This window comes from Corapipo altera, unplaced genomic scaffold (genome assembly GCF_003945725.1).
Source record: "Corapipo altera isolate COAL_440 unplaced genomic scaffold, ASM394572v1 0, whole genome shotgun sequence".
Taxonomy (NCBI): domain Eukaryota; kingdom Metazoa; phylum Chordata; class Aves; order Passeriformes; family Pipridae; genus Corapipo; species Corapipo altera.
Window position 1 is genome coordinate 64,507,827 of NW_020884872.1, and position 72,089 is coordinate 64,579,915.

The following is a 72,089-nucleotide window of genomic DNA, read 5'->3' on the forward strand; positions in this document are numbered from 1 at the left end:
GAGCTAGTGGAGATATAAGATCTAATTTAGTTGCCCAAATTAGATTAATTTGTCTAGTGTTATTTGAGATGTCCTAGGATCTCTTGCTTGTGTTTCAGCAGCCACTCATTTTCCATTGATCCTGTGTTTTATCCACCAACCCTGTTTGGGTCACTCTACTATGTTAAGACCTCTCAAATGATGCTTGTGTGGGTAACTGCATTGAACAATAGAATTGAATTGCAAATGCATTCAGTAGTTTGTTTTATGATTCATTTAACTAAATTGTGTCCCCTTGAGAATAATAATAGCTCCTTGGTCTCTAGTTACTCTACTGACTAGATCTGATCCAGATGCCCACACAATGTTAATTTTCTTCATAGTAGTTTGTACAGTGCTATGTTTTGGATCTGGGATGAAAACGGGATTGATAGACACACAAATCCTTTAGTTCTTGCTAAGCAGTGCTTACACAGCATCAAAATTTTCTTCCTCTCACCCCACCCCACCAGCAGGGAGTCTGGGGGTACACAAGAAGCTGGGAGGTGACACAGTCGGGACAGCTGATCCCAAGTGACCAAAAGGACATTGCAGACCATATGGTGTCATGCTCAGTATATAAAGCTGGGGGAAGAAGGAGAAAGGGCAGGATATTCAGAGTAACGATGTTTGTTCTCCCAAGTAACCTTTAAGTATGATGGAGCCCTGCTTTCCTGGAGATAGCTGAGCACCCGCCTGCCCACAGGAAGTGGGAAATGAACTCCTTGGTTTGCTTTGCTTTTGTGTACGACTTTTGCTTTACCTTTTAAACTGCCTTGCATTCAAGTCACAAGTTTTCTCAAATTTACTTCTCTGATTCTTTTCCCCACCTTCTCTCCTGGTGTAAGAAAACACATTCTTAGGACTTGTTTTCAGTTCTGTGGATTGTAACACCAATAATTTCAAGATTTGCTCATAGATCATAGTTTTTACATCTCTAATATTCTTATCATCTTTCCCTTAAGTTTCTGTGAGCTGGTCTATACCATTACAGCAATGACATTAGGTCTTACACTAAAATTTGTCTCAAGATTAAGTCTTTAAAGATACATTTGTAATTTGTATCACTTCCTTTTTTTTTTTTTTTTTTTACTCTATATGTTTCTATATATTTTGAACATGATGTGAGTTTGATCTATAGCTTTTTTCAGGACTCAGTGAAGGTTGGTACACTGGTAGATGTTTAAATCTCTATTAGAGTTTGCTTTTGAGCATACAGTGGGAACTTCCACCCTTTTTTTAACAGCCAGTATTAAAATAAGGTTTAACTTAAGTGGTGTAGGGATAGACACTGGCAGTTTAGAATGCAACACAAGATTATTTAAATTGCAGTAAATAGTATTGGGTGTCCACTAGATATAGAATTGGGGAAAAAATATCTTTCATGTTGAAATAACTCTGTGTCTCTTTTTTTTCTTCCCTAGGAAAAAAAGGAAATCTGTAATAATTGAAAGTTTTGGGTACTTCCTTCACCTTCACAGCCCTTTATTCCTGCTGTCATTACTCTCTAGGGTTTTCATTTCTCAAAATCAGAGATGTTTCAGAAATGAACAGAGTATTGAATTTTAATCTGAAGTGCTTCCATGCTGAAATACTGGGTAATATAACAGAATTTCTACACTATTGTGTACTGAAACAAGTACTTGTTTTATATTTTCAAGGAGCCACAGTGTTGACAAGTGTATGTCAATACTAATTACTTAAGGAATTAATGTTCTGCTTCTTAAATTCTTCCTTGACAACACCTTTTTCTATTTCACTTTTTGTCCTAATAAGTGCTGTGCCACAGAACTTAATTTTCTGATGTTAAATGGCTCATAGTGTCCCAAGATAATACTTTGGATGATCAAATGGAAGGAAGGAAGGAAGGAAGGAAGGAAGAAAAAGAAAGAAAGAAAAAGAAAGAAAGAAAAAGAAAGACAGAAAAATCTTTGTCAACATTATTAAGACTGTCAACTCTTGCTTGATAACTAATAGAAAAGAAAAAAAAAAAGAAAAAATAAAGTAAACAGAGCTTAATACCTTGGTTCCACTTGTCTAGGTGAAAAAAGTAGTTAAATTCTGGCTGAAATAACATTATCACCCAGATTTTCAGGTTTTTTACTAGAGTATAATACTAAAATGTGTATTTCTAACTTGTTATGCATTTTGACAACTTACTGCCCCAGTGTTTTGACTTTTCGTTTCTCCCCAGCCATGAGACAGTTACCATTCTCGTAACTTTTTACTAAGGTTTAATTTTTACACTAAATTATATGATTTTATTTTATCTCCCTGCTCTCTTCCCTAATTTCTTTCTATGTTGAAATCTTTTTTTTTTTTTACTATCTTTCTAGGATATCCATTTCCTCTGAATTAAACCTGATCAGTCTCACTTCTCAACTTTCTGCTCTCAGGAGGCTGCGGTGATGGTAGCTAGGGAGCAGCTCCCCAAGGTCTCTTTAGGGCAAGGCCTGGCAGCTGCAAACTGTTCCACTCCCCAGCACTGAGCAGGGTAGCTGGGGGATACCAGGGCAGCCCCAGTCCCAGGCACCGGGGACCTCCATAGGGATAGGGTAGGCATAGACTAGAGTGGAATGGAACATGGACCCAACTGAGTGGAACCCACAGCTTGGAAGGGTAGGGTTATGGTGAGCTGGAGGCTGACCCTGCTGTGGCATCACTAGGACAAGGGTTGATGGTTCAAGGGGTTAACACAGGGTCCTGAGAGGACAGGTCGGGGAGAGGCCCCAGGGAGGCTGAACAGGGATAGTAAAGATGATAATGACCCCAGGACCATGACACTGCTTATAAATTCATCTCAAATAGTAATCAATTTCCCTCTGCCCCTTCCCTCCCAAACCACATTCTCTGTCATTTAAATACACTGAAGAAACATGAAAAAAGACCATATTGATGGCAATTATACAGGAGCTCCTTAAACACCCAAAACTATTCTTCTTAACGCATATTCCATATTTCTGCATGTCAAGAAGTTAAAACTTTTTGCATTTTAACTTTTGCCAAAATTTACATATTCTCATCTTTTTTTTCTTTTTTTTTGGGGGGAGGGTTATATCATTTTTATGTCACTTTTACCTTCTAGCAAACCTTCCATGTTTTTACTTTGTGATTTGAAACAAAAACAAAAGTTTGTGTTCTGAACATCCTATGAAATTCACTAAGATTAAGCTTAGAATATGTCTCAAATATTTCTTCTTCCTTTATGCTGAAAATATTCTGGGATCTCCTACTCTAGTAAAATGAAAATAAAAGATAATTTGGGCTATTTTCCCTCAATATCACTGTTTCCATTTAAATTATCAGAATTGTCATTAAAAACTTCTAGCAGAAGATTTTCATAAGACTGTCCTCTACTTCTGCTCACAAGAAGTCTGGTTAGTCCTATATTTGAAAACTCATGTCAAATCCACTCATGACATAGTACTTAAAGAGCAGGAGATGACAATCTTGCATCTCATTTTTCTATTAAACTAAATTAGAAATTCTGCCTTTATGACAGATGTCATCCAACTTTCTGTAACTGACAAAGGTGGAACTGAAAGGTAACAGAATGCTGGAGGCTTCACAGATCTCCCAATTAGTAATAAGGTTTCATTTTCACCAGGTATTTTACCATTGAGAAGTATATTTCTATGTTCTTTTACCAATTTTCTGTTATTGACCTTGTCTGCTTCTGCACTCTGTTTGTGTGACATATAAGCTAAAATCAGTCTTCTGAGTTTCTCTCTGGGTTTGTTCTTTAGTGTGACCTCCAGTAAACAACATTCTCTTAAAAATGTTTCAACATTTCTCATGCTAGGATTTTTTTCTTATTTCTCTAATCACCAAAGATATATGGAACACAGATTTTTGAAGTTTTCTAAAGATACTGAGAGAACTGCTCAAAGTTGAAAATTTTGTTTCTTTTTTTTTTTTTGGTATTAAAATGAAATTTTATTCAGAATCCACTAGTTTTCACTCAGGACTTACACCCCATCTTCTAAAAATTATTTAATTTATATATACTACATAATTTCTTCTTGAGAGCCCAATACAGATGTTTAACCTGCCAAGTACAAAAGCAAAGCTCTTCAGATTTAATAGGCTTTTTGTCACTGTAATTGTATACCAGCACATCTGTATTTATTCACATAGTTTTCCTCCTTTTTTCTCTCACTTAAGTTTTACTTTTCTTGTCACTCACTTTTCCAATCTTCTTTCTGATGGGTGCTCTCAATGTTATTTTGGGCCTCAGGTGTCAGCCAGCATTTCTAACTCCTCTTCCAAAGTTAGAGCAGTTCATTTTCCTGTCTGATCTTTATCTGTTGTTTTTGCTGTTGATATTGTTATTTTCAGTATTTTTTTTCATTTTATTCTAGTCTATGACATACACATAGAATTTATTCCTTCTTTACCTGTCTCAGTGGCATATTATGATACATTTGGGCTAGAACGAAACAGTCGTAGGACTAATAGAAAATCATGTAATATAAAAGTATTAAGGAGGATTAATGTCTCTTTTACCAAACACATCCGTAGACAATATATCTGCTGTTAAACTATTCAGTGTTTCTATTTATTCTTTGTCAGCCAACAATATCCCAAAGCATTTAATTTACAGTCATCTTTACCATCATATTGATCAATTATGTGATTACTTCTGCTTATTTTCCGTGATCACATTTGAAATGAACTTCCCTTTACCCTTAACTAAGAATTAAGTATGCTTTAAATTAAACAATTCTTTTAAACTTTTTTCAAAGAAAATATGTGTTTTTGTGTATGGTATATCAAGTAAAAGCTGGAAAATATGCTGTGTCTTTATGAATATCAGTACCTTTTGATTTTTACTCAAATAAATTACCCATTTATATGTTAACCAAATTTATAGCAATATTTTTTCAATGACTGTGCAAACTGGTGTTTTAATAATAACTTGACAATTTACAGAAAGTTCTTTTTGTTTAAAAGGTGTTAAAAGTGCATTGCTCTTTAAAGAAATGCACTAATGTGCAAAGTCATCTTTCTAAGAAATTAATAAGACTTTTTTTGATAAAAAAACTATCTTTTGAATGTCAAGAATTATTAATAGTCAAATTTAAGACCTAAATGGTAAATTAATGCCTTCATAAATCAATATGGAATCTGATGTAAAACCAGTCTTTGCATGAGGTTTTCTTTCTCAACTTTAGGTAGTCTATTTTAAGCTTAGGATTTTGAGGCATGTTCACGGCAAATGAATAACACCACCTTTTGTATAATTACTCCATTTTTCAGTCTTTTGCTATATATCTATTTATAAATATAAATATGTATTTTGCACACAAGCGGATCCAGCGTAGTAACAAAACAAAAAAGTCTTAACCTTGGGTTTTCCCAAGTCAATACAACATGTATTAAATACCATCAAAATAATTTTAAACCATTCTTCTAAATACAACAGTGAAATATGATGAAAGGTAACCCTGCTTAACTCTCCATTATGGCACACAGAACCTTGCACTACACATCATACTTTCAGAAATTTCTATTATTTAAATATAGTGGCTATTTATTTTTTGTTATTTCATGTGTGAGCTTTTTTGAGGGGGGATTGGAAGTGTGATAGAAGATCGCATATCAGATGCTGAGAAGTGGGAAAAGAAGCTAGTTAAAATTCTGCTGCTCTTTGCAGAAAAAACAAGAGTTACTCTATTTCAACTTTTTGAGTGCTTTGTAGAAGCAATTATAGAATGTAAATATTTGTAAACCATATATATTTACCAACTTCAATATTGTTTTCAAAACCCAAAGTTATATTAAGAAATAAAATCAATATATCTTTCTTATTTTCAGTGTGCAGCTGCTCAAACAAAAGGAGATAAAAGTCTAGAAGCATCATTTACTTCTTACAAACTGCTTTTTCATTTCTACCTGAAAATTATTTTTAAGCACTCTTTCCGGATGATTTCAACGCTTTTCTCTTAACACTTTCTAAGACCGATTTCTTTCCATGGTAAGTCTTTATGTAGAGATGTAATACTTCTATATAAAAGATGATATACCACTATATATAAATTTTGAGGTCAAATTCTGTTCTGATTTTCATTTTATGTAATATAATCATAGATATGTTAGTGAAAGGATGTCAATATATCGGTTTTTTATCTTTATCTTCATCTTGATATTGGGGTTTATGAAGTCTTTAGATTTATATCACCTGATCTATATCAACTGAGAATCAACCCTGCATTCTCCTTAATAAAAACCTTACCTATATAGAAAATTTACTGTCTTCTTTTTCCTATGTACTCATTGCAGTCCAAAGCTCTTGTGGTGCTGATTCTTTCTATCATTTGATTAAAACCCTATGTAGGCTTGGCAGGGAGATGAAACGATCACTTTTGGCTGTCTAAGAAATCTGATTCTAGAAGTATTCAAAAAGTAGGATATGTAAACTATAAGATTATAATTACATGCACAATGGAAGGTTAGCAATAACAGTAAGAAAAAAAATAACGATGTTTCTTTAAGAAGGGCTAATAATATCTAAGCAAAAATTTTTAATTCTTAAGGGTGGAAAAGAGTTTCATAATGCAGTTTAGAAGTTGACTTAATGCAGGAAATAAAAGTAATCACACTGAAACAGATATACTTGTTAAAATGATAGCAATGTAATTACTATTACTTGCTTATTAAGGTGGAGATGATATTTAGGTCTCATCACTGAAGTAATTTCAAAAATTCCTCATTGATTCAAAGGGATTTTTAATTATTCTTCCTTACTGTCAATTTACTACAACAATGCAATAGACAACCTTAATTTTAGTGCTACATAGCAGTACTCAATTAGTGTGATGAAAGATGGATTTCTACCCAGAATGGCTTTTGAACATTAATTCATACCATGTTGGTTTATAATTGTTTACCTGTGTGGACTGCATTAGTTGAAGGATGATGAAAAACGTCATGAAAACATCTGTCTAGACTGAAATATTTAGAAGATGGTTTCAGCCTTTGTGTATCAATGGAACCATACACGAAAGTATAATTTTAGATGCCTATCATACTATAAGACACCATGTGTCTTATATCAAAGTGTAGAAACTTAGATTGTGTGATGACATAATAGTTTGGGTGTAACAGGAATAGACCCACTTTTTGAGTAATTTATTTCAAACAACAGAACAATTTCACATAAATAGACAATAAGGGTCTCTTAAGGTGAAAGATTTTCCTTTATGTATTGTATTAAGAGCAAAAGACATTTTGCCTAAGAGAGGAAGAGTTTTTACTAACATATGAGTTTGTAGACATATTCTGGTAAAAATATATTGACCTGATGATTGCAAAATTACTCATTCAGTGCATCCACATTCTTGGTTTCCATCTTGCTTTCAGGTGCAGACAAGTAGATGACTGATTCCTTGACAGAGACCAAAATGTAGTGTGTGTCAGGGCTTGCACAATATGCACAGAAAAGACACCACTTTCTGCAACTGCAATACTTGAAGGTATCCTACGATGCAGCAAGAATTGCCTTCATTGCCCTTCTTCCAGAGGGGCAACTTTTTCCCAAATTGTATTTACTACAGTCTTATGTCACATAGAAAACAGACAGTTGCTTAGAGATGAAGAAGGTGACATGAAAGCATGAGGTGATCAGGTCTTCAGCATAGACTGTTGCTCTTTTATTTGTAGGGCTAATATCTCTCTGATATTTGTGCAAGATCACAACACAGCTTTTAGCCCTATATAGTCAGAGAATCACAGCATCATTAAGGATGGAAAAGACCTCCAGGGTCGTTGAGTCCGACCCTAGACTGAAGACAACCATGTCAAATAAGCCATAGCACTAAGTGCCACATCTAGCCATTTCTCGAACACTTCCAGGGATGGTGACTCCACCACTTCCTGGACAGCACGATCCAATGCTAAACTATCCCTTCAGTGAAGAAATTCTTCCTGATGTCCAACCTGAACCTCTTCTGGTACAGCTTGAGGACATTTCCTCTTGTCCTGTTGCTAGTCGGCTGGGAGAAAAGGCCAACCCCCACCTGGCTACAACCTCCTTTCAGGTATTTGTAGAGAGCGATAAGGTCCCCCCAAGCCTCCTTTTCTCCAGGCTAAACAGCCCCAACTCCCTCAGCCTCCTCATGTGACTTACTCTCTAGACCCTTCACCAGATTCATTACCCTTCTCTGCACACTCTCCAGCACTCCAATGACTTTTTGAATTGTGGGACTCAGAACTGGACACAAGACTCAAGCTCCAGCCTCATCAGTGCCGAGTAGAAAGGGACAATCACTTCCCTGGTCCTACTGGTTCCACTATTTCTGGTACAAGCCATGATGGCATTGGCTTTCTTGGCCACCTGTGCACACTGCTGACTCATGTTCAGACACTGTTGACCAGTACCCTCAGGTTATTTTCTACTGGGCCATTTTCCAACTGTCTAGGGTTGTTGTGACTAAAGAGCAGGACCTGGTACTTTGCCTACTTGAACATCACACAACTGGTGTCATCCCATCCATCCAGCCTATCCAGATCTCTCTGCAGAGCCTTTCTACCCTCCAGTAGACCAACACTCCCACAACTTGGTGTCTTCAGAGAACTGACTGCGGGTACACTTGATCCCCTCTTCCTAATCATTGATAAAGTTATTAAGCAGATGTGGCCCCAATATTGAGCCTTTGAGAACCCCACTAGTGACTGACTGTCATGATCCGGTTATTAAAATCATTAGAAATGCCTTTGCCCAAATTAAGGTGCAAATGAGATCATATGCTAAAGTCGATAGCATAGATTTTATTTAACAGTAAAGGTGAGGCAGAGAAAGAGATGAAAGAAATAGGAAAAAGGGGGGGGTGGTGGTGAAGAAAGAGTGAGAGAGAGATTAAAATAGAAAATGTATCACCAGTCTGTGGGCCCAGTGGCATCCTGTGGGCCTTCTGTTCTTCTGTTTTTCTTGGTGGTGAGGGTCACAAAAAACATAAAGTCCAATGGATTAATACATGTTCAGAAGATGCCCAAGCACCTCCCCTGGGAGGAAAAGCTTTGCAGTCTCTTGCAACAGGCTCTGAATTTGTTTCATCACACTTGGATGTGCGTGAACTTGGATCATGTGCAGTCCTTTGGTGGTGGAAGGCCTCAGGAATGAGTAAGGGGGTGGCATTATGGGGATCTTGGATGGTTTATGACCCCTTCTCAGCTGCCTCTCACAGTGAATGTCCCATGTGCACATGGTCTTTCTGGAGTGGTGGGGGGTTTACTCCTTCTGTTTGGTGTGGAGAGATTTTGACATCACACACTCAAAACCCTCCTCCTCCACCACCTGCTGAGCCTTGTTTACTTCTCCTTAGACTTGAGATAGTTAGACAATAGTCTTAGGAGGCATTGGGAGAGGGTTTGTTTCAGTGGTCACAGACAGGCAGCTGCTTCTTTGCAGTTCGAGGAAAAGGCTTTCTATGATTTTGACAATACTTAAGACATTAACAACATTTCAGTCCATCACACTGGCCATGAACTGGATCTGGTGGACCTGCTCCATACTTTTTAATAACTTTCAAGTCTGAAACTATCAAGTTGAAGAAAGTAATTTGAAATACATCAGAAATTTATTTTAACGGGAATATAGAACTTTTACTACTTCAGAGTGTGACTCTTAAGTTCTGAATAGTGACTTCAGCTTGGTTGCATGTTTTCTCAGAGTTATCAAATATTTCTTGATGTCATGGCTAGGCTTCACGAACGAAGACACATTCAGCATAGACTTGCTGAAAATTTCAAAACAGAATACATAAGGGTTAGTTTCTCTCAAAAATGAAATTCTATCAATTTCCCCCTTTTTACATAAATATTAAGGATAAAACCTTTTGCACCTTCTTTCGTGTATATTTCAGAGCATAGGTAATGAACATTTTTATGGCAGTGACCTTCACAGCCAGGACAATTGGCTTTTTTTTTTCTTTTGAAAGATGAAGTTTGGGGTGTTTTGTGATTCAGATAACCTTCACAGCTAGTTAGCTAGCTGGATTTTATAAAGAAATTAAGGCACCAGGAATTTGGATTAGTAGTGTTTGCCATCATTCATACTCAATAATTGAGGTCACAGGGATTATAAACTCTAATGTGTCAAATTGAATTCACCAGCAACACATCCAAAATCCTTTAATTATCTGCTTTGAGGGTAATGGATTATCTAGAGCCTGTCAGGAACAAATAGACATCCCGTTTACTTATTCCTTTTTAATATTTTTTTTTTTAAGTAGGCTACCAATGATTATTTAGCCAATAAATATAAAAATAAAATGTAACTCCAATATACCTCTTTCTTAATAGGTTTTACATTATCATTTAATCATAGTCACTGTATATTTGCATCCCTTTTTATACAGTGGATAACGAGTGGAGTAAATCATAATTCTTTGTCACTTTCAACCATTTATCACAGAGAATCATATTAGAATTAAGAACCTAAAATATCACTTGATTTGGTCATAAAATGATGACTAAAGAGACTGATGTGGAAAGAAAGATATGTAAGTAGTTACAGTGTTCTTCATTTCATTTCCTTCTTAACTTAATTTCATTAACTTAAATTCATTTTCTCCTTAAAGTTTCTCTCCATCACTAGAAGTCATTGATAGTTCTTGTTTTTTTCATTTCTTTCTCATTAGATGTTTCACATTCACCAATTAAATGCTTTCAAAAATCTCTCAAATTCTTGATGGTAAACTTCATTAATACTGAAATTTTAGTTGCTTGGAAGTTTTCTCCCAGATTTTTTCATCGTGTTGTTTGCAATCTGACTTTAAAAAGCTGTTGATCCATTTTCAGTCAGTATTGTCTTAGAAATGACCTATATTTTATTTTACATTTTATGTAATTTCATCTATTGCTATACAAAATATATTAATACATTAGAGTATATATTTTAATGTAATAAAGAAGCAATAACTTTTTCAGAAAATATTCTATTGTTAATTTCTTCCATGATAACAAACATCTCAAATGCTAAATATGAAGACTTCTTCCCTATCATTAATATACTATGTTCCCTGAGATAATTTTTGGCTCTGGATTTATATTTTAAAAATAATTTGTTAAAAATTTCCTTTCGCTATACTATCTCTCAGATTTGATTTCTGATCAAAAGACCATAAAAGGAGGAACTGCCTATGTTCATTTAGGTTTTCACCACTGCTTCAGGTTCCCATTGTGGTGTTTTTACTAGAGGATTCATGAGACTTCTGATTCAAGTCCTGTAATTGTAGTGAATATTTAATACACCAATAGGCATCATACTTTAGAGGAAGACACTCATGAAAGAGTAAGGGAGAGAAGAAAGTTTACTCATTTACCCATTCACTCACGTTTTCAAAGCTACTATATAAAGGAATAAATAAAAATGCATACAAATGGAGACAATGGCAAAGAACATTGAGTATTGTGAGGTTATTTTATTAACAGCTGAGAGGCACTAGGAATTAAAAGGGGAAGATTGAAAGATAAAGGCCTGACAGATAAATTATATACATTGCTACAGAATTTCAGATGATTTTTACCTTTTAATTCCGCAAATACCCTAGTGGGGTACCTGCTTTTCAGAGTAACCTTTAAAACAATAGAAGACATGTATATTTTGCTAACTATTTCATTATTCATGAAAGAATAAAATGTAAACAGGAATGTAGGTTAAGTGAATATTTCAATTTTTCTTGTTTCTCTATACTTTTGTCTAGTGTTTCAAGTACTTCAGCAAAATGCACTAATATTAGATAACGAAAGATGAAGAATTGTCCTTACTCACTGCTGTTTGACATTGGTTTACTGTGGAAATAATTGCTTCACTATTTAATGGAAAACAATGTCACATTTCAGTGACAAAGCTTCATCTTCTCAAGACTTTATTACACAATTGAAAGGATTGATTGCTATTGATTGGATTTTGTCTGAGGACATAGTCACTTCCACATGACTCTGGATTTAACAGTCACTTTTTCCAGTCTTGGTTAATCAAAATCTCTTTGTTCATCCCTTACATAATCCTTCCTGCTGCAGTTGAAAAAAAAAAGAAAAAGAAAAACAAAGCCATTAAAGAACATCATTATTTTTCAGTTATCATTATGGAAATCTCTGTGCTACATCTCTTTTTGTTTAGTAAGAAAACCTAACTATGCAACTGGAATAATATTTTTCCCCCCACAATTCTTTAAGTGGGTCTGTAAGTAATAGATAAGCCTTATATATTAGGTTTGCTCCTTGTCTCGCTGCTATTGCGGAAACACCTTAACTTTGTTGTATTTTTTTTCTCATCAATTCCCTTTGCTATCAAGCAAAAGGTGTGTGACACCCTTTAAAAGGACAGTAAGGTCCTTTCTCAATGGCACCAGAGTCCTATTACCTTCTTGTTGGCAGCAGGTACAATAAGCTTGATTCTTCAGATCTCATTTCAAGCTCATATAGACTATTGTTCCTTTTTCCGATTACTCCTCCTTTCCAACAGGGAAAAAACAACAACAACAACAACGACAAAACAAAACAAAGAAACCCACACCACCATAACAGGAAAAGATGAAAAACTTTCTCTATCTGAATAAAGCAGAATTAAATTTTACTTAGACAGAGAAATGTTGGCACTGGGTGTGTCCCACGTGTGCCTTATGCACCCAGATATTGCTGTTATAGGACCTACTGGCAGAGGCCAGTTGTAAGGACTCAGATTCTTTCTTAGAACTTGAGTATTGTAACAACCAGAGGTGATTAGAAACATAGTGAGACTAAACGGTCATATCCTTCAAATAGCAAATACTATAGTGTATCCCTTTTTCCTCATAAACATTGATGGTTTCCTGTTTAAAGTTTGATGAAAGAAAAATAAACAGATATCTTTTAAATATTTATAAATTCTGGATGGTCAGAGAATTTTTTAATTAAATCCCACTAGAATGTACTATATTTGTATAAATCATGTTTATATTCCAGATACCCCCAAAAAAACACCCACCTGCTACTGCGTTGAAGTACGATGCAGGTGTGAAATACTTTTGCTAAAATAATGATTTTTTAAAATCTGATTACTATATATTCCTGACTATCTTACTCTTTAAAACATTCACAAATGATAATGCTGTATATACTTCCTCTAGCTATCTTTCTCTTGTTTAAATAAGATATTTTTAAAAGATCATTTAAATTTAGAACTCATAATATTCTTTTGTATTGTTTGTATATTATCTATTTTTATTATTAGGCATAACAGATGGTTTTCTATTAAGTTAATCTTTTTTAATATCTGTTATTTCAAAGTGTTGTAAGCATAAGAATTGTCACTTACGAATAGACATATTCTGTAGTTGTTGATAAACCACATAGGCTTCTGTTGTAATCAAATCTATAACAGAAAAAAACTATTTAATTATTTTATAATCGCATGTAATTATATAACTTGAATGTGTTTAGCCTGGAATGTTGAAGAAGATATTGAGCATACAGAGGTTAATTATGTTCCTCTTTGTTAAATATGCATAGCATGTTATCTAATTTTAAATTCAAATTAGTAGAAGATAACATGAAATACCTTTTAATTTAAAGATTGTACAATAATAATGCACTATTAATGATTACATCTCTCTATTCTAATACCCAGAAATGACAACATATATATGAGGTTTGCAAGCAATTTTTTTGATGCAGTATGATTTTAATATTTTTAAGATTAATTTATTAGAAGGAAAAATAACATTTCGTGAATCAAAGAGCAATGACACATTAATAAGCAAGATATTTTTAGCTTTCGAGAATAATGAACGTCTGGACTATTATATTATAATATACAATATTATTGTATTGTCTCATCAGCAGTAGTGTTGCAATTTCTGTACCTGTCAGTGTTTTCCATTTTGTTCCCTTTTTTTTCTGTAAAGAAAATACCATATAAACCAAAATTCAAATATACTGATAATATGTGAGGGGACAATTGTAAAAGTGATTTAATACTATAGGAGCATAGATGCCTCTTTATATCAACAATTACCAAACTGGAAAACAATCATTAGTCTTTACAGCAAGGAACATACTCTCAGTGAGCTATGTGTGAAACAGTATAAATGATACTTCACTCATGGAACCTGACTGTACACCATCTAACTCTTTAATTTAGATGCTCTTTCCCAGCTGTCTACATGATACAGATGCATATCACAACAGGATAATGCAAGGTACGAGTACTTTCACTTCAGTTCCCAGTATTACAGGTGTTTCCTTCAGACAACTTGCATTAAAAAAAATAAATTGAAGAACCCCATAGAAAAACAAAGAATGTACAGTCATACTACATTAGAGGACTTTGTTCTATAAAGTAAGAATAAAAAAGTTAGGAAATATACAGTTTACATGTTCTGGAAATTGTGTTCTTCTTTATGGATTAGCAGGTACAGGGGAAAAAGATCATAGTCAACCCATATGGCTGTGGCCGAATATGAACAATGGAGAATAAATTTTCAGATAATTTAATGCCAAACTGTAATTAATCCTTACTGAATGAGTGAATTAGAAATTGAAGTTTACCCGAACAGAGAATTTTTCAAAAATAAAATAGCAAATATATTTTCTTGATTTATTGGCAAAGTATCAGCCAAATGTCACGTGAACTCTTGAAGCCAGAAAACTCTTTTAAAAATGTAGTAAAGTTGTTGCTATTTTTTTTTTTTTAAGTCTTAATGCCACTAGGGAAAATGAATGGTTTCAGATGAGTCTCTCCAAGAAAACTCAGACCTTTGAAAATATTCAGAGTAGAATACTTGCATATTGGGAAAACAATAATGAAATAAAATAAAATAAAATAAAATAAAATAAAATAAAATAAAATAAAATAAAATAAAATAAAATGCATTGGAAATAAAATTGTAATGAAAAATGTCAGTCATTTGTAACTGTCAGTGGAAAGAGTCATGCTATCTAGTAAAGCACATTGCACCAGATCTTGAGTTAATCTTTATTCTTCTGAAGCCAGGTGGTTCTTCACAGGAGTGATATTTGAAAAGATTTTTTCCAGCTAGACATATTCATTTAATTCTGTTCATGCCACAGAATAATGAAAAAAAAAATTCCTACTGTTTAATATCTCCCCTTGACTGAACTCTGTAACAGACAAAGGATTTGCAAGATGCCAAAGTTTCTAGTAAATTACACATGGTTACTACTGTAGGATTTTTCTACAGATGCACAACTACAACTTTATAACTACTTGACAGAAATGCTTAATGGAGGCAGGAATCTATTGTCTTTAACATTAACTAATTTCGTAGTTCTTCTAAATATCAGCCACTGTTACTGGTTTTGTTAATCCAACGGTTTTGTATTGTTTCCTGTATTTCTAACATTTAGACCTAATTGTATCTAATATGTTAAAGCTTTTCATACTTCTAGCAATCTCTCTTAAGAGAGATTGGTTTTCTAGACTGACCTGAAGATTAAATAAGACCTTGCTGTCTTTATTTGGCTGGGTACAAGTACTCAGATATAGTCACTGACATGAGTTACCTAAACTATTCAACAAAAGAATTAACTTCTAAGACAAGAATAGGGCAAGTCAGTACTTAACTGCTTCTACAGGGCTCTTTCATGGGAAAATCTTACAGATTCCTTGGAAGTGACACTTGACACCATGACAGTTTTATGAGTGATGATAACTTTTTACTTTTCAGATTGTAGGCTAAATTTATGTACAGAAATTTCAGTAACTGAAAGGCAACAGAAAAAAAAAAAACTCTTGAATAAAAATAAAAAATACAAAAAATAAATAAATTTAAAAATACTGTTATAGTTTTAAGAAAAGAGAAAACAAACCCCATAAATACGATTAATAGAAAACAGAAACTTTATACCAAAACTGAGCTAAAATTACAGTAAATGGTGCTCTTGGTAGCACAGGAGCTGGCAGACTGGATTACAGAAATGGTCCAGCTGATCTAGGATCTTGGTTTTGTTATGGCTGATATCAGATAGACATCACAGAAAAGGACTCTATTACATGGTAATTAGGTATGATTTATTTTTTCTATAGGCTGTAAGATGTAACCCTGTACTTATAGTTCTCTAGTTCCTCTCTAAAGAAATAACTGTTAAATGACAGACTAGATTAAGATGTAAAGAGTGGAGGAATCTGAATGAAAGAGCACACCAGACAGTATTCCACCTTATTCATGTGCTGCTATGCTCCAGCCCTTTGTATTTAGGGGAGAGAGACAGCAAAGGCATTGTATGTAAAACTGACTCATAAAATCATCCCTATTCATGCTTTGTCTGAAGATTAGTCTCCCTGGTTGTTAAATCAGCTCAAGTCTTGCCACTCCTACTAAGATGATAATTTACAAGACTATGTTTTGGAACATTTTGGAGAAACAAATGAAAATTAAGTAACTAACAAAACCCCAAACAACTGCATTTGCATCTTTAGTATACAAACCATACTTGTAACTAAGCTTCTTTCTTGATGTACAGTGTCAACTGGAATCCCTCCAGCTTACCAAGGAGACTGATACTAACTAAACAATAAAAAAACTTGTGGTTAATTTATCCTTGCAAAAAAAAAAAAAAAAAAGGCTTATAGGGTAGATATTCATCTGCAAACTCTTTGTCAAGTTAAAAACACATTTTCAAAAAGCAGATACCAAAAGGTGACCTAGACTGAGCAATAACATAATAACAACATCCAGAGTATCTACAAGGTATTAGAGTTGACATATGCTTGGCAAACACTCAACCACTCTGAAAGTCTGAAAGTTTGAGATAACATCCTCATACAAACTGGAAATAAAACATATAGATTTCAGAATGGTTTTTTTGTATTGAATCGGGTGAAGTGCTGAGTAAGAGGTTGCTGTGTGCCATATTTAAGATTTCATGCTCAGGTATGGCATTTTCTTAAAGATTTTGAGGTAGATTTTGATGATAAGCATGAGGCAAGACTAAGCCTCCCATGTTTCCTAACCTAATTACAATGTGATCTTAAGGGTTTTTATTTTCTTTTAACTGAAAATAATGTGCTGTTTAAGTGTTCTAAGCTAGAAAACTGCAGCTGTTGCTGGTTAATTTTCGTATGAAGTTAGATACAGTAAAAAGCAATTTCCAATGGTTCTTCATCAACTTATTACTTTTAAATGAATATTCTGGTTTATGTAATCTTGGTATATTTTTATCTAAATGTTTGGAAAAAACATCCCCCACTTATAGGTACTGATATCTACATGCTTTTAGTGGTTCACAGCATATATAAAGAAATTAATACATTTGATAAAACTATGGAATAATAGAAGAAAACCAGAATTTTACATTTTTTTTTCCTAGTTTCTAAAATCCTATATGTAGGTTTTTACTTTTGTCTGGACTTAGCCCTCATAGTATTCAGATGTTTCCCATATCTCATATTAAAAACTCAGTTTAAAATACTTCAAAGTGATATATCTCATTCTTGACAAAATACTGATAAGAGAATTTGTGCAGCTGATGAACACTGAGTTCTTGCCACAAAACAAAAAAAATGGTGGAGGAGAAGACTTGAACTGCACAAATTGCAATATATCTAGCAAAGGGGAAGTAATAAGCAAAGAACTTTACTAAGGCAGGTTTTAAGTACAAATAAGGATGTAGTGCTGCTGCTTAAAAGAAAACTCAGGGAGAAAAATACTCCAGAGCAACTTAATTTTGAAGGTAAGGTGAGGGAAGGTTTTAACGGTGCCTCTCAGGCATTGGGGTTACAAGTTACGCGTGCTGCTCCCTGATCCAGTGTTACAATTTTTATAACAATGTCCATCCAATCCCTGAGTTGTCCACCCTCTGGCCTTTACCCTGTTCCACCCCTCAATCCACCCCTCGGAAATTGAGTCTGGGGTTGTACTGGGACCACTCCTTCATCATCTTCCTCTTCTTTGGAGTACAGAGTGCACGCAGAGCACACAGTCCTTGGTTATATATTGCGGTTCAGGCCAGGGAGCAGATGTTCTTAAACAGTAGAAGGCTTACCTTGAAAGAAGACTAAACATGCAAAATTGAATTTAAGGGGAAATTGATATGGGGAACATGGAATGGGGTAAGAGGGTTAGGGATCTGTGTAGCTACTGTGCTAAAGAGTGAGGGAATGAATGCAACTGCTTCTAAAATCTACATTTGCTATATAACTATTTCTAAAACTTATAAAAATTAAAAAAAAAGTCAAAAAATAAAAAAACCCTAAGGCAACAGTACAGTGAGTTAGACCTTAATGAAAGAAATAAATTGGTGTTTGACAGAGTTTTTTTGAAAGGACAGTAAACGTGGTGACAGTGATGATCAAGAAAGAGGATAAAATGGCAAGTAGAAAGTATGACTATGTGGGAGTATCTGTCTTCTACCCCATTTTCAACCTCTGTAGCTTGGCCCAAGACAGTAAACCTGTTACATGCCTTCAAGCCTGTCTGAATTATCCCCATAATTAGGCAATACTGGTGTGAACTCCATAAAAATATACCCACTAGAGAAAATACTTTCATAAATGTGAAATGTAGACAATGAGATTTTGTAATGAAGTGACATCTCTGTTTATGAAAAATGTCAATGGTCCTCTTTGTAACATATTAACAACAATAAGGATCTATGTGAATCGTTCACTTCTTCAATAAAGTGAATAATGTCTCTCAGTAAACTAGTACGTTGCGTTTCATGGTTAGATTTTCTTGATGTTGAAGGTGTGTCACTGTGGAACATTCCTTTCTCCAAACACAAGTAGGAAGACTCTTACACTCCTACCTGGAAGAAGATTTTCAATGAAATGGAAGAAAATGTAGTCTATAATTAAGATATGTAAAATATTGGTTTCAACTGGAAAATGAATTCAGGAATTATAATCAGTGACAGAAAGAGACACATACTGTGATAGTTAAAGTCCCATTTTCTTAGAATACCAGATAAAACACATGAAAGACAGATATAATTAGTACTATTCTGTAAGACCACTGAATGGATCTTAAAATGTATGTTGTGTATGGTGGAGTATGGAAGGGGGAGGTGTGTGTGTGAATAAAGGTCAATCCTGCCTAAGACAAGCACTCTGTTCACAATAAAGTTCTGCTAACACACTTTTCCTTTTTTATTATTCTGTGGAGGTTAAGTTTAAGAGTGGGACAGATAGTTACCCTTTTGGATACTATAAATCTTCCAAAAGAAACCCCCAGAAGTGTTTGTGTGCCTTACACGTCTACACTGAAAACTGAACTAGCTGTAAATGAATTGTTCCAGGAATACAAAGCAAATTAGCTGTTTCATGAGAGAGTAATTGCAACACAGCTCAGTGCAGCTTAATGCCCTCTTCTGAGAATGAGAATTTATACACAGTGTGATGGATGGTAAAGCTATTAAACCTGTTTATTCCAGTTCTTCTAATGGGTTCACCCCAACAAGGGTGAAGCTAGGCAGTAGGGGGTCACCTTGAGTGATACACATCAGATTAGGAGCGTCCCTCGAAAGAGAACAAAGTACTAGACCTTCGGTGATATGTCTAAAAAAGCTTTTAAATGTCATGGTGAGGAAACATTCAGTGACATAGAAAGAAGATGCCTATAGCAGGAACCGAGAGTGGCAGATGAATGGATGTAGTCAGCTTGCAACAGACTCACAATCAGGTTCTGCAGGGATCCAGGGAGAGTTTTGAAGGATTTGTCAACTCAAGAAGTCACTGGGAGCTGTTTGACTGAAGAAAGGGAACCTGCATTGAAAAGTGAGTGAAATATAGATTTCTATGCAACCCTTTTATTTAAACAGTGCCATACCTAACAGTGTGTGTTTTCTCTCCATATAGTTCAAGTCCCTTTAATTGCATTCTCCCAAAGCTACATATTTAGAAATTGCAAAAGTTTAAATATTTTGTTACCTAGCTTCAAGAAAACAAAATAGGAGACATTTCCACTTCAATAGAAATTTACTTTTGCTAGTTTTGTGTTCCAATTGGAAGTACTGAGTCTGGCTGATTTGGAGTAGAGGCATTCAAAAAAGTTAAAAGACACAGTTTTTACCAACAAAACTATCTACTTTTATTATCCTTATGTATGCAAGACACCTATCCACTGTTGAAATAGTTAATGCTGACTCCATTTTTGGACCATTCACTATGGTAAGTAATATAAAATATTTTATACTCAAAACCAGTAGCTATGATGAACCAACAGAAAACTGTGTATACATGTATGTAATTTTCTAAAGAAAACAAGAGTAGAATTCTGCTGCCACTAAAGACAATTATCAAATTCATATTCATTTCCCTAAAAACAGAATGTAGTTTTTACCTGAAAATGTGGTTCCTCTTCAGAGGTACTCATTGTAATTTATTAGGAATATTTTTTATTTTTTTTTATGATGGACGAAGAAGAAAGTATAAAGTTCAGAAATAAAAGATTAAAAAGATGGTGTCAGACTTTCAATTGATGAGCTGATCTGCATACTAAGGAAAGTAATTCATTTCCATGGAGTAAAAAAGGATCAGTGGGCATGAAGTTGAGGTTTACAAAGCTTAATAGAAGAAATAGTATGAATACAGATTCATTTTTGAGTGGAGGGAAACTGCCAAAAGTAATGAAGTAAGATTGTTGAGGGCAACTAAGTACACTGGAAAATATTTTCCTACAGAACATTAAAACCACCAAAAAATTAATAGTCATTAACAAGAATTTCTGAAGTATTGTCCTTAGCTCAGATTTTCTTAATTTTCCCTAGGAAGGACCCTCCAATAATTTTTTAATTTTACTAATTTTTGAAGAGACAAAATTAAAATGAAAATTACTCATTAACAAAGAAAAGTTTTAAGTTCTTGAATACCATAGATTAAGGTTTTGCAAAATCCAGAAGATTTGGAGGGACCTCACACCCCACCTTCACTGGGGTTCTGTATAAGCAAGAGATTTAAAGATCTTTACAATCTCATCTAAGATCAGACTTTCATCACACTATCAAGCCTGTGAAATTTGAATCACAAGAAATGACATGGAATTCATAAATATTTGAGAAAATTTTGTATGAAAAAAAATTACTTTTAACACACTACACTAATAAATCAATGTTTTATTTCAGTAGATTGATTTCCAGCTTATCTGGCATCTTAAAGGTTCAAGACTTGATCACTCCATACCAACATGTATGTTTCATTGCAAAGATTCAAAATAATTCTAAATTTGTGATGAGATTCAAATAACAAGTATAAACACAAGACAAATTTTGTCAGAAAAGTGGAAGAACATAAAGCTAATTCCTGATATTGTGTGTTTGAAATCTGATTAAGTTGATATAGATATATATTAAAAGAAATCTGTTTGTGGGGGAGGACATGAGTTTGCACATGAGATTCTATCAGCTATATACCTGAATGAGCGACCAAGTCATGTGACTCTTTGTGAAGAGAGAGCCTCCATCGCCTGTGTAGTCACCTTTACTGGATATTTTACGAAGTCCCCCCTGAATCTTCTCTTCTCCAGGGAGAAAAGACCTAACTTCTTTAGTCTTTCCATATAGGCAGCTTCTCCAGTACTTTGATCATCTTCCTGGTCTTTGACACTCTATACATACCTTTCTTCTTTTATGGGGATCAGAACTGAGCACAGTACTTCAGGTGTGATCTGAAAAAAGATGAATAGATTAGAATGATAATCACAGAATGGTTTGGGTTGGAAGAGTCTTTCAAGATCATCTAGTTCCAACTCCCTACTTTCAATGCCTCTATCTCCACTAAAAATGCCCCTGCAGATGCAGATCAGGATCCAAATTTACCTTTTTTGCAGTGCTGACTCATGTGCAGCTTGTTTTCTGCCAGGACCTCCAGGTCTCTTTCAGCATGACTGCTCCTCAGACACACAGATCTTAGCCCCTACTGGGTTCTTCAGCTTATTTGACTTATTTTGACACAGAGGTAGGACTTTGTACTCGTCATTGTTAAACTTCATATTGAAGAAAAAGTAATTCAAGTTTTGCATTTTTTTCCACTCTGTGGAGAATTAATTTATGGGGAAAAAGCAAACAAATAAAGAAAAATGAACAGTGTGCCTGAAAAAGATGTGCTATATCTCTACAGCTGTTTATTTCAAAAATGTACACTAAGTTTGACAACCTAAGGTTTATTTTACCACCAGTAGAAAAGAAAATCTCTGAAAAAGTTTTTTAATGTTTGTTCATGCTGAAATCAAAAGTTGATTCTAGCTCTAATTCTCTTTTAAACTCTCTTTAATGAGTTTTTCATTTCATTCCTACAGATCAAATCATATCATCCTATGAGAAACCAGGCAGTTTAATTTTCAATATTTCTCTGAAAATACCATCTGTTGTTTAAACTATATATAAACATATGTATTATCACTTATTGTTTGCTTTCAGTATTAGTATTTCATTTGATGAAATCTAATCCAATCCAAGAAATGCTGAACAATGTGCACATAGTTATTCTAATTTTCTTAATTACTTATTACATTATTTCAGAACAACTCCCTTAAATTCTATAAACCCAGAACTACCATATGTCATTAGCTTATAGATCAGTGCCATCTATTTTCAAAATTAGCCATACTGTGTTTAAATCTACATTTCTCGTAAACTAAACATTTGTAGATAGGATGATGTAGTACGAATAAATTGAATCTCAGAAATTACAATGAATAGAAAATCATGCTGAAGTTAGTGTTTATAGAAATTCTAAATCAGTGAAATTTTATCTGTCATCTTTTTTCTACCGTAACAGTAGTCTTCATAGAAACTGAGCTTCTTAGACCTCAAGTAGTATTTTGTGCAAATTCACTGAAAAACTTTGTGAAAATGCTCTGCAGGGAGGAGGACTCCTGGCAGAACAAACAATCCTGATAATGGTTGATAATTTAAAGTTTTGTAATGTTCCCTTTTAATCTGGAGAAAAACCCTTATCTGAATGTCTGCAGTAGCGAAGAATAATGGTGTCTGTTCTCTATTTCCAGAAATATAATTTCTGATAGTGAAGAAAAACACAATTAGTTCACTACATTATAGGTAGAAATAAATAAATTTAAATCTCTAAACCTGGAACTTAATGAGGGAAAAATCCCAAATGCATTTTATTATCTATGTTAGAGAATGCACACATGCCATTTTCTGTGTTCCAAAACTCCTACTTCTATGTGAATTGTAATGAGTGTTCTAGATCTTGGTAAAAGGTTCCCTGGTTCCATTACTTCCTTTAGGGACCAAAGGTTAAGAATCTACTGTGAGCTTCACAGCTCTCTCAATCCTGCATAATTTTCTCATCAACAAACTTTTGGATCAGCCTCTAATGGTTCCTGCACCTTAGGTGGACAAAACTCAGGACTTGTAGTCCAAAATAAATATCAGTTTTTAATTCAATGTCTTTTCAGGCATATAAATGGCAAGTAATTTCATATTAATGAAATAAATATCCTGTGAGTCAACATCTGAATCATATTTCTGTGTTGTTAATGTGAAAAATTGTAAGAACTTCTTGCCTCAGTAGACTCCTACCTCCAGTTCTGCACAAAATGTTATTTCTTTCCCCAGAACTGACTAATGTTGTCTATAGCCTCATTTCTCTTATCTCAATAGCATTTCATAAATTTATTTCCTTCCATGTTGGCTGTGTTATGACTTGTTAAACTGGGAATTTTGAGATGTACTGGACAGACCCCAGCCAGCAACTAAGCATCCACCAGTTGGTTGCTCTTCCCCCACAGAGGAACAGAGGAAAGATTCAGAAGAGCAAAATAACAAAACCTTGTGAGTCAGAAAATCCTAATTTTAATAATTGAAGAGAAAAAAACCCAACCAATCAAATAAAAAACCAACCATCTAAACAAAAAACCCACCACACTTCACAATCCCTCATAAACAAGCGAGTGATGCAAAGGCAATGACTCACCACCTCCTGCAAACAGACCAATGCTCAGACAGTCTTTGAACTGATTCCTTCAGAGAAATTATGCCCCAATTTTATTGCGGAGCATAATGTCATATAGTATAGAATGTCCTTTTGATCCATTGGGGTCAACTCTCCTATCTATGTCCCCTCCCAAATTTTTGCCAGTCCCTATTCTACTTGTTCAGGGTAGAGCAGGTTGAGAAACAAAGAAGGCCTTGATGCTGTGCAAGCACTAGCAATAGCTAGAACAATTGCTTTACCAACATTGTTTCAGTCACAAATCTAAAGCACAGCACCAAACAGAAGAAAATTACCACTATCCCAGCCAGAGGAAGGGAATGCAGATGATCAACTATATGGATTATATGCCCCAAAGTATTATTTACACACACATACACACATATATGTATACATATATAAATAAATGTTGAACTTCTGAGACAAAAATTGCAGATACACAGTCACTTGCAACTATCTTTAGACCTTGATAATGCTCTTCATGCATCAGTCCCAAAGCAGTTTATATAGCATACAAATAATAACATGGGTCCTCAATTGATGATCAAATGGACCCACAGGGACAAAGATTACTCACAGAGCTTTCTGCTTTGTACAGGAATAAAAAGAGAAAAAAATAAAAACTGATCTTCAGATGCAAATGTGCATTCCGTCCATATGACCAAACTGAAATTACTCTGAAATAAAATACGTTGAGATGTGTACAGCATGATGATTATGTGCTCCATAATAAGATTTTTGCTCTATACATCAACTACTTTTCATAATTAACAGAGTCAGTATGTGACTGTTATCAAGGATACATGCCATAATGTAAAGTTCAGATCCATAAGCAAACACCAGCATTAATCAGCAGTGCTGCACAGAAGGAAAACGTTCAAAATAATGTTTCTGCTCAGTAAATAATATGTTATTTTGAGTAGTTTTTATGTATAAGGATGGTAACTGATAACCTCATTAATATATGTACACACTTCCAAGAGTGTTAATCCTGCTAGTTTCTGAGCATCTTCAGTCCATTTTAATATATTAACAAATAAATACACTAATAATCTCGTATGGAAAATAGCTGTATCAAATACATGTTGTACTATTGATATTTCACAAATTTTTAATTAGTGTATTTAATTAGAAAGTTGTATTATGTTAAATGCGCAGACAGCCTGGGACCATACGTAAAGACGACTTTGAACTATCTTTTCTGACTTATAAAATGTATGCATCAATCTATACCACATGTTCCACACAGGGAAATACTGATATTTGTATGCTAATTAATTGTAGAACTGCTGGTAAATTCCCAACTCTTTGCCTGCCTTGTAGAGTTTAGAACTGCTATCAATCACTTTCTTTCCTTTCAAAACCTTGCATTTAAATGACATTTTCTTTATATTTTACATTATTCTTGTGTTTGTTGTGTGACAGCAGTAATATTTTTTGTTTCCCTATCCCTCAGTTCTGTAAGTCAACCATAACTGGAGATGGCACTAAATAAGTTAAAGTGTAATTCTGAAAGTATGCAACAAATCCAAAAGATATTGTTTTCTGAAGGAATACAAAATGAGACAAATGGAAATGAAATTCGCAAAAATGCCTTCAGTTTCACAAATGTAGACTGGGAAAGAATGTTTTTGGTTGTTTTTTTTTGGTCACTGCTTACTTATCGTCTTGTTCTTTAATCCTATTTTGGGGAAAATGAAATCTATTTTAAGAAATGTATTAGAAAAAATTAAATAAAATACAAACTGAGCATTCAAGAAAACACAAGGTGATCCATAGTTTATATAAGTGAAATAAATCACACAATGTATTATTTAATTAGTAATGCATATATACCTGCCATTGACTCTATCAGACTTTGATTTAAAGTCCTAAAGATCATCTTTTACTCATTCTATTCAAAATTCTACCTGGCATCATGTACATACTAGTCATTTTGAAGAGTACAAAGAGTGGTGTTCTAACCTGTTACCAGAACGACCACCAAGTGTTTCAGAAAATTTTTGAAATAGGTGACTGTTTCTTTGTGCCAACTAAGGTATAAGAAAAAGAACCCATAGTTTCCCTAAGAGTAGCTAACGGTATCCTTCTAGGGCTTAGTGCTTTTCAGGTAGATTTGGATTTTTTGTAACAGTAGAAAGATGGGTATGATTGTATTTAGTATCTTCTGTACTTGTGTCAGGAGTTTAAGGAAATACCAAACAACTTTTGACTTTTTCTGAGTCATCTGAATTCTGCAGTATGTTATGACATTTTTCAGATACTAATTTTCCCCCCAAGGGTTGTTTGTGCCAGTGTAGGAGGTTTAGGGAAGAGGTTTGATGAACTGTTTTCAAATGGTGACCTCCCAAGAATGGGAATTTGATAGTTTTCTACAACACATTTCCCTAAGATGTTAGTGTGTTAGACCAGTTGTTGATGCTAGTGAGCATTTATAATGAATGATATTTTCAAGCTGACAGTAAGGATGCAGTTGACAGTGTCTGAGAGAAGAAAATTTGACATAATGGATACAAGATACTTCCCACCCACTGGTCCATTGACACACTGGCAGAGAGGAGACTCAAATCAGGTTAAAGATATGCATTTAGGATTGACTCATCTACTATAATGTATCCTAGGCATAAACCATGTTAGTAAGGTATCCTGTGTTTACTTATGCTCAGGTGTTGGGCTGATGGAATTTATCACAGAGAGAGGTTTTTGAAAAAGAGTGTAAATTATGCTGAATTACTGTGATATGATTTCAAATGCTTAAGTTTTATCTTGTGCTGCTTGACAAATTTTATACTATGTAACAATTTGTACACAGTCCTAGTATAATGAAAAACTTGTGCATCCATTGAAGAAAGGAAAAACAAAGCAGTGTAAGATTTTTAAAAGGTGTTCTCTTCTTTCCAAGTATTGAGCTTTGCTTTAAATGTCACCATAAGAATTATATAATCAAAGAAAAAGATAATTGCTCACAATACAGTAATGTTCAAATAAAGATTTTATAATAAATGCTTTATATAGTTCTACAATGAATATGATGTAAATTTAAGTGAACAATATTAACTTGTATTGCTATTGTAATAAAACTAAAGCATACAAATTGTCTACCACTTCTGATGCAAATAAGCTCTGCATCCTGCTTGTCACAAAAGAGATACTGAACAGTACAGCTAGAGAGAATGTATTAGCGGGTATAGGGCAATATACTACACTATAGGGTTTAGGAAAGTATACTGTACAATATTACCCTTTTGAGTCTAAGGTTAAACTCCAAATACTTGCGATACCAAATTAGAAGAAAAAAAAAACTGAGTACATTTTTTTTGCTTAAAGAAATTTTTGCATTCCAAGATGCTATCACATTAACAATTAAGTAGGATAAACAGTATAAAGACTGATACCTTTTATATTGTTTTCAGAGTTTATTACTTCATTTTCAAAAACAGTAAGATTATTACTTTGGGACTAGCAGAAAAAAACGCTAATGATAAATGGGGATTGGAGATTCTTTTATGGTAATACTGTGAAAAATTTCAGGTGCTTGTCATTTGATTCGCCACTTTTTTACCCTTTTTCCTCTTTTTGGATTCACTTCAAAATTGTATAGAAAATTTTCATTTAAAAGTAAGTATTTAAAATAGAAATGCTTCTGCGAACTCCTACTCAGATATATATTTTAATTTTCTAAGTGCTTTGTATCTCCATTCCATACCCGTAAAGAATTTTAGAGGAGAGGGCATGTCTTATATTATTACACTGCATTTTTACAGTTACAGTCCAATAGAAAAATCTGGTAAACAGAAGGAAACTCAAATCTGTGAAGTGAGGCCTCCTAGAAAATATCAAAACAGTGTTCAAAAACTCTATTGTGTTGCTGAGTTGTTTAAGGATTCAATTTTGGTTTGTTCAAGAGGGGTGAATTAAAAGTTAGGTAATCATTATCAATTTTCAGATGAGATTTTTTTCTCATACATAAAGAGGAAGTGAGTCAAGACACTGTCAAGCCAAAATACAATTTAAATAAAAAATACAATTTAAAAATAGTTTAAAGAAAATTAGAGACTTCTTTGTATAGGTGTTTCATTTCTTCCTCCCTCTCATCCCCTGTTCTTCATTATTAATTTCAACTTTTATTGAAGCACAATTCTAGTAAATTCAATGGCAAGACTTTCAATCATCCATTTTATTATATTAAGAGAAATTGTAATGTCTGCTGTATTGCTTTACATATTATAATTAAATTAAATGTAAATTCATATTGTCATTAAGAATTCAAAGCTGGTTAAGGTTGCCTTGTTTCCTGAGCAAAAAAGGTTCAAATATACAGGAGGTAGGTCTACCTTTCATGAAACAGTGCCATGCACTGAACTAGCTGTGATCTGAACAAATTCTACAGCCAGAAACAGGATAGATACACTGCAAAGCGGTGCAGATCAATTTTTCTGGGCATAGCACTACATAAGTTAGTTTCTAGGACATAAGCTAGCATTGCTGCTTTGTGCAATACTGTACCATAATGTTTGGTGTTAATTCTGCAGTCTAGAAATACTGTCATACATAAAGCTGTAAATAAATACTGAAAGTCTTTGCCCTGTCATAAATGACATTTTAAATAGAGCCCTAAAAAGACTTAAAGCACAATGGGAACATATATATTTGGAGTTTCTTAATATTTTAAACATATTCTTTATATTTTTATTAAATTACGCCTATACATAAAATAGTTGTGTTAGTTATCCTAGACATATAATAATTAATGTCGGAAGGAACCTCAGAAAGTCATCTGTTCCAACTATCCACTCAAGAAGCATCAACTTTGTGATTTTTTTCAAGATGCTTAAGATCTTTTTTTTAATATCTCCAGGAATTAATTTCCTGCAATCTATCTGTCTTCATTACCCCACTAGATTGAAGGATAAAGTTCAGACTATTTACTTTTACCACTATGAACACAAGCTTCTATAGGCATGGGAATGATTCAATTTAGAATTAAAAAGTTTCACCATTTAGACCGTAATGATTCTATAGCAAATATTCTAGTCTTTTAGTCTTTCTCTTATTCAGTTTTAACTTCTACATGACAATATCTGTTTATTCTTCAGCTATTACTTTGATTACTTATAAATTACATTTCAAGTAAAAAATAAAAAAAAGTTTTCTAGCTATCCTTTTAATTGTAAGGTGATGTTATCTTAATATTTATGAATTCATATCACCATATTTTGTGGAGTTTCTGCACCTTCTGCACCTAAGCTTTTTCAGTTATTATCATTGTTATTCAGAAGTTTTTGCCTTGCATAAATGACTTCCTAGATCAATTGTGAGAATCATTTCAGTTTTCTTGTTTATCTTGTACTCTTTCCTGATGTTTATCACTGTCCTAGTTGCCCAGTTTTTCTACTTATGCATAAAATATATCTAGTCAAAGGTTTTAATTTCCTTTTTTATTTTTTTTTAAGTGATATTTCATCTCATATACAAAACCTAGGAAGGAGGATGAGCAAGAATGACATGATGGATGAGCTCATGTAATGTCGCTTAAGTCTCAAGGAATAAAATGTAAGATGGAGACTATAATTAAATTTTGTAATTAACCAACCTATCTGGTGTGCCTTTGAGCACAATATTAGAAAGTTGTGCCTTTATGTGTCTAACTTTTCTAGTCCTGTATTTTATCCAACTGTACTGAAGTTATGCACACTGTAAGAGTTAAGAATAAAGCAAAACTTTTGATTTCTATTTCTCAATCATTTCTGATTCCAGCCTTTTTAAAACTCTGTAATGCTTTCTTATTTCTAAACTGGAGATAGAGAGAATAATATGAGTTCCAAAAGATGTCAATAGCTCTTTTATTTTACTTCAGTGGCTTTTTTGCCCTAGTGAACAATAATAGAATAAAAGAAAATTAAAAATTAAAAAATAAAAAATAAAAAAAAAGGAGACCCCTACCATGAGGGACCAAAAAACTACAAGGGAATGTAGACTGAAAAACAAATATAAAAAATTCAAGTCATATTGTATTTCTCTTTTGGTTTTGTTATTCTTTTTATAATGGATTTTTTTGGCTTTGTGTTCTTTTATACTTTTAAAAATACTTATGTTTTACTAAAGAGTTTTCCCCAGATTGTAGAAAATATATAAACTGCTTCTTAGGTTCAATTAAAAAATTGATATATAATACATTTTGTTCAAATACTACTTTCAGAGTTGGAAATAGGGATTTATCAACTGTTTTGCTTGTCACCTGTTTTGTCCCTGTAGTTTGGTGCCACTTGTAAATTTGACCTCATCAAGTTTTCCAAGGTTTCCATCACTATTTCAGTAAGCTTTGAGACCGTGTACGTCTTTCACATTAGCTTGTTCTGTTTACAGAACAGAACAACAAAATATAAAACTGCAATCAAGAACAATTTTTGTTATACATTATTTATTCTTAAAGAATAGTAAAAAACCCCAAAAAACCAACCAAACATAAACTAACACCATCATGCTCTCAGAGAACTTATGGGATCAAATCAGACCTGGACCAATGTGCCAGAGAAATACAGGATCATGAGGATACTCCATGATTCTATGGTAATTGACTGTCCCCATTTTGGATTAGTCTGAAATTATACTCAGAATACTGTTGGGGCATAAGGAAGCAATAAAATTTTATTGTTAGTCCAACTAATACTATAGGAATCAAACCTACAACAAACTCACTAGTTTAGTTACAACGTTACTTCCATTCATACCTGATTTTTTCTAGTTTTAATAGAAACACTCCACTACTAAAACCATCAAAATTTTTAAACACAAACTTCCTAGCATCTAACTCTCTCCCTTTGTGTTATGCTCACACTTGCAATGCTCTTTTGGTCCCAAATTCACCTGTGTTAGTCTTACTTGAACACATTGGGACTCGGGTAACAAAAAGACAGCAAAGAACAGAATTCTTTGTGGTGGAATGTGAGCTGCTAAAAGAAATTAAAATCAGATCCACACAAGACAGATCCTGACACTATGTACTGTCAGGTAAATAAATAGCCTGTGAACTTCCGCTACTAATTAAAAGATCATGCATATTCCAAAACATATTTATTTAAATATTTACATTTAATACACTGGTTCTGACTTTACCATTTTTTTCACTGAAATCAGCTCTAGAAAATTTTCTAATATTTTTTCTAACCATAGTTGTCCTAAAAGAAAAATATGAATCTCTATAAAACTAATAAAAATAATCATAACTCTAAAATTCTGAAGTTACTTAATCAACACTAAACACTACAAATTAGAGAGACTAAGAAAAATGTTACTGATTTTTAACAAGAAAGGAACAAGAAAACAGGTTTTTGAATTGCCGAGAAGAAATTGTTGTGAAATATACTCTAAAGATATTTTATACCTCTGTTCTCACTGTATGAAAAAATCAAGTTTTTGCTTATTGTGAATATGACAATAGGTAAGAATGCAGCAAAGCTACACTCTCTTACTCTCAGTATGTCATCATTCATTGTGAGAAACTGCATATGAAATCAATGCCTGAAATGTAAATGAAAGGATGTGTTAATACATACCTGATTGAGATAAGTAAGATTAAAACAGTATTCAAATGATATTTCATCTTAATTAGATTCCCCTTGTCAAATACTGTATGTATTCCAGTACATTCAGAAAATTAACTATAGTCTTTGAAATTAATTTAGCAGTTTATATAAATCTCACTTTATTATAAAAAAACCTATTCTCAGCAGTAGTTTTATTAAATTGCTATTTTTATAAAATAGATTTCAATTCTTCAGGTAAGATTTTATGTTCCAAATTCAAAGCATGTAAAACTTTCAGGATGGTATTTGAAAACTGCAATATTTCCTGTTTCTCTAATCTACTAGAATATTTTCTTAGGTTTGACATTTTCCATAGCAGTGATTCATAACAGACTGCACAAAAATATTTTTATATATTGAATATAACTATCCTGAGTCAAGTTAATTGCTTGTTTGACTATCATAAATAATATTACCATGTTTCCTTTGCTACTAAAGAAAAAATTTTTCTTTTAGGATTTATTTATTTATTTAGGATTCAAATGGTGATGCTGTATAGTTTGACTTTTTCTTCAGGTCTTCTATTCATTTGAATGAATGTTACTCTTTCAAAAGAATTAGAAAGGTATGGTTGCTGAGTGAGCAGTTATACTGCTATTATTACCAGGAAATACATTGTGGTTCTAAGAAGTACATAGTCACAAGTAGAAAAGTAAAATACTTTCAGCAATATAGATTAGAAATCTAAGACACATAACTATAGACTTCCTTCCTGTGTTTGATTTCTAAAGTTTGAATATTCACCTGCATGAATATGAGTTGAGAAGCAAGAAACAAGGAATATATATTGTTGATTCTTCGAAGAGGTGTAAATGTATCGGGTTCATGTCTACCACTTTTGTATGGGCATTGGGATTACAGAATTGAGTCCTTTGGGGTGGTGAGATATTTCCAAGCGAACCAAAAAACCTCAAAAGTGATAGAATTCTAAGTAATTGTCATCTTTTTTTCTCCCATAATTTGCAGTTAGTTTTGACAAAACTTACATTTTATACACTCTTTCACTTGATCAGAATTCAATCAAAAATTGCTAAAATTTATCAAGCTTAAGGTACATAAAGGAAAGAATATTTTTAATTTAGAAACAACTTAATAACTAAATATGGTCATGTTTCACATCACTGGAGAATTACAATGGATTGATACAGGTTCTTCGGGGAGATCAGATCTGGTAATGGAGTAGGGGGAGTTGCACATTCTGCACAAGAAATGTGGGAATGCATGGAACTCTGCCTTTAGACAGATTAAGAGTCAGTTGAGATCTTATGGGTCAAGATTAGTGCCCAAATCAACATGGTCGTTGTAGTTTACCTGCAATGCAGCTCCTTATTAGGAAGAAGAAGCACATAAATCCTTCTTTAAACAATAGAAACCCCACAGTGACTGGTCCTGGTCCTCACAGAGAATTTTTACCACCTCGAAATTTGCTAAAATGACTACGTATCGGTGCACAAGCAATCTGTGATTGCATTGATGACAATTTCCTGACAAAGTTGATCAAGAAACTGACAAGGAGAGGTTCTTACCTGAACCTGAATGAGGAAGAATCAGTTGTGGATTTAAATCTGAGGGCAGCCTTGGCTGAGAAGGTGGAATTCATGATCCTAAAAGGAGGAAGCAGTACAAAAACAGGGACACAACTCTGAATTTCAGGAGAGTAAACTTTAACCTTGTATTGGGTTTGTGTGGCAAAATTTGCAGAGATGGGGAAGTCTTCATGGGTGGGCTTCTCTGAGAACCTGCTAGAAGCTTCTCCTTTCAAAGAGAGTCAACCTGAGAATATGTGGTAGAAACACCCCTGCAGGCACCAAAGTCACAAAGAAGGAGAAGAAGAAGGTACTGCAGGTGCTAGAGGAGAGATTCCATGTTAGCCTGTGATGGAACACCATATGAGGCAGGCTGTCCCCCTGCAGAGACTCATTCTGGAGCAGTTAATGAAAAACTGTAGGTGGTGGGAAGGGAAGGACTCACACCGGAGAAAATCAATGTTGCTTGTTTTTTTTACCCCTCCTTCTAAAAAAGAAAACTAATTTTTGAAGAACATTTTGAAGGTTTAAGGTTTTCATCTATAGTAGTTGCAGAATCATTTTCTGATAATCTTCATAGAAAAATCAGAAAAAGTGTGGCTTAAACAAATTTTGAACTAAAGTGAGCCTGCAAATTATTAAGTAGATGAAAGGGGAGTGGAGTAGGGAGTCACCTTATTTTTATGAGAACACTGAATTCATAACATTAAATAAGAAGTTGCATTTATTCTCTTATTTATTAAGCATGTAATCCATAAAAGGAACGAAAAGGGTGAATCATGTTCCTCACAATTGGGTTATTCATTTTGGAAGATATTTATTTTTTATTTTTTAATAATACATTTGCTATATTTCAGTGACTGTTTCTGATGAAAATTAGAGTAGAATTGGTAGAGGGTTTTCTACACTAGAGAATCTGGGTTTTTTTTCTTTTTTTTTTCTCCCTAAGAGTGAGTCAGATGAAATAGCTCAGTGCTAGGGCTTTCTTAAAAATCTTTATTATAATGTCTTTGTTATAATGTCTTATAACTTCTTAAATTCCATCATGCATTGTGTAAACTAACTACTGTATCCGTTGAACAATAAATAAAATTTTGAATAAGTTTTTTTTTTCTTAAATCGGGATTTGGGTTTTTTGGTTTTATTTTTGACAATTTATACACATGAACTAAGTCTCTATTTCCTTGCTGAATGGACTGTATGATAGGAAAAGCACAGTTATCCTTGAAAGTTTGGTGAAAAAGATTGATTGTTTTAACTTTAGTTTTTAAATAGTTTTATATTTCCAAAATGACACTTCACTATCCATTACATTCCTCGTATATATTAACAGAAATAAGGAGTTAATTTGTGCATGAGAAGATGATTTATATCCAGAAAACATAGCTTTAATTCATTGGAACAAAATTCACTCCATATATATTTGACAGACAGAGAAAAATATAGTCTAAGGCGGGGGGTGGGGGGTGAGGAAAGGGGCAGCAACACAAAAAACTACAAAGACCTCTAGAATAATTGCTCCTTATCAATGAAAATCATTATCTGGAAATCAAAATCACCTTGAGAACTTATGGAAGTTTATCCTTGAGAGCTATAGCAACAACTGTGCTCCAAGACACACCACTTTATGTAATAGCTTCAGGATCAGCAGGGCGCAAAGCCAGATATAGCCTCCTGGTGACAAGGGGCAGGCAAGAACGGAGAACCTGGACTTAAATGCAACCCCTGTGGCCATTGGTAGAGGACACATGGCTGGGGATCCCAGATGTGTGTTCTTGCTGCTCCTTTTATACGATGCTATGATTGTCCGAGCAGTCTGATCCAGGCTTACACAGTTGCAGTACATCAGAGATGACCCTGAACACTGGCAACCAAACTTCTGGTAGAGGGCAGCCATTATAGAGCAGAATTACAGAGAAAGGTCTTTGCAGCCTGGTCGGGGCCATCAGACCTTGTTGGCACACTCAGAGTTCTGATAGATTCTTCATAAGCATTGAAAATTGTGTAGAATATAGGGTAAGGCATTTCAGTGTCCTTTATCATCCTGGACCTAACATATTTCTATTGGATTGGTAAAGATTACCTGTGCTTAGGTGATCATTGCTATTTCATTGTTGTTTCATTAGAACATTAGTTTGCTACCAGAGTAGCAAAAAGACTTCAGTTTGCTGCTAATTAATATGCCCCTTTGCCACCAGTTTTGTCCTGGGACAACCAAGACAATTCTGTGGGTTTGACAACTGTAATGGAGGAATATTGGAGGAAGTTCAGAGGAGGGAGACAAAGATTATCAGGGGGCTGGAGCACCTCTCGTATAAGGACAAGCTGAGAGAGCTGGGTTTATTCAGCCTGGAGAAGTGAAGGAGAAATGTGAAACATTTTGATGCTTGAAGGGGGCTTACAAGAGAGCAGGAGAGAGACTTTTCACAAGCGCATAGGTGTACAAACTGAAAGAAGGTAGGTTTAGACTAGATATTAAGAAGAAATTCTTTACTGTAAGGGTGGTGAGAGACTTGAACAGGTTGCCTAGAGAATTGGTGGATACTCTATCCCTGGAAGTGTTCAAGGCCAGGTTGGATAGGGCTCTAAGCAACCTAGTCCAGTGAACGGTGGCCCCGCCCATGGCAGGGGGTTTGGAACTAGATGGTCTTTAAGGTCGCTTTGAACACAAAGCATTCTATGATATGATTTAAGGGCTTTATGTCTATACCATTCTGGAGGGGCATCTGGAATTTAAGCTAAGAACTTAGGAAGTGCAAGCTGGAAGAGTGGACTGTAAGGTGAATTGAGAACTGGTTGAATGAGGGTCTCAGAGGGTTGTGATCGGCTACATAGATTCTAGTTGGAGTGCTGTAATTAGTGGTGCCCTCCAAGGGTCAATACTGGGTCCAGTCTTGTTTAACTTATTCATCAGTGGCTTGGATAAAGGGACAGAGTACACCTTCAAGTTTGTGGATGACACAAAGCTGTCAGGAGTGGCCAATACCCCACAGTACTGTGCAGATCTTCAGAAAGACCTTGACAGGAGAGATGCACAGAGAATCTCCTGAATCTGAAATTCAATAATGGCACACGGGGAAGAATACCCTCCTGCACCAGTACAGGTTGGAGGCCAACCTACTTGAAAGTAGTTCTGTGGAGAAGGACCTGGGAGTTGTGGTGGATAATAAGCTATCCATAAGCCACTAGTGTGTCCTTGTGGTCAAGAAGGCCAATGATATCCTGGGAGGAACTGCAGCAGGTAGAGGGAAGAGATCCTTCTCTTCTACTCAGCCCTGGTAAGGCCTCACCTGCAATACTGTGAACAGCTCTGGGATCCTCAGCACAAAAGAGACATGGAGCTGCTGCAGTGGGTCCAGAAGAGGGCTATGACTACAATAAGGATATTCAAGCATATCTCTTATGAGGAAAGGCTGAGTGAGTTGGCCCTCTTCAGCCTTGAGAAGATTGAGAGGGGATCTTGTCAATGCATGCAAGTACCTGAAAGAAGAATGTCAAGAAGATGGAGCCAGACTCTTCTCAGTGGTGCTGAGCAATAGACAAGAGGCAATGGGCAGAAACTGGAACACAGACAGTTCCAATAGAACACGAGAAAGAATTTCTTTATTGTGAGGATGACAGAGCACTGAAACAGGCTACCCAAAGAGGTTGTAGAGTCTCTTCTCTGCAGATATTTAAAAGATATCTAGACAAAATCTTGGGTAACATGCTCCAGGGAACCCTGCTTGACAAGGTGGGGTTGGACTAGATGATCTCCAGTGGTACTTTTCACCCTTACCTGTTCTATGATTCTGTGATATTATGGAGGGTCTAAAAAAGCATTTTACAGCTTTGGGCAACTGAGTTCAGTCTAAAGAATCCAAATAGCGGAGACTAAACACTTCTTGGATAGATCACATCATTGCTACCCTGACTAGAACAAGAGAAAGTAAAAAGAAAATCAAAAAATACTCTAAATCTTATCACTGGTTTTAATAATTAATAAAAGCAATCACAAAACATTCCTTGGAAACAAATCTGATTAGTTATTAAGGGCTAATAGTCTTCCTCAGGTTGTTCAGTTTCATATCAAGCTTTTCTTGAAAACAGATAATTGCAAGAAAGATGATCAATGTTAAGTCAAACTGACTGAAGAATATATAGAATAGGGATACCCTTAGTCTCTCAATAGTTTTTTAAAGTATGTACTTCAAAAGATGATTTTGAAAAGGATTTTGTTATGTTCAAAGGAAAACATAAGAATAATAGTAATTTTTAGATTGATTTCATTCCTTCTAATATTTTACTTTGCTAAATTTCATCAGGAACTTTGCTATTTCCTTTGAGGCAGATAGGTAATAAGTAGAAATATTTCTTTATTCAAGGAGAGTGATTATTTACATTCCCTTTGGATATAGATATATATTTCATAGAGCAGATGGTGAAGACAGAAGTAATAACTTGCTATCTGCCAGAAGTCAAACTTCTGTTTATGAAATGACAAACTTTATTTAAAGACAACTGTGACAAAAGTCTGACCCCACAACAGTACTCAACTGCAGTACTATTTGGTCTCTCCTATTTCTAGAAAGAGGGAGTAGGGGCATGAAGGAAGTTCTGTTGTTCACTGTCATAAAAGTATTCGTACATCAAAAAAAACCCTAAAATGTCTACTGAGAATCTGAAAAGTATTAAAATAATGTCTTCATTAGCAGAACAGGGAAATACAATATGTGCAATATGTACAATATGTACTTCTAATGTTTTCTGGTATTCATATTTACTTACAAGGATTAGAGATAGCCAACACTGATCTCATGAACTTACAAGGTATTACATCGTTTACCAAGTAATACCCTCCTTCAAAATCAACAGAAAAATATGAATTATGAAAATCCATTCATGAAGCAAAATAGTTCAAACTCTCCTCTTTCCTAATTTTTCAAAACACCCACCTCACCTCATTTGAATGTCTTGTATCCAGCTGCCCTGAGGTTTTCTCTGAAATTGTTATTTTTTCATCCATTCCTGACTATTTCTTTAGCCTTCTGCTCTTCAATTTTGTCCAAGTTCCTGTCTTTGTTTTTCTGTATATCTTCATAACAGCAAACAAGTTTTTCCTCATGTTCAGTCTTTGCAGCTTGATTTTCTTATATTTTTTTTTCTCTCTCTCAAGCCTATAATTGTTTCTCTGCTATTTACTGGTAGCAGTGAATGATAGAAAGGCAGGAAAAGAAGGAAATTGTTTTTCTTCTCATTTTCACTTTTTTTTTTACTACATAATAAGGAAAAAACTTGATCATTTTCATATATGATGGGTATAATTAATGTTTAAAATTTATCAAAGGAAGATAAAAGCCACACACACAGACACACATATATATATTCACATATATATACATATACAGCTGCATATCTATACATATATATATACATATATATACATACATATACACATACATTTGAATGTTTTCAAAGTATTTGAACACTATATCTATATTGGTATACATGAAAATATAAACAAATGTATCTTTATACTACTTTTTGCATGTATACAAATGGTGTTTTTTCAAAACAATACTTCTCAAGTAGAATTTTGTATGTCCAAAAAAAGGCATACACCAGTGTACAATGATTAACTTATGATATAAAATTTTGAACAATACTTTATAGAATTTTAATGAATACTTTTGTTTCAGTGTCTTTAAAAGATTTTTTTCTTACACTGTCTAGTATAAGACCACTTCCAGGCACCTCAAGGACAGCGAAAGGTAACATTTAAAGGTATTTAAATATCTTTGCAAAAAATTTTTATTAGCCCTTAATTTTGTATGTATATGTGATGGTTTTGGCTGGAGTAAATTTTCTTCACAGTGACTAATATGGGTCTCTGTTTTGGATTTGTGCTGAACGCAGGGTTGATAATACAGAGATGTTTTTGTTATTGCTGAGCAGGGCTTATACAGAGTCAAAGACTTTTCTACTTTTCCTACTGACACCCTGTCCAGGAGACTGGGGAAACAGGTGAGACAGGTGACCCAAACTGACCAAAGGGGCATTTCATACCATATGACATCATGCTTAGTATACAGAGTCGAGGAAAGAAGGAGGAAGGGACATTTAGAGTGATGGTGTTTGTCCTCCCAAACATGTGCGATGGGCCCTGCTCTCCTGGAGAGGCTGAACACCTGCCTTCCCATAGGAAGCAGTGAATCGATACCTTGGTTTTCTTTGTTTGTGTGTACGGTTTTTGCTTTCCCTATTAAACTGTCAGTATCTCAACCCATGACTTTTCTAGCTTTTATCCTTTTGATTCTCTCCCCTGTCCTGATGGTGGGGCAGTGAATGAGCAGCTATGTGGGCTTGGTTGCTGACTGGGGTTAAACCACAACAATATGACAAGCAACTTTAGGTAAATAATCACCTGCCACAAGGTTTCATGGGTATATTTTCCATGTTTGATAAACAAAGCACTTCAACTATAAACATCAAAAGATGTCTACATATCCCCTCAAGAACTAAGCCCTGGAGGCAAAAATATGTATTTTTCTTTTCTCAGGATTCCTCTTATGCTATTTCTGCAGTTTATCCTTAGATATCTAAGGATTTAACTGAATGTGCTTACAGTAAAAGCAAGAAATGGAGCAGGTTGTCTTATTAGAAACTAGGATACACATGCTATGGTTTGATGGGAGCTACAGTAGGAGTGTTAACCATAATTCCTACATTTCATATACAGGTTTTGTATTTTCTAATAGAAATTATTAATTCTGTTAGATTATCATGTGTTCATGGAGAAGTTGGGCTGGGGAGGAGGGGAAGGAGGGAAGTATATAATGCAATTGTACATAGGATACATGCAGTGTTAGTGCAAGTTTAATAATTTTCTTAATTTCTACTTCTTCATACTCATTTCTATTTTTTTCCACCTAGTAAAAAAACAGTAAACAATTGATTGCCTTTCACCTATCTTATTTAATGTAGTAATGGAAACCTTGACAAAAATGGTCAAGAAATTCCAAAAACAGGCAAGTTGAGGCAGTAAATGGTAACACATCATATTGTATGCAGATAATATGTTGCTGCTTTTGACAGCAAAGTCAATTGTTAACCTAGTCAGATGACTATATTCAATATGATTCCTAATTGCCATGGAGATCAATATAGGCAAATCTATACTCAAGCTGACAGTGATGTGAAGCATAAAATGTGAGTGGTTTGCACTTTTAGATTTTAAATGGAGTATATGACAAACCAAATGTAAATATAGAAGGGCTTTTCTTTTGCTTAATTTAGCAAAGTTGCACTGTTCACCATCTCTTTGCTTTCAAAAAAAAGGTACAAAAAGAAAGAGCACAGAAAAGGGAATGACAAAAAATCAAGTTTCTTGCAGTTAGTGGTACAGGAAAGATTGATGCAGTTTGCAAAGTCACCTTCACATGATTTTTATATTTGTCATGGTTTCCTTGTCTAGTCTACTTCTCAAAAATTGTTGAAGATTATTAAAGATCTTATCTGAGAAAAGGAAAGTGGTCTCTGTTCACTCTTAGATAACTTTAGAGATGAGTTGCCCCTTTTTAAGCGATCTCGCTGGGCATTTGTGCCTCAGGGCATAATATGTCACCTTCATACCTATATATAAATCACTCTGTGCTTATAATACACATTCTGAATTCCAAATGGATCATCAGTCTCTTTAAAAGTAGTGACAACACATTTAGTAGCAAGTGCAAAATATGTAGAATGGACTAGTGCAGAAAGAGAAGTCCAGCTCATCAATTATATTTGATCCTTTGTGCAAGGGTTGAATATGATTCTGTCCTAAATGTGTGAAGAAAATGCCTTTGGTTTGTTTAAATCTGCCCAAATATCAACAGTTGGTAAAAGTCTAGCAAGAGGTTCACTTGGTAAATCTATCTAAGAAATGTGTCAAATTAACGATAAATATAATTTTGCTGAGTAAGTTAGAAAGAACAGTAACTGAGCTCTAAAATCATGCTTTTTTTCTTTTTCACAAAGGCTTCTACACTCATTAGTCCAAGAGAGGTTACCTGTGTTTATGATTAATAATATCCATGACAGTGCAAAGCACTTGTCTCTCAATATCTACTGGACACCATGTAGTACCACCATGAACTGTGCCACTGTGTGCCAGAAAGAGGTGTATGTGTTCGAACTGGCCACTGTGTGAAAATGTGCTGTATGCCTTGGGTGTACTGAAGAGAGTAAAAGTAGGTTCTTTATTTCATGGCCTATTCTGTCCTTGAATGCTACAGAATTAGATCCTGAAAGTAACATTAGATATTACAGAATGACAGTACTGCGTGAAAAAAAAAAGAATTTTTTTTGGTTTTTGATTTTTTCTTTTATTTCCTTCTTCATTTTATTTTGCTAGTCTTGTCCATAATGTGAAAAATTTAGTTTATGGAAATGCACATGAAAATGGATTAAAAGACCAGATCTGTCAGTCTTTGGAAACTTGCTAGTTTATAAATGAGAGTCTACCGAATATCTTACCTATTTTACTGTATTTTGAATTTTTCAGATGTAGAATGGTGCTGTGAATGTGAATCTGAGAACATTAATCAAGGGGGCCACAAAATGTATATACTTTGACTTATTATAAAGATCTACTCAGCCTGTACATCTGTCCTGACCGTGTTAGAAAATCTGGGAGTAGATTATTGCTGACATAACTGTGATAAATCAGTTAGCTCTATTGCAAAGATAAATTGACAGCAGTATAAATAGCCTTTACAAATTCTATATATCCTCCAGACTTTATCCAATAAATATAATCTCAATAAAAATATGCGTGTTTACTCTTTGATTGCAGACTAAAAAATTGTATTTTTTATGTGCTGCAGTGAGTGACTTTAAAAAAATACTGTGGGTTATTTAAAATATTATTTATTTATTTATTTATTTATTTATTTATTTATTTATTTGATTAGAGTCCTGCAACTTGGAAGTAAATGATATAGAATTGTCAATACTCTGCTTTGGGCACTTTAAGAAATTATTGAAAATGTTGACTGCAAGCACAAGTCCTGAAACTGCTCTCATTCCTGAAAAACATTCTTGAGGAAAATTAGGGGTTTGTATGGAAAGAGATAGCGAAAAAAATTTTCTTTTTCTTGAACCATAGTTTCCTTTTTTTTTTCTTTCCCCTAAAAGAAGAGAATTTTCTCTTTATATCAAACTATAAATACAGAAAAGGGAAGATATGGGAAGGGAAGGTTTGGGAAAGGAGGGTTTTGGAAGGTTTGGGAAGGGAAGGTTTGGGAAGGGAAGGGTGTGGAGGTCAATAAAGGTAATATGATCCCAGCAGAGTCAGAAAACTGGAATGCTTTATTGGACTCACAAGTTCATATTTAAAGGGTTTAGGATCTACATACTCAACAGGGGGGTGTAAGTATTACAAATATTAAAATAGGGGGTTTCAGGGGATGACATAAGGGACAAACCAGGTTAAAAAATTTGAGGTCTTACACATACATCATAGGGGGAAAACCCATCTTATCTTAAGGGGATTACATGGGGGAAAGAGGTATTCAGGTTTGCAGAATGCACAGGATCCAGGGAACACAAAAGGAGAAATAAAACGCAATAAATCTTCTGCACAGGTTTGATGAGATCAGGGCATGGTTTCTCTGGGCTTGGGTAGGACATTCCAAACTCGTGACATCAATGGATCCTTGTCTGGACTCTAGATGGAGGTTTTTCCCCAGTCTCTGTTAGTCCAAGGCTTTTATTTAAACCTACCAGTTTTCTTTTTCTCATATCCAAATTTTGGAATGCAACAGAAGAGAAGGTTTGGGAAGGAAAGGTTTGGGAAGGGAAGGTTTGGGAAAGGAAGGTTTGGGAAAGAAATGTTTGAGAAGGTTTGGGAAGGTTTGGGAAGGTTTGGGAAGGGAAGGTTTGGGAAGGGATGGTTTGGGAAAGGAAGGGAAGGGAAGGGGAAAATATTTACAGAGACAAAACTTAATATCATGCTGTCATGGTTTGAGATAGCCCCAAAATCTAATTCCCTAGCTCCATCCCCCCTCCCACATCTCAACCTAATGTGAGATGGGTTTTTCCAGACAAAACACAACCAGACTCAAAGTGGGGGAAAGGGAATATATTACAATGACTGTACAAATAAATACTATAACACATTATACACAAAATCACAACTATCTCTACCATGACATATAGTATTTACAATGGATCAGATCTCCTCTCCCCTCCAAATAAAAGTCCAGGAGGGAAAAAAAGGACAGATCCTTTCCAGTCTCTCAGGGCTGCAACTTCTTCTAAGGCAGCAGGTTCTCCTCATCTCATGCATGCAGTTGTTGCTGGATCTCTGCCAGCACTCACGAGGGGGGGGGCTATTCCCCTCGGCCCCTTGACGCCGGCAAAGGAGTCTTCCGTGGGCTTCGTAACCCCAGACAAGGCCGTTTCACCACGTCATATCACGAAGACGCAGGGGGTCTTCGTGACGGTCTGGTATCTCCAGGAGATTCAAGCTCCTTGCAGGGCCTCTGTGCCCTGCCTCAGGCTGTGAGCTTCTTTGTAGCTTGCAGCAAGGGAGGGCCCCCAAGGCCAACCTCCCACACTGAGGAGCTGAGCTCTCAGGACAACTGAGCTTCTCAGCTCCTCTCTGCAAGTGCTGTAGCACTCCAAGGCTCCTCTCCTTAGTAGGAGTCCATGTCCCTCCTTTCCTGGAGGTCTCAAAGAAGTTTTAGGGGTTTGGTACAGTTCCTACCCCCAGAACTCCAAAGCTCTGCTGCGGGCTCTCTTCTCCTCAACTCTCCTTCCAGGAGTCTTCTCTGCGGTGCTGTATGTCTCTGTTGCTCCGTCTAATCTCTCCTGGCTCTCTGCCACCGCTTCTCCAGTCAGTGCCAGCTCGGCTGCTGCTTTTCTCCGGCCGCTGCCCAGTTTGGAGAAAACATCTCCCAGCTCACAACTACAGGTACCTAGCCCAGCTGTATGCTGTTCCAGGTCCCTGTAGCCCCCATCTGGGGCTGGGGGGCCCCAGAGGCCCCGAGGGGCTCCGGGCCCCTTTCCTCGTGGCTCCTACAACAATGGCTACTTCTTCTACCAACCAAAACTACAACTCATCTCTTCTGGTGCTTGTGATATGTTTACATTTCTGCAGGAGTGCTCATTGGGCAGAACTTCAAAACTTCCAGGGGTTTCCACCCCTGGGGGTTACCACTTTTCAACCTCTGGGGGAAAACAAGGTTCAAACCACTACACATGCATAAACATGAGGTTTAAGCCTGATAGAATATTTTACAATTTTTTGTATAAGAAAGAATCTCACTGCATATCATCACCAAATTTTTGATCTAATGAGTTTCTACATGTGGCTAAGACCCAATGCAAGTTCTTAATTTAATCTTCAAAGCACACAGTGGAATAAAAGCAGGTCAACTCGGGAGCCTCTTCAGCAGTCAAAATTGACTGCAATGTGTGCAGGTAGTACTTGTGTGAAAGTCACTCATTTTCTTACTCAAGGTCTAATAAAGTCATCAAAAACAAAATGCAAACTAGAAAGATTCTGATCTTGTCTCTTCTTACCTAATAAATTCACATTATTATAATCTTTTCTGTTAAATGACATTGATTTAAATATGTCCTGTATCTTTATGCTCATGTCTAAACTAGTCATAAAACAAAATTATGTTCTGCTGTACTCCACTGATGTCAAGAATACACAGCAAAGTGTGAGGAAAATATCTGATGATGTATTCTACCTCTCTTATTTTCATTTCATCATGTATTATGTTTTTATGCATTCATTTACATCCCATTACATTTCAGATTCTGTTTGGATTTAATGGGAATTGTCTCCAGGTTGAAATTTTATACTTTTTGGATCTCTTTGCAGATAAAAAGAAAATATATTGCTGGAATAAGATTCAGCAATATTCAATAAAAAATCTAAGTGCTGAAAACATAGAAACAAGCAATTCCTTCCCTCCAGTGTCCTGCAGTTTCATTAAAATATGTATTATTTATGTGTAGGAGACGAGGTCTTTTCCCTAGTGGATTAATTAGTACAAATGGCTGCTTTTGTAACTTATGATTTTTTTTATTGTTATTTTAGACCAAGCAATGCCTCATTTAATGTGTTTTTTACTGAGCAGAAGAATTTAATAAGAAAAATGTACCAAAGCAATATAAATCATGCATAATTTCAAGGGATTTCAGAATTTCTGATACATTCAGAAACTATGTTGTATTTTGTACAAAAATTCCTTTACCCAAGTTAAAGAATGGTTTGCAAATACAGTAAAGTTCTTTCTTAGAAAACTGAACTGTTAATCTCAGTCCAAAGACTTTTAGTTGTGTGTTAGTCAGTGTTAATCACCTAATAAATTATATGAAGTCTTTCTATATTTCTTTCTATCGACAAATTGTATATTTGTATGCAAGAAAGTGAAAGCCTTTTGACATATACCATGTGATTTGGTATACTACTTGTATAGAACTTTTTTCCCATAACTTGCTTTGCTTTAGTAGTTCAACTTGCTGATGCCTTAGGTTGCAAGCTGTGAACTTTCACCTAGTTACCTAGTTACCTTTTTACCTAGTTAAATAAAAGAAGGCACCAGAGATTGTTCAAGACTGAAGATAAGGAAGGTACAATCATCAGAGGAAGCTGCAACCTAGAGATAAGGAAAGAAATTACTCACCTGTGAAAGGACCCAATGAAGAACAGGAAAATCCTTGACCCTAATATTATTATTGACCTAAACTTTGTGTGAGGGGTGAGGAGCTGTAAGAGTATAACTGCCCAGGGATTTCTTTGTTCAAGGTCCCTCTTCAGAGACAGTCATATTGAGCTGTAGTGCTATTAATAAAAAATACTTCTATAGTGGAATACATCTTTTGGCTTATTGATTCAGCAGAAAACTAGTCGAGCTCTGTTATGGTGGCTGGCATGTGTAATTTCCATAACTATATAAAGTATTGAAATAATCCAGAATATTTCTCATTAAAAAAAGAATAATATGTTTTTGGTCCAATTTGTCATACTTCCACATAAACATTTACTGTAGCTATACATGTACATGTAGAGATTTCTACAAATATGTTCATATTAGGTTTAATGTGTTATCTAATGAGGTTTCTTTTTCCTTTTTTAAATAGAAAGGAGTAGACACCTTGCTTTTTGATATATGTGGACATGATAGTGTATATAGAAAATTTAGTTCAGCATCTGGATGAGAATATGGATCATTATACATCAAAAAACCAATCCATACAATATCCCTTTTCTAAAAGAACAAATTTTTCACTCTCCTTACTAGTCTCATTTCAAAGTCGTAATTCAGTCTGGTCACAAAAAAATCTTTGTTAGCAAGACACTCCTCCTGAGCACTGGCTTTCCTCCATTGCCTTTCTCTTTATTTTTGTAGAAGGATGTTTCCCTCCAACCTTTTGAAGAAACGAATTTTTTTTTTTTTTAGTAAGTGACTTCCTCTCCTATGCTTACTGGTTTTGGCATTGCCTCATGCCTTTGATATAATTTAAACCTTTTTAATCTGAATGACATGAAATTTCTTTCAAAAGAAAAGAATAAAATAAAGACAGTGCTGAGTGTGGTTCAATATTTGACTTTTTCCTCTTCTTAGAAGGAAGTTTCGGCAGTGTGGTGAAATAATTTTGAATCCTTTAACATGAAAGGATTCAGAACACAATCTTGGGAAATGTAGCGGTGGAAATGAGTCTATTTCTGGCACAGACTATCACCAGTTCTGAATTTAGAAATGGTTCAAGGAATTCTCTGTATCTCTACTCACAGAAGCAGTTAGTATACAAACAGTTCCACTGACTTCAGTGAGCCTCCTTAGGCAAATAATGATGGAGTGCAATGAATTATGTCAAAACTGTGAAATAAAAGAGGGATAGTATTTGTTCTTTAGTTTTGAGACTAAAAGTAATAATTTGAGTCTATTTGCATAACATCTTATTGTTTTTGGGTCTCCTCTGGATCGCATATGACATCCCTGTATGCACACATATATGAACATATGTACACACACACATACCTGTACATGTGCACATACTATTTTCCAGTTTTAAATATCTGAAATTTTTAAGATCTCTGTGGGAGTCTGCCAGATTGATATTTCATAGTGTCACGTGAAAATGGGAAATTTCTTCAAATCTTTAATGTTTTACTAGTCTAGTGGTACATCAGTCTGTCAGGGTCCTGTTTTGAGGACTCCATTGAACAGTCCACTGGATCAGAGGGCGGTTTGACTAACTTGTTCAGGGTCACATGCCAACAGAGAGACCTCCCTCCAGGGTCTCCACACCTTTAGCACTATGGGAGGCTGCTAGCACCCTTGACGGACTTGCACTGACAGTTTACGGAATAGCATTCTTTATTAATAAAATTGTGGCAGGTTAAGGTTTGAGGGTTGCCAGTGATAGTATCTGACTGCAAAAACGTATTCAAAGCAATATACTAACAAACTCTACTCCCTAACAAAAACTAGTTTGAGGTAATCATTCAATGTGCATAGAGTTTGGATCTTACCCAATAGGTTCAGCCCATCAACTGATGTCAAAGGTTACAATGGAGTCTTCCCTGACTTTTCCCCATTCTTAACTTACTTGAGCATTTTGCATGTAAACCACTCCCTCTTTTGTAAACTTTTGTTATTAATATTGTTGTTGTTACTGTTTGGTTTTTTATCTCATTGCTGTTTCAGGTAAATTATTCTTATCTCAAACCATGATCTTTGCCTTTTTTGCCTCTAATTCTCTCCAAACACCAGTGGAGGGCGAGAGAGGATAGGGGAAGGGGCAGGGTGGAAGATGGGGCCAAGGAAGCAATAGTTTTGTTTGGGGAGTCTAGGTGGGAGAACTAAATTGGGGAGTACCCTTCCTAAACCATGACATGTCTACTGTGCTCTGCTACTGCCTACAGATTAGTTTCATATCAGGAGTACTGTTCAAATTATTGCAAAGTAGAATCTTTTTATCATTCTGACATTTATTCTTGAAGTTCTTTTGAAAGAAAAGACTATTCCTGCAATTTTTTTTGTGTACTGGTAAAATACATCAATAACTACTTCAAAAATATGTGACACAAAATAGACTATAGCTTTTAAAGTCACTTTTGAATGATTTTTTGCACTAAAGAAACCAGTGTACTTGGAAAGAAAAAGACTGTAATTTAGTTATAAATATCTACTTGTATTCCGGTAGTGATTGGAAGAATAAGAAATGTTAAGAAAATCATTCATTCACTTAAAGATTACTTTGTCGAGCAACAGTCAAAACTGGCGAAAATTCCACAGCTAAAAAAAGCAAAGAAGGACAGAGGAACTCTAGGAGAAATTAGTTTTTTGTCCTCTGAGATCATCTCTGGACCTACGTCCTAAGTTTTACACTGAGGTTTTACACAAAGGACCAACTGTCTATAAAAGTAAACAAGTATTGACTATATGAAAGTTCATTCCAAACTTTATTCCATCAGAATTCAACATAAGGAGCAGTTTTCCTCATGACAACAATTTATACAGTTTTTGTCTTTAGAGAAAAGAAAACTTGATAGCATCCAGACATCCAGTTCATCTGCAAGGGTGTGTGTTATCCCAGCACTGCATATAAAACTAGATAGGCACATTCATACATTTAGACAGAGTATTTTCTAATTCTTATTTAGAAAAATTAATATTTACCTAAAATCCCACATAAATTACATTTTTCAGGACATGATGAGAAATTAAGAAATTCCAGGAGATACTATGCTGATTCATTATGGATGCATTTCTGTTTTGTCAGTGCATTTGGGGTTTTTTTTTTGGTTGGTTGGTTGGTTTTGGATTTGTTTTTCTGCAAGAAAAGAGCTGTATAAACTGGTTTTCAGGATGCTCAAGGTTTACAAGCTCTGTCAATGAATGTAAAAACATAAATAAACATAAACCTTTTATGTCTTTCTGAGAAATAATTATTAATAACTTCTTGAAATACATTTATGGCAGTTCCATCAACTTCTTAGGGAAATTATGATTTTCTTTGTTAAGATGTATAATAACTGATGTCTGAGTAGTCATTTGCTATGTGGATAAGACCAAAATTTGGCTTATCTCTTCAATGAGGCTCTTTAAAAGTCTACAAAATCTAAATCTGTAGGTTGATTTTCAGAAATATCAACTTTAAAACGTGTTAATCATCCACCCACCTATTTTTTAATTATTAGTATTGTAGAAAGAGACTTAGTGTCTCATTCTGATCAGAAAGATACAAGCTTTTGATCCTTAAGATTTATATAATTAGACACCAAAGAAAAGTACTGCATAACTCCTGAAAAGAGAAGAGATGCAAGTTGTATTTTATGGATTCCCCTCTTCTTCTCTGCAGTTCAGTTCAACATGTTATAGTGCTTATAACTCTCATCAAGACCACTATCCCTTGTTCTAGGAACTGTGTACACACACACATAAACAAAATATAGGTTTTAGCTCAAAGATCTTATTCTATAAGTATGAGAAATTGGCAATAACCTACAATACCTTGTCCAGGCAGCTGCTCATGGTTTGTTTTTGTATTTGTGTGGGTGTGTTTGCTCTGTTTGTTTTGGGGTTGTTTGCTTGTTTGGGTTTTTACAGGGGATTTTGTCTTTATTGTTAAAATAGTGGTTACTTCTCTCTGGGTTAAAACAAAAGGGTTTTTTTGTTTTGGTTTTTTTTTTTTTTAATAATGAACAAAATAACATAGACACAAAACAACCCAACTCCAAAAAAATATTCTGCAGAAAAGGAAAAAATAATACAGTTTAGCCATATTTATAAATAGAAGGGGTTATTAGAACTGGTTGTGGGCATCTTTACACTGTCTAAAACATAAAAATATCAAGTTGTTGGCCTACAAAAATTCTGATTTACCAAGTGGAGGAGAGACTATCTTAACTTACTATATCTACGGCATGACACTGTGGGATGAATTTTATGTTATCACAAGGATAAACCCTCAAAACAATTTACCTCCAAAACGAGGTCTATGTCACCGAGCCAAGTTCCTAAGTTCACTACTGAACCTTTCTTGAATTAGTAAATCAGCGAACATGTAAAAAGAAGATTTGCCATACAGACCCAATTAACCAATATAAATATTGACTGTGAGGAGTATTTTCCAGGCAGAAAACCCTCATGGAAATTCAAGGCTTACACCTGAAACTGCCTCTGGAAAAAATACATTGCTCATTTTCTTTGGGAAAAAAACAATGAACTTTCACTCTTGTAAATCGTATAACTTTTTTTTTTTACTTTCTTTTTTCAAGTAAAAAAATTAATACAACATGTCTGGTATATTCCCTATTGAATAGTGATTTTTTTTCTCTTTTAAGGAGCTCTCACCTTGCATGGAAATAGGATAGCAAACGGTCTACAAATTGGAAAGGAGAATGTGGATAAAGAGAAAGATGGAGGAAAAGTTTTCAATCTAAATGTGATACTGAGAGGACTCTGAATATAAGACTGTTTGTTAAAGCCAGGAGGATTTGTGAAGATGTTATTCTCCTTGACAAATGCAACTCAAAACATGAGGTACTGAGCAGCCAAACAGATCTGTTTTATTACATGTTAGTGTAAATTAAGAATTGATTTTCCTTCACTTGTCTTTTCGGAGCATGTCTAACTATGGTCTTTATCAGATGCTGTAAATAAACATGTTATTTGCATTTTACTATAACCTTGTAAGTTAGAGGTAGTTTCAAAAAAACTAGCTAAGATATTCCTTACCAGAGTTACACAGATCCATATAACTAGGTCACTGCAGCATTTGTACACAGAGCCCGACACTTCTAGCAATTTCCACAAGGAGGCCAAAGGGTAACAAGTTATACATCCACTAAAGCTTCATAAATCAATTTGAGAGCTAATGTTATAGAGGTCAGTAGGAAAAGCATCTTCAGTGATCAGTGATAACCAGAAAAAATCACTCACAACAGTGTAAGTTAGTTGCAAATATTACTGAAACAAAGGATCCCAAAAGAGAATGTAAAAAATAGAACATTTTTGATAGTGCTGTAAAACTTCAATTTGTTTTTGTTTCAAGGCCACAAAACAGAGCCCTTATTACAATTGTCATTCCTATTGAGACTGCTAGATAATACAAGTTATAACAAGGGATAAGATACATCAAAATACGCAAATCCCAATCTATAGCAAATAGTAAAAGTATGCAGTCTGTTCCTAGGTGTTATAGAGACCAAGCATATAGTGTTGAGTGTCACTGCGCGGGAGAGGTGATGATTGGCATTGTGTATGATCTTTGCTACAGCACATCTTATCAGACTAAAACCTCAGGAAACAAGGAAGGACAAGGAGATTGCTGTTTCAACAGAAAAAAATGATCATGGTTTGATGAGAACTTTTTAGAGCAGAGGGTGAAGAAAGAGTAATCAGGGGATCTGCAGCAGAAAAACAATCCAGAGGAGAAAGAGGAAATTTATATGCAAACGGGTGGAAGTAATACTTTCAAACTACAGAAATGCAGTGGGAAGGAAAAAAAAGATTTATTTTCCAACCTTTTTTTATCTTTCTCATCCATCAGTTCAGACTTTTTTTTAATTATCTTTTTCCAATTAAATCAAATATCATTTTAAACATGAAGAGTCACTGATGGTTTTTTTACATATTCTTGTTTAGAAGGAAAGATGAAAGTGTTATCCAAGGCTTTTGACTCTTTCTGTTTGTTTGCTTTTTCACCTGGGGTTTTGTTTTTTGCTTGTTTGCTTGTTTTGATTCCATAGTTTTTAAATGTTTTAATCTCTAATTTAAATTCTTTAGCGTAAAACAATTGGTAGTAAGCAAACGGAGGCACATATCTTATACTTGAATTGCCAGAAGGAATTGGTGAACCACCAGAGGGGAGTTCTAAAGGAACAGTTTCAGTATGAAATAACCTATATGTTTCTGGCATCCTCCTACAGTGTTTGATACCTGGGAAACAGAAGACTTTTAAAATTTATTTAGTGTATATTGCTCTCAGTTGGATGAAAAGTGCTTTAATTCATTTCTTTTCTAGAGCTGAGCCAAACTGAATAGTTTATTGGATCTTAAACTGAATATTTATCTTACTGTGATCCTCAAGAGAATTTGGGATAGAGTAAAAATTTGCAACAAATTATTTTGATACTATCATTTTTCCCACAAATATAGCTGTCTTTCCCAAAGATTGGCCTTGAAAACCAAATACAATCCAAGTCAACCAAGTATATCATCAGAAGTGGAATGTGTCAGAATTAATATGTGAATTGATGTTCTTGTCGACAATAGTTTTCAATATTTTTTTTCCTTGGAAAACAGATACCCATTACACTATTTCTTCCATGATACCCCTTGCAGAAAAGTAATTTATTTGATTTATAAAACACCGCTGAAAATTCATGCAAGTATTCAAAAGAGCAAAAGATCATCATGTTTGAATGATTTGTGAATAAGACATAAAATAGTTGGTCATATCTCTATGAAGGAATGAGCCGGATTTTGCAGTGGATTGGTGACAGATTGACTCTGTTCTGAGTAGCTTTAGGTATTGCACAAGAATTCCAATTTTACAGTGTAAACCTTTAGAATCTTTGTTGGGTTTACATAGCAAAGTTGTGGTAACAGGGAGACTGCAGGAGTGACTTCTACAAGAAGAGTCTAGGAGCTGTCCCTGTATCAGGAAGAGTCAACCCCAGCTGCCTCCAAGATGCACCCATACATGATCAAAACTGAACCCATTATCTATATCAGCGGTACTTCTGTGATATAATATTTTAAAGAGATGTTAAAAATTGTTGTGTAGCAGCTTTGAGAGAGGATTAAGTAAATATGAGAGAAACAACTGTGCAGGCACCAAGATCAGAGACGAAGGAGAGGGAGAAGGTGCTTCAGATACTGTAACAGAAATTCCCCTGCAGCCCATGGAGAAGACCATGGTGACACAGAGTGTCCTCTCAAAGCCCATGGAGGACCACAGTGGAGCAGATATCCACCAGCAGTCTGTGGAGGACCCTACAGTGGACCACATTATCCATGAATGAAGCTGCAGCCCACAGAGACCCCACACAGGAACAGGTTCCTGACAGGACATGAGGTCCACGGAGAGGAGCACAAATTAGAGTAGGTTTTCTGGAAGAAACTGTGACCTGCAGGGGATCCACACTGGAGCGGTCTAAAGGACTCTAAACTCCATCCCTTGGAAGGGACTTACTGTGGAGCTGTTCTTGAAGCACTGAAGCCAGTGGGAAGGAGAGATGTTGGAACAGTTTATGAAGGACTGTATCCCACTGGAGGGACCCAAACTGTAGCAGGGTACAAGTGTGAGGAGGAAGGACCAACAGGTATGAAGCCTTATGAGCTGACCACAACCTACTTTCCCCATCCTCCTGAGCTACTTGGGGGGAGGAGGTAGATGAGTCAGGAGAAAAGTTGAACCTGGAAAGAAGTGAGCTGTGAGGGGGTAGGAGGTTTTAGGTTTGTTCTTAATAATTAGAATAAATTCAACTAAATTGAATCAAATCTGTTTTGCCATTATGGTAATTGGTGAGTGAACTCCCTGTCTTTATCTCAAATCATGACCTTTTTCATTGTATTTTTTCCCTCTGTTCTGTTGAGGAGGAGTGATAGAGTGGCTTGGTGGGCACCTGATGGCCAGCCAAGGTCAACCCATCACAGAAACACAAACATTTTCGGTACAGTTAGAATGTTTTTAGACACATACATGTACAACAAATGGTGCCAAAAGCCTTCTCACTTGCGAGGAGCACAATTTTCTTTTTCAAAAGATGTTATCAATGCAGTATTATAGCTTTAAAATCATGGAGATTGTCATGAACTAATCCTTAGCTTGTACAAATTTATGTTTGTTCCATGTAATCCAATTTTCAGTGGTAAAGAATTTAAAATCTTGTGCCTTGCACAATCATTTGACAAGAAGAATCAAGGTAAGTTTTTTTTCACAAGCACACACATCAGTTTTCAGTCTGTGCTTTATATTGACACATATGAATATGGATTTAGCTGATTCCACTTTCAAACACGTTTCATTTATACAATGAATCATTTAATATAACTGATTGAGTACTAAAATTACAATAAAATACATAGGGGTTTTTTTAATAGTTAGTTGTTTGTTCTTTAACCAATTTGATTTAATACAACAGTTGTTGAATAATAGCACATATGTCAGAGGGCACAGTGAGTAAAAAGGAAGAAGTTAGGTTCCTAAAAAAATCCTAAAATGGAAAAATTACTGTGTTTTTTACACACATTGTCTTTCTCTTCCTAAACTGAGGTTTGAAATGGCTTATGCACATAGAGCAAGTACTAAAAGAGCAGTAATTTGCTGGATTTTAGTATAGGATTGCTCTAGTACTGCTACTAATTTGAATGTTACTCAACAGACTACAAAAGATCTGCATTTAGATACAAATAGTGTTATCTTGGTCATTAGAGGTTTTAGAGCATAGACTAGAGATTAATATTTATAGTTGCCTAGAAAAGGGGAAATTAATCTCATAGCGTATTTTAAGACTTGTTTTCACACCTTATTGGAGAGAAAAAAAAAAGATGCCTAACAGAGTTCTGAAACACAGTTATGATGTCTGGAAGACCAAGCATCACTGAGCTTTGCATGTCTGTAAGGTTCACGTTTCTGGTCTGAAGAAGATAGATCAATAACATCTCAGAGTTTTGATATATTTTTCTCCCATCAAAATTCCTTTTCAGACATGAAAGTTTTTTAAACTATGATATTCTTCTGAGAAGAAAATTTGCCAATTCTAATCCACCTCTGCACCATCTTTTCTCCCAGATTACTTCATAGCTCCCCAGTGAACCAAGAAAGACGTATTGCAAGCACTGTCATACTGTGAACTTTTACTAGAATTTTGCATTAAGTTAATACTGAGAGAGACGGTATTGATTACGGTTTATACTGTCTACCTCTGTAGAAAAATATCTGAGACAAAGCACTAAAGAATCAGTGTTACCAGAGTTATGCAACCATGCATCAAGACAAGGCCATGATAAGAAAGTTAAGAAACGGAATCAACATCTTCATAAATCTCAGGTTTCTGTGGGTTTTAAATTCAGTTCCACGACTCCATTTCACCTCTTCTTTCAAAATGATTCTTCCACGTGTAGTTTCACTAAGAAGTGTGGTATTTTCTTTTAAACAATAACGTGAAAATGTCTCATTAATATAAACTTTAAAAGATGGACAAAAAAGAAATAGAGATGAAGTAAATAAATTATTTTTGTCTAAGTAAGTCAGGTACTTACATTTAAAACTCAGAGTAGCAAGGACAATGCTCTTTAAAGAAGAGACTCAGATCAGAAAGAAAAGTCCAAAGGTAAACCAAAGATTACGTTTTTTGGGAAGTCATCATAATTTGTTTAACTAGTAAATTGGTTCTGAGTGATGAATACACTGGGAAAAGCACAGACATGATTTCAAAAACTTTTTCATGGTTAATAAAAGGTTAGAATTACACACCTAAACTCAATAATCTTTAGAGGTTTATGTTGAGATTTTTGTTTTCCCCCCATTATATAAGAAGAGTAAACTAACTATTGCACTCTGAACACATATAAAACACAGTGTTCATAAAAGAGCTTGCAAACAGCTGAATATTCAAATAAAAGCACTAATTATTTGCTTTTAAGAAGTGTGAATTATTAGCCAGTTGAGGATGTGGAGTGACTGAGCAACTAGGTAGGAATTTGTCCATTAACCGAGACAACCCACCCCATCTTGCTTATATTCTGAGTCAGTTGTAGTCTGGAAAGATGTGTTAGCTTCATAGACAGCATCTGATAAGCTTGGGGGTAAACTCTAAAAAGTTTATCTATTTCTGTCTGTGTGGGTTTGCCCTTTAAATGGCATTGCAAAACAACCTCTTCTGTGATAACTGCAGCAACAAAGTTTAACTCATGCATAGGTGTTTTATGTTCCCTTTTAAAATACTGCCCATGACAACTTGACCTCAGAACTATCACTTTCCACCTCCTCCCCCATTCTTTCCAGCTCTTTCACAAAAATGCTGACTTGTTGACTTACTGACTTTCTTTTTCCTAGTGATAGAGATTATTTGTATTTCTGTAAGTTCAGAAATCTACTTGCTGTGACTGATAGCCTATGTGTGCTTATAAGCCAGCCAGATAAAGTATTTAATTTTTATTAATCTGACAATTTTTTCTTGAAATTCTTTTCATTTTGAGGCCTTCATCCTCTGCAACATTTAAATGAAATTGATCAATTGCGAAGTTACTGATGAGGAAGTGAGGAAAGATGGTGTGATGGTGCAAAGAAAATTTAAGCCTTGTTTTCTTAAAAAAAAAACCAGAATCTAAGAAAAAAACATGTCAGAAGCTACTCAGTAGAGAAAATTGCAGCTAGAGACTACCCCATTCATACTACAAGGACCTTCCTCAGTCATGTCTATGCCCTTTTCCCAGCTCTTGATCTAGGGTCCAGATTCCTTCACAAAAGAATTGTCTCTTAAGTACCGTTTGTGTAAAACATCATATTTAGCACATTTAGAAAGTAAATAAGACATTTAGGTTCTTTTTTTCCCCTTAGCCTAACCTATATGAAGACCATACCTCTTCACCAACTTCAATAAACAAGAAATTAGACACGTTTATGTCCCCTCCTTGTGTGTCCTTTTTCTGTTGATGTTGGTTTGGTGTTGTTATGACCTGACCCTAAAGGCGGGGGTAACCCAGGTTCTTGTTAATAGATCCCTCGAGGCAGATTAGAGTGAAATAACACTGAATATCTGTAGTAGCGCGACCCTTGTATAACAAGGAATAATAACGCTCCTCGTGCGGTGGTGTGGTCAAAGAGGCTTTATTTCAAAATTCCCGCTCCTTATATCCCTGTTTACCATGTGACTTCTTCAGCCAATGTGACCTGCGCATGCTCTCTCAGGCCCACTGCCCTGGCACATCCCCTGTGCCTTCAGACATGCTCCCTACAAATATCAGTGTTTATAAAGATATATCTATGTAGAGTTTATTTTAGAACAATTTGGTTGCAGTGGAAAACAGGTATGTAGCCATTTTTGTTATTATGTATCTATAGTAATGTAACAAAATAAAAGCATAAAAATATTACTTAAGAAAATATATAAGGAAAAGAAAGAAAGAGAAAGAAAGGATAAGACTAGAAAGATATCACCACCCATGGATCCAGAGACAGGATTGCTCTGGATTGCTGCAATTTAGATGTCAGTTGGTCAAAGTGATGGTCATCATCTTGATCTGTCAGGGGGGTGGGGGAATCCCATGAAACATAGAGTTCAATGGGTTAATATACATTCAGGTATATCTGGGAATGCCCAAGAACCTCCCCTGTGTGGAGGGAGTTTTACACTGTTTTCTGCAGCACTGTAGATCATGTGCAGTCCTCTGATGGGAGGCCTCAGAAATGAGGCTGCAGGTTATGGCCTCCCCTTGCCAGACCCAGTCAGGTCTGATTTTCAAGATAACTGCTGAGTTGGCTTTCCTTTTGGATAACATTCTTCTGACTCCAACTTTGTTTAATACTCTTTCAACCTGAAATAATTAGACAATAGTACCACGTTTATCTTATCTCAAGTTCCCATCATGTAGCTTAACTGTCCAAATTTCCAGGAATTCACCGAGGCATATTGGGGTGGGGTGGGGCAGGGTAGGTGGGGGGGTTTGGGTTCCTTGGTCGCAGATGAGCAGTTGCTTCTTTACACAGTTTGTCATAGAGGGAATAGTCCTTCGGCGATCTTACCAATGTTTGAGCCATTAACCATTAACATCTCAGTCTCTCATGGGGGTATTGGTTTGGCTTGGGTTTTTTGGAGGTTTTTTTACTTTTTTTTTTCTTGTCTAACAATATTAAGAAACTAAATAGTTTCCTGATAAAAATATTACTAGGAAGTTATAGATTTTTTTTTTTCATCTGGAAAGGGCATTGAACACAGCAATCTTTGACAAAGGCAAAGACTCAGTCAGAGAGGTGTTCTTAGAGCATGACTAATACACACTGACAGAATCTGACTCTTTACAAACTATCACTTTCTTTTAAGTGCCATAACTGTCAAGCTATAAGTTATTCATGTCTTTTGGACTACTCTTCATTTCTCCTATAGAAGCTTTGTCACTATGCAGGAAAGAATTCAAGATTTATGAGGTTAGAAAGAGTGCTGAGGACTGAGTTTAGCTAAATATATTTACAGCTGGAACATCTACTTCAAAGAAAGGAACTCTGGATTTTCTAGGGTTCTGTTCAGCCTACTTTGACAGAAAAACATAGCTTATTTGATCATAAACATATTTTTTTAAAAAATATATTTCATATCAACTAGTTTGGACAGATTTATGAGGGTTCTACATTTACTCTTTCAAGCTTCGCAAAGCTTCATAGGTTTAAAAGTGAGGCCTTGTAATTGGGAAAACAGCTCATGCAAGTTCAGTTTACTAGGTGCTAGAGAATGAATTTAGGAGAGGGAACTTTAAAAGCAGCAGTGGCTGAACTTCTGAGAATCTACATTTCTTTGTTTTCAGGTATCCTGACCTATAACCTCATATGTTCAAGTGCTATGCTTTCTACCTTGATTCCTGGTTCTTCCATCTCCCCAAAGTAAAACTTCAGTTACATGTCTCATATTTCCTTTCTTGTACCTGTACCCTCTATTTTCCAACTCACTCTAACATAAGGATAGAGTTTTTGAAGCATCTATGGTAGCATCCCTATTGACTTGGTGAAGCTTCATTTCCTTCATGACGTTCTTTCACGTTATTAGGCAAATGGGCTTTTGCTCTCCTGGTCTCAGAGATTTTTACTCTTTCACTCCTGACAACACATAAACCATCATATTTAAATCTCAGGATTAAATAGCACTCATTTGTAGGCCATTGCCACAAACCATCTACCCACTATTCACTGAGAAAGAAAGGAGAATGAAACAAGGCATATACCAGTTTCTAGGGCATTCTTTAAATCTTCATGAGTTGAGACTATTTCACACAGAGAATTGTGACTAGCGCTTTGACCACTGCGGAAAAGCTTAAAATAGACATACTAGTGCTGTTCACCTGTGCCATGTGGGAGACAAATCTTGGTGGTACCCAAAGTGCCTAAATATCACTTAGGTTTTCAAAAATGGCAAAGGGGATTGTTTCATCTGTATGAATCCACTGAGTGATTTAAATTAGGTTTAACAGAGGGGTAGGAATCTGAAAGATGAGTAAGTTACTACTAGTTTTACAGAAACAAGAGGGTGGCTAGTGCTTGGATTGAGGTCTAATTACTTTCAAGCTGTCACACAACAGCTAAGTTGTCATATTTCTCTGTGGAAAAAAAGTATAATAAGATTCCACAATTTATTGTACTGAATACAAATTTACTGAAGATTTGTTTTATCAAAATTAAATTGATCAATCAATGAAAAGACACAAATTAAAAAAAAAAAACACAGACACCTATCTTCATGATTTTAAGGTATTATGAGTAAATAGATTTCTCATTAAAATAATAGAAGACTGATATTTAAGATTGGATCCTGTCTTAACAATTTCCTGATGAGTATGTTTTTGCACACTGAATGTGACTTCAGTTTAATCTACATATTGGGGTACTCAGCATTTCCTCTGCACAGTCTGGATAATTAATCAAGTTTCTCTGTTCCTAACACAGGCTTGACAATATCTAAACTGCATCTCACTCTTAGGCTTTCCTAACTTTTTCTAGATCTAGTTCAAACTGTCTTCAATGAGTAACTCACAGATAAAAGTACCAAAACCAAGGAATGAAAACTGAATTTGGAACTTTGCTTTCATCTAGAAAAGACAATTTATGGTTTAAGCAAATTCCTCCAACAGGTCCATATCATTCTTATGCTGGGGCCCCGGAGCTGGATGCAGTACTCCAGGTGAGGTTTCAAGAGAGTGGAGTAGTGAGGGAGAATCACCTCACTCGGCCTGCTAGCCATGTTGCTTTTAATGCAGCCCAGGATACATCTGGCTTTCTGGTGTGCATTGCACATTTCTTAGTAGTATTTTTTAACAGTATTATCTGGGTGTATATTTCTTAACAGTATTATCTGGGTGCATATTTCCAACTAACTGTACTTAAATTTACACGTTACAAGCAAAAAACCTCGGAAAAAATACACTCCATGGGAATAAAAGTAGTGTCAATGAAAAATTATTTAATTTTTATTCTTTAATAAACAACTTTGAATGTTATTTTTTATTATTATAAAATCACTTTTTAATAAAATTAAGAGAGTAGATATAAAAATACAAAAAAAATCCATTCTTGCCTAAATGTTCTTTGAGTATCTTAATCACTTTTGATAGAATTTCCTATCCCTTTTGTAGTTTGCACTCTACCAAACAACTCATTTGCAAGGCTCCTTTGGGATGCCTTCCTCTAATTCTCAGGCTGTACTCCATAAAAACAATCCTGAGTTTTTGAAATCAACTGCACAGTCCTAGTAAACTTTATGGAAAAATTTGCCCTGTTAGCAGCTACTGTCAAAAGTTTAAAAAACAAATCTAAAACAGAGAAATAGGTCCAAAGGTAGAAAGTGGTAGGGTAAGCAACAGCATACTGAAGCCATAAGGAAAACTTAAGAGGATTAGTGCAAATAGCATGTGTGTGCCTGAAGGCAGAAGATATTTTTTTAAAGGTCACCCAAAAATAAACATTGCCAGTGAACTTGCAAGTTAATGTATTTTTTGTTGCTTGCATGCTGCTTGGAGCTCCACCTATATTTTCTAAAATCTCAGTTACAAAAACAAACAAACAAACAAACAAACCAAAACAAAACAAACCATATATAGCCTTTTCAGTATTGATTTAGACATTTAGGATAATCATAACAAATAATAGTATTATATAGAATATTAATATAACAGTATAAATGAAGCTGATATCCAGTCTTCTCTTCTACGTGGCTATATAACATAACTGTGACATATGGCTGTATATTTAAGAATATTATTTACCATAATGTCTATTTAGATGTTCTCTAACTTTTCTAAGAAATAAAAACATAGCATCTTTGAAAGGTTCACAGTAATACATGACCAATCCATTATTGTCTGTGAATTTGATAACATCAGGTTTGGGTATTAGGTACATATTTGCTGTACTGGTTCGACCAAAATGTCTTAGCTAAATCACCTCACAAAACCAAACTGAAAGGTGAATCAGGTCTACCCTGTGTTACTCTGATCTACCATGTGTTCCAATAAAATAATGGGATTATACTCCACAGTCCTGGAACCAACTTTTGAATTAATTCTCCTAATGATATTATTTAGTGGGAAATAAATTATAAGTTCCAATGAAAATTTTACCTACTTACTTTTTTTGTGGACTACCTGTGACTCCACTCTGTTGAAGGTCTGTAGTCATAGGAGTCACTGGCAGCAATCCATCAGCTTGGAGCATTGACTTTTCTAACTAATGTTCTAGTATTCATACCATAGAATTAATGAAGATCACACAGGAACATTTTTGATTTAAAGTATCTTGCACCATGTTGATAAGTTTAATGGATAGCCCTGACCTTTAAATTATAGCAAGTATTCAATGAATCAGCAGAATAAGTCATCTAACACTCATGAGTTCTACCTCTACTATATAAAGAACAAATATCTAACAAAATCACATCAGATCACTGGTAAAATACTCCACACTGTACAAATAAAATATTTGTTTATCCTACTAAAACGTCAAGTTTTATTAACTTGAAGAGGTCACCAGCTAGAGCTTCAACACATATGCATGTTAATTTACTGTGATATAAAGGTAAACAAGAGAACGTAACCTATGCATTTTGACACAAATTTATAGTCTCAAGTATTGTTTTTTTCAGGGAAATTAATAGCTGAATGTAGCTAAACATTAAGCTCCTCTAAAAGTCCAATACCTGTGCAAAATATAAAGCCTGGCATAATGCAATCTCTGCTATGGGCTCAGAGAGGTAGAGTGCTGACCTGAAGGGAAATTGAATAAAAGAAGCTTATATTAAATGTACGAGTACAAAGTGACGTAAATGAGTTAATATTATGGAACACATGATTTGTTTCTCCCTTTTCTAAATAACTTCTTATTAAGCACTGTCCCCTAGTTTTCACTGCTAATTTCAATACAATTTGTAGGAAATCTTCTATTATAATAATACACAACATTGACAACTTGGTGAAGGTGATTTTGTACAGAAACTTATTTATATGCAAAGCATGGTTTTGTTCCTATGAAACAGCAACAAAATCAGTAAAAGGATGTAAAAACAACAATAAAGGCCAGTAATTGCCACTAGTCTTGTTTCATGAAAGAGAGAAAAGCTGATGAGCTTTAAGCAAATGCTCCCTCTAGGAGCATGGTACCATTTACTGTTAGAGGTTAGGATTAAGGGAAATTCTTAAACAGAGTTAAAACCTGGAAGAGGCAAAAAAGAAAACAGGAGACTAAACAGAGTCCCTTAACACCATTCCCACAGGAACAAGGATAGTCTGACATGCTCTTTGTGCTGAAAAATCTTATTCTACAACTGCACATTGGTTGCAACAGTAATGTTAAAAGATACAGTGTTAAAATCTGTTGTTCTGAGGCTTATTACTTGCTGAAATGGTTTTTCCCCAGTATATCTCAAAATAGAACAGCAGAATTGCTTCTGAGAGGCTAAAGTTTACAAGAGTTTATTTAAGACTGACAACCAGATGTATCCTATTTTTGTCTCACTGATGTACTACACATGAGCAATGTCCAAAAGGTTTTATCTGCCAAATGTAGGATTCTGTTGTGATTTATAATCTCTGTGAAAAGCATCTACGAAAAGTAAAGGTGGATAAGTATTGTTTGATCTTGAGAATACCAGTCCTTTTTTATTTTTGCAAACATGATATATTACTTTATTTGTCCCTAACACTATTACAGAAATACTATAGCACCAAAAAAACCCACAGAATATTTCCTTAGCTTCTTGCAGTGATTGTACAATAGTGACTATGCAAATTGACTGTGTTCTTTAAATTAACGGTTGATTCAAACTTCACCCAAATCTTTCCAGATTTTCACATGTTTGGAATCTTAAGGGTAATAGCCCAAGAATTTATTGATGCTCATGTCAGCAGTTGACACTTTTGATACATTTTATGCTTTTCTGGGGTAAAGTAAAATAGAACTCATTTGCATTAGATGAGGACCTGATCTTTGGAATTTATGGAATAAATATATTTATTTATTTATCGAAAATATTGGGAAATTATTTATTTATTTATAATATTTATTTTCAACATCTTTGTAGAAACTTATTTTCAGATTCAAAATTCTAGGATATAGATCCTCACTACTTGATGTAGTGCCTACGACTTTTGTAGTGTTTTTCACCTCAGGCACCTATCAAGAAATAAATGTAGAATAAATCTTGCAACACAGCCAAGTTTACAATACATACAACCTTCAGTCTGTATTGATCACAGCAGCCTTCGAAGGTGGCAAGGGCATTATACATCATCACTTGCCTGCACCTTAGCTCTGCCAGTATTTTTATCACGTGCAAAGCAATGTAAGGTTCAGATTTACCTTCAATATTGAACAGATCCCTCACACCATGGTGATGAGAGGCATATAACTGCTGATAAATACATTTCTGCTTCACTTGTATTAAGTAAACCTCACACTATCAGAAGAACATACAGTAGGTATTATCATCCCTCTTCTGCTGGCAAGGAAACAGAGTTGCAAAGACATTGAAGTAACTTATCCAAGGTCAATAACAAATCAAGAGAAACAGAGAGAGGTTTGCTGAAGAAGCATGATGCCTTTTTTTGGCCCCATCATTAGAACCAGATGGTGATGCATGTTTCTCCTTTATATGATAAAGTTGAGGCCATGCGGCAGCACATCTTTTTTCTTCAGCCCCTGCTATCCTATTCAGATTGCAGCTGTGCCTACCCTGAGTGGTAGAATTGAGATTAGTTAACAATCATGACAGCAATTGTAGAAGAACTGGCAAACATTCTTAATGGTTGTAGTTGTATTTGGTAAAAACCTCTTTTTAGTTTCCTGTCAATAACCAGAGCTACAGAATCAGAATAAGGGACCCATTATTATCCTTAAGTAAGAATAGTCTTTCTCTAGTGTTACATGCTGATCATGGTTTAATTCTCCATCTCAAATGAATCTGTTGCATAAGGAATTTCAAAAACCCAGAGTTACCTTTTATTTTAAGAATATTTTTTGTGAAGTAGTTCTTGGTTAAGTAGGCAATGTGTTATTTGTGAATTTCTGGTAGCTTTAATTAATTTACATCCTTGAATTGCCTGATAGTGATAGGTGTTATTTAGTATTACTGACACAGTGAGTAAGCTTTGCTGATGAAGGCTAGTAAGTGGAGTCAAGGAGAAGGGTAAAAGGAACTGAAGAAATAGGAAAAAGAAGTAAGTGAACTGACAGCTGGATAGGCTTATTTTATTATTTGTCTCTCTATTTAAAAATATATCAATGATGAGTGCTAATTATGTGGTACAAGAGATTAATTGTCATTATTATTTGTTTGATTTTTACAGGTAGTAATTGGTATATTCTGACTATTTAGAGCCATTTTCCTACTGTAATGACCTTTTAATTAGAGGTATTTAAAAAAATTATCTAGAAATAATTTTTGAAAGTATTTTCAAGCAATATGGACTGATTTTCCAGCTGTTGAACATTTATTTATTTATTTTTAATTAATAGCCTACTTAAGTTGTTTGATTGTTTGTTTGTTTGTTTTTTAATGTTCCTATGTTTATTGAGTGAAATTTACTTCTCAATTATTTTCATCCAAAGATTTGTGGCCTGTTTTCAGCTAGCATAGAGTTACTTTTCTTCTTAGTAGCTGGTATAGTGCTGTGTTTTGGATTGCATATGAGAATACTGATAACACACTGAAGCTTTGTTGTTACTAAATAGTGCTTACCCTAAGTCACAGGTTTTTCAGTTTCCCAAGCTTTGCCAGCAAGTAAGTGCACAAGAAGCTGGGAGGGAGAATATTTGGGACAACTGACATAAATTGGACAAAGGTATATTCCATATGAAAGAACATCATGCCCAGTATACAGACTGGGTGAGGACAGTTGGTCAGATGAGGTTGGGCCAGGCTGGGCATCAGTCAATGGATGTAATTTTATTGTACATCACTTATGTTTCTTGAGTTTTTTCCCCATTACTATTATTACTATTACTATCACTATCGTATTTCAATTCATTTTAATTATTAAACTGTTCTCATGTGAACCCCCAGGTTTTATTCTCTTCTGATTCTCCTTCCCATCATGCATGGCACTTAATTGCTGGCTGGAGTTATGACACAACAAAAAACCACTTAATTGAAAAAGTGTTTAAGCCCACATAGTCAGAAAACAAAAAAACAAACAAACAAAACATAGTTCTATTTTATCGTACTCCTTCACTAGACCCTTACTATTGTAGGCTGATAACATCTGTCCAGTCTTTTGAATGTTATAGTTCATACCCTAGCTTCAAGAGAGGGGTATATTTTCTTTTAAATCAACTGGATCTACTCCCTGACTCAGTTCACTGGGTGACCAAATAACTGGCTGTCCTGGGACAGCAGAATGGGAAAAGAATAAAAGGGCAGTGGATAGGATCATGGACCTTACCTTTACAGAATCAAGTCATCAACTAACAGTGCATGAAACTGCATCACTGTTCAAAGTGTAGAAGGGGAGGATCATCAAATACTAGTGACCTTCTATTAAAAATGAGAAAACAATAGAAAAAATTTTACTACCACCTGGGGAAAACAGGTTTGATCAGCAAAAGAATCTTCTCAGGAGATGAACTTGAGTTTTGTGGCTTATCAAGGTTTTGTGACTGATTAAGAGAAGTCAAAAGTAGAATGAATATAAAAAAGCACCATTACTTCTTAGAGCAATTCTTTCTGTGCAATAAAAATGAAAGCAAGAAAAAGACATCTGAAAATAAGAAAGAATACTGATGAAATATTATGAAGAGAATGACATATGGATATTCTTTCTTTAATATAAATGGATATTCTTTCTTTAATATATATGCATATTTCTTTAGAGCATTAGAAAGAATGATTTTTCTGTGAAGCATTTTTGTTATTTTTTCAATTTTATTCTGCTCCTTAAGAAAGCTTGTAAACTACAGGATCTGTGAAAAGATACTGGGGTACTTCTGAAAAGACATAAGTTATTTGGAAGTGTTGAATATGTGTGTGGTAGGGCAAGCAAATGTGTTTGATCATGGCCTAGACAGACAATTTGGAAAGTTCTGAAAAAGTACACTCGATTAAGGATTTGAGGAAGAGATAATAAGGACCAAGGAAAGTCAGAACTGGGATTTACTCAGATGAAGAGAAACTTGAAAACAATGAACTGGATTTTAAAACCCTAAAGGGAGTGTTTAATTAATAATTTGGATAAATTAAAATATGAATGTCATTTACATCTTATTGTCCAAGGGAGTCAATTAATATTGCTTATATAGCTATTGCAATAATACTGTGAGATTATTTTAGCAATTTTTTCCTATTGTTTAATGCTCTTATTCATTATCTTCCTCTAAAATTCATATTTATAATTTTATGTAAGAGAAATTATTTTGGTGTGCTAAATAGCTAAAAAGAAATAAAGAAATCAGACTCTTGTATGATCTTATTCATTTGACTTTCTAAAGATTTTCTGCAGCATATTCTGAGTCCTAACAGCACAAAATTATGTTGTAATGACAGTACTTAATATCGTGTAATCACTACTTATGAGTATTAATAGCTGAGATCATAGTTTGACTGTTGCATTTAACTGCAGTTCTTCATTGCTGTTCATTGCAAGAGGGAGAAGAAAAAAGAATTCATTTTTTTACTGCTTTTCATCAATATCAGTGGTTAGAAATTTTTAACCTATAAGCATGTTATGTTTCCTATAGTAAAAAATATGCTGCAATCTTGAAATGGGAAAATTACTGCTTGAAAAGTATTGCTACATTTTGAAGCTATCTGGGAACAATGATGCTTGCTTGAGTTTTACCAGAAAGGAAAAAAAAATTTGCTATTCCTCATATAAGCAGTGGGAGTTTTTTGTACTCAAGAAAATGGAGACATAAGAATCAATGAACAAAATAGTGGTGCTTTTAACCAACTGCAAAAAATAACTTTTCAGCTGCTTACATGACCCCTAGGGTACAGAAGAAAGCACACTTTAAAACATGAAAGAACTCAACAGCTAGCAACAATTTACTTTTTTTTTCTGAATTTGAGTGAAGGAAATGTATGTATCTTATAACTGCCCTGCTAGTCTTATTAAACTGAATATAATATGTAATTAAAACGTGTTTTTAATTACATTTAATACTATTAAATATATTTTAAATACTTTTAATTACATTTTAAATACATTTAATTACGTTTTTACAAATTACATTCAAGAAATTTTAGTGAAAAAAACTTAGTGCTCTAGTCCATATAGGGGGTCTAGGGTAAAGCACTAGCACAGCTAACTTCTCCATGTGCTTTGCATAAGGCAGCTGTGACTGCCTGTTTTGTTCAGAAAACGCAGATATGGAGTTTGATTTTAAAACAATTTATTCAGTATCTGATTTTTATGTGATCAGTGATATGAATCTTCGCATATTTTATTCAAGTAGACAGTGACAATTGAGTCTGGATAGACAGAGTTCTCTGTAACTTAAATCTTCTTTGACAGTAATGCAGAGTATTAAGATTAATGTATATATGTACAAAGCTACCAGATGTCCCTTTGTCCTTCATCAATATCTGTTTGTGCTGAACTATGCAAAATACTCCTGGGCACCTCTCCATGGTGTTTTTCTCTATGATTGCCCTTTGACATTCATTTATGTGAAATTCATTTGAAACCATAGCCAGATCTGAAAACAATTTTACAGGTAGAAAAAAAAAAAGAATATTACTGAACCAATTTACTCTTGGCTGTTTACATGTCCTGAGTTCTGTCAGCAAGAACATCTCTATTATTACATATTTTCTACAGATATTTATACAAAAGATGTCTCCATGCAGCTCATCATGCCTCCATTTTCTTTGTGATTCTTCAGGACAAATCTTCTGAGTCTTATAATCAGTAGTTTAGCATTCTCTATAATTCACCTGCAGTGAAGAAAGAAAGAATGAGAAGAATGAGAAATATGTTCCCCTGGTAACAGGTACACAGGAGTTTATGTATGCCATTTTTTGCATTCATTGTGCCCCCAGAAAGAGATCTTCATAGTGGCTAACAACTCCACTCTTAAGTTGTCATATGAACAATATCTTCTATTGTTTGAAAAATTGTTCTCTAAGGTCTGAATTCTGGTCCCTGTATTTTTCTCATAATTAAGAAGATAGAAAAAAAGTAAGAAATATTTCCTGTACAGCTGTCATCCAACTCTTCATAAGACACCCCCTTGCTTTACCAAATGGTGACGAGTGTTCTTGTAAATTGAATTGGTTATATATTAGATTAATAGCTTTACCCTATAAAAACAAACACTATGTAATTTCAACAGGGCTGTTAAAGCTATTAGTACATTTTATCTCTGCAAATAGTGTGATTTGACATAATTTACTGATCAATTCAGTCAAGTAAAGTAGAAATTTTCATCGGTGATGGAAAAATGTCAATGCAGCGACTCCTTGGGAAGTGCTTTTGGTGCCCTTGTCAAAAGTTCCCTCACTGGATGTGTCTTCCCTCCCTTCCCCAGATAGCTGCATGGTTCTTCTCTGAGGAGGTAATGATGAAGATGAGGAGGTAATAGTGGAGAGTTGAAGAGGGTGTAAACATAGCCATGTCTTAAAGCAATAATGAAATGGTAAACTGATTATTATTGCTCAAACTAATCAGTAAACTGATTATTGTTTAATAGCTGTATGTACATTGTTCTTTTAGTAAGGAAAACATGGTTGAAAATTTTTGAAGAAATATTAGATCGTGAGTGCAACACACTGGGTAGCTCAGCGATGACCACTGAAAACCTTTAGTATTGTTTGTACTGCTTCCATCTACTTCTGAGAATGAAAAAAAAATGTTGGTGCATGATGCCAACTATCTAGAACCTGGAGCTGTACAGAGCAATTACCCTGACTGGCTGCCTACTCTGAGTTAGGGAAATTTAACAGCATATACTTATCAGATGCAGTCTATAACACTAAATGACATAGTCCATTCAGGATAAAGATCATAGCCACAGTATGCTATGATGTCCAGGTGGAAGCTTATCAGTTTGAACGACGTTTTTTGCCAGTAAGTTTATAAAAACTTGTCTGCATGCTGGCAGAGGTGATGTACTAGTACTCTTGATTGGTAGTCCATCTTGTGGTACAGTCTGCTATCTGACTTCCCAAAGCACTGTGCAGTTATGATCATCTATCTGAAATATCCAATTGTCCAGAAACACCTTTCATGGACTTGCAGATTTAACAGATTTTATCTATTTTCTGTTTCAGGACTACTAGTCAATTCATGACCAGTTTTCCTAAGGTAGTCACACTTCCTAGACCCGCTCAGTTTAAAATGAGGATTCATCTGTGGGGACAGACTTGCATAAACAAGCTTTTGCATGTGTTGGATATCTGAAATATTATCCAAAAACTTGTGAAGAGAGGAAGAGAGGTGAGGTTCATAGAATATTCCCCAAAGAAGATTTTGACAGGTGTAGAACAGTTACCCAGTTGAGAAACATTTTAGGTGTCCAGTAGGAGGTTAAGAAAAAAAAAAAAAGAAGATATTTTTCCCACTTTTCCCACTTCTTGTGGACATTAAATAAATTCTGGGGTCAATATCATTCTTAAGTACTAGATTTTTAAAAGATAGATGAAAATTTTTTATTTCCACTTCCATACAGAAGAGTGGGTGGGGAGTTTATAGTTTTTATTTGATTATAAAACCTTAGTCTAACTTTTCCATTAGAGAGGCTGCTTGCTATTCCACATGGAATAACTTCAGTAATGCATTGTTTTTTATATAGAATAAAAAGAAATAGATTAGTACTTTCAACTTTCTTTTAAAGTTGCTTCCCTAGAGCTAGCAATTGCTCCTGTAGTATTTCAAATGAATCTTTTATAAAAGTTTTATAACCTAGTCTATTTCTCAGCTTTGATTCTACAAAGGTTTCTGTATTGAAATGCTTTCCAAAGTGCCTTCACAGGTCATTTGGATCCAGCTTTTCATTTTGCTTAAACCTTTCTCTGAAAAGGTAGTGGGAGTTGTTTCAATACTTTTCTGAATTCAAAATCTGCACCTTGTCCATTACCTGATTTTCAGAGTCATACAGAAATTGCTAATCTTCAATTTGTTCATAATTTCTCCATTTTCCAGTAAATCCCAATCTGATAAATGGACATTAGCAGATCTTCCTTACTCGAAAAGTTGAAATGAGATTTTCACATTTTGTGTTGGCTGTCATGGTGGGTTGACCTTGGCTGGATGCCAGGTGCCCACCCAGCCGCTCTACCATTCCCCTTCCCAGCCGGACAGGGGAGAGAGTAAGATGGAAAACAACTCATGGGTTGGAATAAGGCAGTTTATCAAAGCAGAAGCAAAGTGAAAGCTTGAGCTTACAAAAGTGAAGAGAAAGATAATGCAGTTTATTCTTTACTTCCCATGAGCAGCGATGGTCGACCACCCCCGAGCAGCAGGGCTTCAGCACGCACAATAGTTCCTCAGCAGACAGCCACTGGAGACAATGAATGCCTACCTTCCTGCTCCTTCCCTTAGGTTTTATATCTGAGCTGATGTCATATGATATGGAATATCCCTTTGGTTAGTTTGGGTCAGCTGGCCTACTTGTGTCTCATCCCAGAATCTTGCCCTAGATTGAGGAAGGAATGTTACAGTGTTGGTGCTGTGCTCAGAAGTAGCCAAAACACCAGTGTGTTATCAATACCCTTCTAGCTACTAATGCAAAGCACAGCACTGGGAAGGCTACTGTGGGGAAATGAACTCCAGCTCAGCCATACCCAATACAGCTGTGTATTTATATCAGCCTTGTCCCTTACTCTACCTGTACAAAAGACAATAGAAATATTCACACATCAGTTACATAAGGATTTTACTTCGTCTTTGTTACCCAGGTCTGTCTTTTTATTGATTTTTTTCTTTCATATTTGTAAAAGATTGTAATTAAGCCTTCTATACTTTCATTTTGTATGATGATCACATCTGTCCCTTTAGTAAACAGATTGATATCCTGATGGGATTTCTGTAAATTCAAGCTTTACTCTTTTTTCATGTTACATGCAACATTTCATTTTTATTCAGAGTAGCATAGAAATAAAGCCACTCAGAAAGCCATTGCTCTTTAGAAAGTCCGGTTTTCACATCCTGTACGTTCAGATGTTTTAATTTAATAGGAACTTTTTTTCGTATGTGCTCCAAGAGGATAGGATGACCCACCTTCTGACACTGAAAGCTTTTATTCTTTCCTCTTTAGTTTATGTTGCCTTGATAGACCACCTTCCTGCCCTCTCATTTGCAGTATTTCAGTGCTCATTACCCCTGTAAGTCTCGTATATTTCTTTCTCTGTACAAATAACCATTTTTTAAAAACACAATTACCTTTGTGTAATCTTTATTAGTCTCAAACCTTTCTGCACAGTTTAGCTCGTAGACAATATTTAAAGGTAGCTCAGATTTCACTGATAGGAGACAGCTATTTTATTTCCTTCTTACACTTCAAAGGAGTGCTGTGAACTTAGAAAATATTTGGTACATGTATATAAACCTACAGCTTGTAATTTCCTCTAATGCACATCAGAAGGTTATCTGTTTGAGGGTAATCTTTATTAGTATTTTGATATCTTTCTTCTTTCAGACAGCCTCTCTGTTTTCTCCTCTGATGCTGGTTTCACACATTTCTTTCATCGTAAGTTTAAATAGCTGATAAAATGTTTTCAATTCAACTCAGGTACTGCAAGAGTTTTGCAGGTAGAATTTTAACATAAAAGTAAGAGCTGAAATAAAGTAACACTAAGGAAAACAGTGCATTTAGGCTATAAGATTGTTTTCTTTTTTCCAGTTGAGTATAAGAAGATAAGGAATTTTTCTA

General features: G+C 34.9%; 1 long non-coding RNA gene across 1 annotated transcript; it reads right to left on the reverse strand.

Annotated features, from left to right (window-relative positions):
• Window positions 1-21,445: 21,445 nt before the first annotated feature.
• LOC113942935 lies at window positions 21,446-36,552 on the reverse strand. Its single transcript, XR_003526118.1, has 4 exons — window positions 36,507-36,552; window positions 36,317-36,398; window positions 33,027-33,104; window positions 21,446-21,623 (listed from the first exon to the last, which is right to left on the reverse strand). It is a non-coding gene; the product is annotated as an uncharacterized LOC113942935 (long non-coding RNA).
• Between the last annotated feature and the right edge of the window lie 35,537 nt (window positions 36,553-72,089).